Consider the following 72,089-nt stretch of genomic DNA (forward strand, 5'->3'; position numbering starts at 1 on the left):
TTTATTTATGGTATAAAGGTGATATTAAATAAGTTAATTAATGGTTTCAAATAAATAATAAGTTAGTTAATGGGTTAAAAAAAAAAGAAAGGAAAAACATAGGTCTAAAATTTACCTTGCCAATTGTAGAAACGTGAAATGAATCTGACCTGACCCATGACGATGTTTTCACGGACTTCGAGATGAACGAACCACGACTTGCTTGCTTCTGCTCCGACCGCTGCTGTGACCTGCTGTGACTTTTGGGGGTGTGGAGGTGACCGCTAAGAAATCCAGAGGATCTCTTGTTCACAGACACAAAAATATGGTGGTGGCTCTTATTGAGCTATTTGCCAGCCCTTGATAAGGAGGTGGAGACCTCCTTATATAGGGAGCCTCATGGCCACCATCATGGTACCCTAATGGGCCTAGCCCAGTTAGGGTTACTGTAAGGCCCCGTTACCGGTAACCCTACTTTCGTGTTGGATTTACTCATAAACACAGTTCTAAATATCAGAGTTAATTAAAAACTTTACGCGGAATATAAAACTTTCATAAAACATTACATATCAATTCATAATCATGTCTTTAAACATTCCTCATGTCTTTCAAAATCAAAACGTAACTTATAAAACATATCGGATCTTCAGATGCCAGGCTTTAGTCTTCTGCCATGTGTCCTCCACTCAAGCCAGCTGTCTCAACCTACTCACCTGCGTGCATACTAAAAGTCAGCTACGCTGAGTGAGTTCTAGTTAATCATACACTACCATGCAATACCTTGTTACATACATACGTACTTAACCTCATAACTTTCTTTCATACACACATAAGTACTCATACCTTCATTCTTACTTACATACTTTCTTTCTTACTTACATACTTTCTTTACATTCATAATCATACGTTTTAAAGAGCCTTTCGCCCTATAACCTCACAGATATTATAAGGGTCTGGTCCCTAACATCACAGATATTATAAGGGTCTGGTCCCTAACATCACAGATATTATAAGGGTCTGGTCCCTATCATCACAGATATTATGAGGGTCTGGTCCCTAACATCACAGATATTATTAGGGTCTGGTCCCTAACATCACAGATATTATTAGGGTCTGGTCCCTAACATCACAGATATTATTAGGGTCTGGTCCCTAACATCACAGATATTATTAGGGTCTGGTCCCATGTTTTCGAATATTAGTAGGGTTCGATTCCCTCTTCGTTACCATACAACCATACATCATACCTCGAGTATTATTAGGGCTCGGTACCCCTTTTGTAACCATATAACCATACAACCGTCATTTCCTTCTTTTATTAACTTTCTTACGTTCATACACATAAACATACATATCATACTTGCCATATTTATAACGTTACAACCTGACAGTACGTGCAATATCCGAAGATCGTTCACGAACCATCAAGCAATCATTCATACATATCACATATATCACCTATGGCATACACTTATCACTTTGGATAAATGTATTAACAACACATCAAGTATGCACACAGCCCCGAAAACATAACAAGGAATGGGGCTAGAAACTCACCTGGATCCTGTTACGCTCGCCGTTGATCGTAATTCCTTTCTTTAACTGGGCTCGGCTAACTGTATAATATTTACACATATCAATTAACTACTGCTACTCGTTTGTATTTCTATATATATATGACCCACAACGAACGGGGGTCCGGGGGCAGCGCCCCTGGCAGCGGGGTTCTAGGGGCGGCAGCCCCTAGCGGGGTCCAAGGGGCAGAGCCCCTGGCTGGGGTTAAGCTGCCAGGTCAGCTTGGAAAAATTTTATTTTCGATAACTGCCTTAACACATTTTCCATTAGGTTTTTAATTTATTTTATAGACGAACTTCGCTTCAGGCGAAGTTAAACCTTAGGCGAACTTGGAAACAGCTTGGTTCTGGCTTGATTCGATCGAATAGGAACACGTTCGATCGAATAGGAACACGTTCGATCGAATACATCACGTTCGATCGAATAGGAACACGTTCGATCAAACAGGAACACGTTCGATCGAATAGGAACACGTTCGATCGAATACAACACTCATTCGATCGAATACAAAACTCATTCGATCGAATGAGTTGGAGACCATTCGGTTGCTTCCCTATTCGGTCGACTGGACTTGTTCGATCTACGCATTCGATCGAATGGACTGATTCGATCGACTGGTTCGATCGAATGAGTCTGATTCGACTCCTTCAAGCTGGGCGACGGAGAAACCCACGGGTTTTCCAGATTTTCCAGATTTTTGACCCAAAATCGAAGTTTTTGACATGGAAATGCTCGGGATTGAAAGGGCTATCGATCCCTAGTACTTTTAAACACAAAAGCTTGCATTTTGACACCAAAACAAGGCGGTTTTTGACCCGAAAACTCAAGTTACGAAAATGGGAGTTTTTGCTCGATTTGAGGTCGAAAATGGTTATGAAAACGGATGATTTTCGAGAGGGACTTACCAAAAACGATTAGGAACAAGATTGTGGACTCGGATTTGTGATTTGAGAACTTTCTCTCTCTAGCTTCTCTCTCTAGAAATGAGAGTGTTTGGGTGGGTGTAAGTGAAGGAAGATGGTGAAAATGGTGGAAGTGTCAAGAACTTTCGTTTATATACTACGGGTTTGGTTAGGCTCGGGTTAGCTTCCTACGGGTCGAGACAGGCCGAGTTCATAAAATAACTAAGCCCAAGACCCGTTCCTTACTCGACATTAAATAACTAAAACGTGAAATTACTAAACATAACTTTCTTTTATTTATCAATATAAAAATTTTAGGATGTTACAAGTCTTCCTCCCTTAAAGAGGTTTCGTCCCCGAAACCTAACTATTACATAAACAAACTAGGGTAAAACTGCGCATCTCATCCTCGACTTCCCAAGTAGCATCAGATCCCTTGCGGTGTTTCCATATCACTTTGACCAAGGGTATAATCTTGTGACGAAGCTGCTTCTCCTTGCGATCAACGATCTTTATCGGTTGCTCGATGTAGTTCAATTGTTCATCAACCTCGATGTCCATTAAGGGCACGTGAGACGTGTCATCAGCTAGACACTTCCTCAGATGAGAAACATGGAAGGTTGAATGAATTCCTTCTAACTCATCGGGTAAATCCAGTTTGTAAGCTACTTCACCCACACGTTTTACAATCTTGAACGGTCCAATGTACCTCGGACTCAACTTTCCTCTTTTCCTAAAACGGATAATCCCCTTCCAAGGCGAGACCTTAAGCATCACATAGTCGCCAACGTTAAACTCAATTGGTCGTCGCCGCTTATCCGCATAAGACTTTTGTCTGTCTTGAGCGGCTTTCATTCTTGCTTTGATCTGATCGAACTTTGAAGACGTTTCTTGAACCACTTCTATACTTCCCATTTCCTTCTGACCAATCTCACCCCAACACACCGGGGTTCTACATCGTCTACCGTACAGCATCTCAAACGGTGGCATACCAATACTCGAATGGTAACTGTTGTTATAGGAGAACTCTGCCAGATGCAGATGATCATCCCAACTTCCACCAAAATCTAAAACGCAAGCACGTAGCATATCCTCAAGGGTTTGGATCGTCCTTTCAGACTGTCCATCGGTTTGAGGATGATACGCCGTACTGATGTTCAACCTCGTCCCCATAGCTTCATGAAATTTCTTCCAGAACCTCGAAGTAAACCGTGTATCCCTATCAGACACGATCGATAACGGTACTCCATGCTTGGTTACAATTTCTTTAATGAACAAGCTTGCTAACGTTTCTGACGAGATGGCCTCTCGTATGGGCAGAAAGTGAGCACTCTTGGTCAAACGGTCCACAATCACCCAGATGGTATCATGTTGCTTAGCTGTACGAGGTAGCTTAGTTATGAAATCCATGGTGATGTGTTCCCATTTCCACTCAGGTATCTCTAGCGGTTGCATCTTCCCACAAGGCTTTTGGTGTTCGGCTTTGACTTGTAAGCAAGTTAAGCACTTACCAACATAATCCACTACATCGCTCTTCAATCCTGGCCACCAGTAATCTCTTTTCAAGTCTTGGTACATCTTTGTAGCTCCTGGATGGATTGAGTACCTTGACTTATGAGCTTCATCTAAGATTCGACTTCTAAGATCACCATGGCGTGGGATCCACATACGGTCGAACCTAGTCTTAACTCCATGAGTGTTTTCCATCAACTCATCTTGCTGGCCATAAATCCTTTCCTTCTTTACTAACCCTTCATCTATTAACACTTCTGACTGCACCTTGATGATTTCTTCAAAAAGACTCGAATTCATGATCAACTTGTATGACTTCACTGTTGCAAGGACTTCCTCATTCTTCCGACTTAACGCATCAGCGACCACGTTAGCTTTACCGGGGTAATACTTAATCTCACAGTCGTAATCCTTTATCAATTCTAACCATCTTCTCTGCCTCATGTTCAGTTCTTTCTGCTCGAAGAAGTACTTTAAACTCTTATGATCGGTATAGATAGTACACTTAGTGCCGTACAGATAATGCCTCCATATCTTAAGAGCATGCACTACAGCTGCTAACTCCAAATCATGCGTCGGGTAAGTACTCTCATGGACCTTCAACTGTCTAGACGCGTAGGCTATCACCTTCCCTCGTTGCATCAACACGCAACCTAACCCTTGATGCGAGGCATCAGCACAAACAACAAAATCCTCATCACCATTGGGTAAAGTAAGGATTGGAGCTTGCGTGAGTCTTCTCTTAAATTCTTCAAAGGCTTCTTCTTGAAATTTTCCCCAACTGAATACTATCGACTTTCGGGTCATACCGGTCAGCGGTGCGGCTATCTTGGAGAAACCTTCGATGAATCTCCTATAGTAGCCAGCTAACCCTAGGAAGCTTCGTATATCAGTCGGATTCTGCGGAGTCTTCCAATTCGTTATCGCTTCAATCTTAGCTGGGTCCACGGTAATCCCCTCCGGATTAACCACATGACCTAAAAATTGCACTTCTCTTAACCAGAACGCGCACTTCGAAAACTTGGCGTACAACCTTTCTTTCTTCAGAACTTCCAATACCTCTCTCAGATGCTCGGCATGGTCAGACTCACTCTTTGAATAAATCAATATATCATCGATGAAGACGATAACCGACTTATCCAACATCGGTCGACACACCCTATTCATCATGTCCATAAATGCTGCAGGAGCATTTGTTAGACCGAATGACATTACAAGGAACTCGTAGTGTCCATACCGCGTTCGGAACGCTGTTTTAGGGATGTCTACCTCTTTCACCTTCAGCTGATGGTAGCCTGATCTGAGATCTATTCGTGAGAACCAACTCGAACCTTGCAGTTGGTCAAACAGATCGTCAATCCTAGGCAAGGGGTATCTATTCTTTACCGTAAGCTTATTCAACTCACGATAGTCTATGCACATTCTCATACTTCCATCCTTTTTCTTCACAAACAAAACCGGTGCGCCCCATGGAGAAACACTCGGTCTGATAAAACCCTTGTCGAGGAGTTCTTGCAGTTGGGACATTAATTCCTTCATCTCGGACGGTGCTAGACGGTAAGGCGCTTTCGCGACGGGCTGGGCTCCTGGTATTAAATCTATCTGAAATTCTATTTCTCGCTCCGGTGGCAGCCCTGGAAGATCCTCAGGGAATACTTCTGGGTAGTCGCGCACAATAGGAACATCCTTCATTTCTTTCGTCTCGGCAGTAGCGTTGACAACATACGCCAGGTAGGCACCGCACCCTCGCCTTAACAAACCCTCGGCTTTTATCATCGAAATGACATTAAGTCCATAACTCTCCTTATCACCATAAACCGTCACCGCACTACCATCCAATGACTTTAACCTTATCATCTTACTTTTACATACAATCTGAGCCTCAAACTCCGACAACCAATCCATACCCAAGACTACATCGAACCCTCCTAAGGCCATAACATACAAAGTAACAGGGAACTCATGTCCCTCTAACTCTATCTTACAATTCTTCACCATGAGCCTTTCCACATTTGAGACAAACATTAGAATTTTTACCCCACTTGCATTCACCACCATGCCTCTTTCCGCAGGTCTTACACGATCTCTTCTCCCACACTTTCTGTTTCTTATCCCTGGAGTTCCATAACTGAGTACCGGGTCGTTTAGCAGGAGTGACCCCTTTCTTCTCTTTCTCTTCGTCCCTTTCCACCCCATCATCCGCGGCCACGTCAGCATAGACCATTTCCGCGAGTCCAACAGCCGAATCAAAAGTAGCAGGTTGAACCGCCCTGACTAACATGCGGACCTTTTGTGGCAACCCCCTCACATAACACTTGATTCTCTTGACTTCAGTGTCAACCATGTCAGGCACCAACCTAGATAGTCGGTTGAACTCCGTGGTATACTCACGATGCGTCATCATACCGGCTTTTAAATTCTGGAACTTCATCTCCGTTCTTTCAACCTCGGCATCTGCACAGAACTTCTTCATTACCAACTCTTTCAAATCTTCCCACTTCATCTCTTTGATCTCTTCACGGGTCTTCCTCTGCTCCACACTCTCCCACCAATACATAGCCTCATCTACGAATGACTGAGTAGCATAACCCACAGCTTGGTCGGGACGGCATTCGCTAATGCGGATAACCTTGTCCATAGCGGTTATCCACTGGAGAGTAGCGATTGCGTCTCCTAAACCAGTCAGCTTAGGCGGGTCACAACCTTTGAAGGACTTATAGCTGCACCCACCTTGTCCTCCTCTCCTATCATCGACTTTCACAGACTTATCCCCACTCGAGGCCCCTCTTTCACCTTCCCCATCCTTTCTACCATCACCACCCGCCCCTACAGCAGTTCGCTCACGGCTTCCAGCAGATCCTTCGGGATTCAGGTTCTTCACAGCAGCAACTACAGCCTGAACGATGGCTGCTTGAACTGCGGGGCTAAGTTGAACTTCCTCGTTGTTGTTCTGGTCTCCTCCAGCTGCGCTTCCTTCATCTTCGGTGTTGGAAGCGGTCTCAACCGAAGGTTGCCGGACACGACGAGGCCTGCCGCGTCGTCCCGCGCGACCTCCAGCTCCTACAATGTCTCCAGTTCCAGCCATCGTAATCTAAAAGGGAAAACACAAACATCATCACTCAAGGAACTATCTAGTACAAGGATAGTAAGGCTAACAGGTAATAACAGTGGCCAGTTGTGATTAGCTGATCACGTTACTTTCCGTGTCCTATACACTTCCCTTTATGAGTCTATTTGTGCTGGTTCTACTTAAGCAGTTTTGTCAAATCAAACAATCAATTATTCCTATCCCTGACGTTCACATATCTTTCTTTTCTCATTATCATATATCATTTAATAATACACTTTACCTTTACTGATCTTGCTTGAGCGACACATGGCATTCTTGAACTGGCATCTTCTTTCCTTTCTTACTTAAATCCCATTTTCTGTTCGAGTCTAAGCATGTAGGATGCTTAAATCTCTCGAACTTATGCTCTGATACCAACTTGTAAGGCCCCGTTACCGGTAACCCTACTTTCGTGTTGGATTTACTCATAAACACAGTTCTAAATATCAGAGTTAATTAAAAACTTTACGCGGAATATAAAACTTTCATAAAACATTACATATCAATTCATAATCATGTCTTTAAACATTCCTCATGTCTTTCAAAATCAAAACGTAACTTATAAAACATATCGGATCTTCAGATGCCAGGCTTTAGTCTTCTGCCATGTGTCCTCCACTCAAGCCAGCTGTCTCAACCTACTCACCTGCGTGCATACTAAAAGTCAGCTACGCTGAGTGAGTTCTAGTTAATCATACACTACCATGCAATACCTTGTTACATACATACGTACTTAACCTCATAACTTTCTTTCATACACACATAAGTACTCATACCTTCATTCTTACTTACATACTTTCTTTCTTACTTACATACTTTCTTTACATTCATAATCATACGTTTTAAAGAGCCTTTCGCCCTATAACCTCACAGATATTATAAGGGTCTGGTCCCTAACATCACAGATATTATAAGGGTCTGGTCCCTATCATCACAGATATTATGAGGGTCTGGTCCCTAACATCACAGATATTATTAGGGTCTGGTCCCTAACATCACAGATATTATTAGGGTCTGGTCCCTAACATCACAGATATTATTAGGGTCTGGTCCCTAACATCACAGATATTATTAGGGTCTGGTCCCATGTTTTCGAATATTAGTAGGGTTCGATTCCCTCTTCGTTACCATACAACCATACATCATACCTCGAGTATTATTAGGGCTCGGTACCCCTTTTGTAACCATATAACCATACAACCGTCATTTCCTTCTTTTATTAACTTTCTTACGTTCATACACATAAACATACATATCATACTTGCCATATTTATAACGTTACAACCTGACAGTACGTGCAATATCCGAAGATCGTTCACGAACCATCAAGCAATCATTCATACATATCACATATATCACCTATGGCATACACTTATCACTTTGGATAAATGTATTAACAACACATCAAGTATGCACACAGCCCCGAAAACATAACAAGGAATGGGGCTAGAAACTCACCTGGATCCTGTTACGCTCGCCGTTGATCGTAATTCCTTTCTTTAACTGGGCTCGGCTAACTGTATAATATTTACACATATCAATTAACTACTGCTACTCGTTTGTATTTCTATATATATATGACCCACAACGAACGGGGGTCCGGGGGGCAGCGCCCCTGGCAGCGGGGTTCTAGGGGCGGCAGCCCCTAGCGGGGTCCAAGGGGCAGAGCCCCTGGCTGGGGTTAAGCTGCCAGGTCAGCTTGGAAAAATTTTATTTTCGATAACTGCCTTAACACATTTTCCATTAGGTTTTTAATTTATTTTATAGACGAACTTCGCTTCAGGCGAAGTTAAACCTTAGGCGAACTTGGAAACAGCTTGGTTCTGGCTTGATTCGATCGAATAGGAACACGTTCGATCGAATAGGAACACGTTCGATCGAATACATCACGTTCGATCGAATAGGAACACGTTCGATCAAACAGGAACACGTTCGATCGAATAGGAACACGTTCGATCGAATACAACACTCATTCGATCGAATACAAAACTCATTCGATCGAATGAGTTGGAGACCATTCGGTTGCTTCCCTATTCGGTCGACTGGACTTGTTCGATCTACGCATTCGATCGAATGGACTGATTCGATCGACTGGTTCGATCGAATGAGTCTGATTCGACTCCTTCAAGCTGGGCGACGGAGAAACCCACGGGTTTTCCAGATTTTCCAGATTTTTGACCCAAAATCGAAGTTTTTGACATGGAAATGCTCGGGATTGAAAGGGCTATCGATCCCTAGTACTTTTAAACACAAAAGCTTGCATTTTGACACCAAAACAAGGCGGTTTTTGACCCGAAAACTCAAGTTACGAAAATGGGAGTTTTTGCTCGATTTGAGGTCGAAAATGGTTATGAAAACGGATGATTTTCGAGAGGGACTTACCAAAAACGATTAGGAACAAGATTGTGGACTCGGATTTGTGATTTGAGAACTTTCTCTCTCTAGCTTCTCTCTCTAGAAATGAGAGTGTTTGGGTGGGTGTAAGTGAAGGAAGATGGTGAAAATGGTGGAAGTGTCAAGAACTTTCGTTTATATACTACGGGTTTGGTTAGGCTCGGGTTAGCTTCCTACGGGTCGAGACAGGCCGAGTTCATAAAATAACTAAGCCCAAGACCCGTTCCTTACTCGACATTAAATAACTAAAACGTGAAATTACTAAACATAACTTTCTTTTATTTATCAATATAAAAATTTTAGGATGTTACAGTTACCTCCACAAAACCCCCTCAGCCCAAAAACAAATGTATTAGCCCATATAATAAAATAAGCCCAAAACACAATAAATTAGGGTTCTTAGTACCATACCCCGACAAGCCCCCCAAGTGCAGTGTTGCTCCTAGGCGTGCAAGCGTTTAGGTGGAGCACTGGACTTTATAAGGTGTGTTAGATCGTGAGGCGGTTTCTTCCCTTTTCTTCGGCCTTGTCTTTGAGTTTGGGAGGTTTTCTCCATGATGGTGACATGTTGTGATCCTTATGATGATGATGGTGCACTAGTATGAATAAGATATAGCACGCATCATAATAATAGTGGCACGGGGCCTGATAATAAAGCTTGCGCGCGAGGCGACTTATGAGCTATAATAACAAAAGCCTGCGCGCGAAGCGACTTACGAGCTGAGAATAATAAAAGCCTGCGCGCGAGGCGACTTACGAGCTGAGAGTAATAAAGCTGGCGTGTGCGGCGACTTACGAGCTAAGAATAATAAAGCTGACGCGTGAGGCGACTTACGAGCTAAGAATAATAAAGCTTGGCGCGCGTGGCGACTTACGAGCTGTAAAATAATAAAGTTGGCACGTGAGGCGACTTACGAGCTTGTAGAATAATGAGAGCCTGCGCGCATGGCGACTTACGAGCTGTAATAATAAAGAAGCTGGCGCGCGAGGCGACTTACGAGCTTGTAGAATAATGAAGCTGGCGCGCAAGGCGACTTACGAGCTGTAAAATAATAAAGCTGGCGCGTGAGGCGACTTACGAGCTAAGAATAATAAAGCTTGGCGCGCGCGGCGACTTACGAGCTGTAAAATAATAAAGCTGGCGCGTGAGGCGACTTACGAGCTAAGAATAATAAAGCTGGCGCGTGAGGCGACTTACGAGCTAAGAATAATAAAGCTGGCGCGTGAGGCGACTTACGAGCTAAGAATAATAAAGCTGGCGCGTGAGGCGACTTACGAGCTAAGAATAATAAAGCTTGGCGCGCGCGGCGACTTACGAGCTAAGAATAATAAAACTTGGCGCGCGTGGCCTGTGGGTCTATGAGCATTCCACCCTTCGCGCGAGGCCTGTGGGTCTATGAGCATTCCACCCTTGGCGCGAGGCCTGTGGGTCTATGAGCATTCCACCCTTGGGCGAGGCCTGTGGGTCTATGAGCATTCCACCCTTGGCGCGAGGCCTGTGGGTTTATGAGCATTCCACCCTTGGCGCGAGGCCTGTGGGTCTATGAGCATTCCACCCTTGGCGCGAGGCCTGTGGGTCTATGAGCATTCCACCCTTGGCGCGAGGCCTGTGGGTCTATGAGCATTCCACCCTTGGCGCGAGGCCTGTGGGTCTATGAGCATTCCACCCTTGGCGCGAGGCCTGTGGGTCTGAGTATTCCACCCTTGGCGCGAGGCCTGTGGGTCTATGAGCATTCCACCCTTGGCACGAGGCCTGTGGGTCTATGAGCATTCCACCCTTGGCGCGAGGCCTGTGGGTTTAAGAGGATTCCCAATCTTTAAGTTTGAGCTAAGGCTCATATTTTTGGGCTAAGGCCCTGACGTTTTAGAGTTAAGACTCGTCAACGCGTTTGAGCTTGAAGCTCGCGCATGTATGTTTTACTTCGTTTTATTTTTAGTTTGATGTCAATATAATGTTGTCATATTGCTCAAATTAATAAAAGGAAGTGTGAAACATGTATGCAAAAACATGTATGCGGTGGCGCGAATGCAAACCGCTGTGGCGAAGAGTGATCGCCGGGAGCGCGCATGCGGTATCCGAAGTTGATCCGCGGTGGCGCGCATGATCTAGAGATTTTGAATGCGTGAGCATCTGTGATGTGTGAGCATGCGTGATGCGTGAGCATGCTTGATGTTTGAGCATGCTTGATGCTTGAGCCTGCTTGAGCATGTGCTATGCGTCATGAGCATAGGTTTTGGCTGTCTTTATGACATCTTGATTTTAAGCCTTGGTCTGTATCTTGTGGGTTGACTTTTCGCGCGCTCGGTGCCTGTGCGCATGTTTGAGCGTGCTTGATGTTTGAGCATCGATGCGTGAGCATGCTTGATGCTTGAGCATCGATGCGTGAGCATACTTGATGTTTGAGCATGCTTGATGCTTGAGCATGCTTGATGTTTGAGCATGCTTGTCGCGCGCTCGGTGCCTGCGCGCATGTTTGAGCATGCTTGATGTTTGAGCATCGATGCGTGAGCATGCTTGATGCGTGAGCATACTTGATGCTTGAGCATGCTTGATGTTTGAGCATGCTTGTCGCGCGCTCGGTGCCTGCGCGCATGTTTGAGCATGCTTGAGGTTTGAGCATCGATGCGTGAGCTTGCTTGATGCTTGAGCATCGATGCGTGAGCATGCTTGATGCTTGAGCATCGATGCGTGAGCATGCTTGATGCTTGAGCATGCTTGATGCTTGAGCATGCTTGATGCGTGAGCATGCTTGTCGCGCGCTCGGTGCCTGCGCGCATGTTTGAGCATCGATGCGTGAGCATGCTTGATGCTTGAGCATCGATGCGTGAGCATACTTGATGCTTGAGCATGCTTGATGTTTGAGCATGCTTGATGCTTGAGCATGCTTGATGTTTGAGCATGCTTGATGCTTGAGCATGCTTGTCGCGCGCTCGGTGCCTGCGCGCATGTTTGAGCATCGATGCGTGAGCATGCGTGATGCTTGAGCATCGATGCGTGAGCATACTTGATGCTGCATGCTTGATGCTTGAGCATGCTTGATGTTTGAGCATGCTTGATGCTTGAGCATGCTTGATGTTTGAGCATGCTTGTCGCGCGCTCGGTGCCTGCGCGCATGTTTGAGCATGCTTGATGTTTGAGCATCGATGCGTGAGCATGCTTGATGCGTGAGCATACTTGATGCTTGAGCATGCTTGTCGCGCGCTCGGTGCCTGCGCGCATGTTTGAGCATGCTTGAGGTTTGAGCATCGATGCGTGAGCATGCTTGAGGCTTGAGCATCGATGCGTGAGCATGCTTGATGCTTAAGCATTCTTGATGCTCGAGCATGCTTGATGCTTGAGCATGCTTGATGCTTGAGCATGCTTGATGTTTGAGCATGCTTGATGCGTGAGCATGCTTGTCGCGCGCTCGGTGCCTACGCGCATGTTTGAGCATGCTTGATGCTTGAGCATGCTTGTCGCGCGCTCGGTGCCTGCGCGCATGGTTGAGCATGCTTGATGTTTGAGCATCGATGCGTGAGCATGCTTGATGCGTGAGCATACTTGATGCTGGAGCATGCTTGATGCTTGAGCATGCTTGTCGCGCGCTCGGTGCCTGCGCGCATGTTTGAGCATGCTTGATGTTTGAGCATCGATGCGTGAGCATGCTTGATGCGTGAGCATACTTGATGCTTGAGCATGCTTGATGCTTGAGCATGCTTGTCGCGCGCTCGGTGCCTGCGCGCATGTTTGAGCATGCTTGAGGTTTGAGCATCGATGCGTGAGCATGCTTGATGCTTGAGCATCGATGCGTGAGCATGCTTGATGCTTGAGCATGCTTGATGCTTGAGCATGCTTGATGCGTGAGCATGCTTGTCGCGCGCTCGGTGCCTGCGTGCATGTTTGAGCATGCTTGATGTTTGAGCATCGATGCGTGAGCATGCTTGATGCTTGAGCATTGATGCGTGAGCATACTTGATGCTTGAGCATGCTTGATGTTTGAGCATGCTTGTCGCGCGCTCGGTGCCTGCGCGCATGTTTGAGCATGCTTGATGCGTGAGCATCGATGCGTGAGCATACTTAGATGTTTGAGCATGCTTGATGTTTGAGCATGCTTGACGCGTGAGCGAACCCAGATCTAATTCAGCACAGATATGAGGGTTTTCCCCAAAATATCGGGTATTTCTTCCTGTGTATTTCCAGATCATTGTTCAGATCCGATAGTATTTCTTCTTGTGTTTTTCTTCCAACAGATCTGATAGTATTTCCAGATATGGAAATATTTTTTAGATCTACGGAAGAACATATCTGAGAGAAGAAATCGTAGATATGAGATATCGATGAACAGATCTGCAATATTGATGAACAGATCTGAGATATTGATGAACAGATCTGGAATATTGATGAACAGATCCGGAATATTGATCCGTATATCTGAGATCTTGATGAACAGATCTGTAGATCTTGATGAACAGATCCGTAGATCTGATGAACAGATCCGTAGATCTGAGATGCTGATGGACAGATCGGAGGGCCGAAACGAGAAGCGAAGTGTGGATCATTGCCGTCCCACGGATGGCGCCAAATGTAGAAACGTGAAATGAATCTGACCTGACCCATGACGATGTTTCCACGGACTTCGAGATGAACGAACCACGACTTGCTTGCTTCTGCTCCGACCGCTGCTGTGACCTGCTGTGACTTTTGGGGGTGTGGAGGTGACCGCTAAGAAATCCAGAGGATCTCTTGTTCACAGACACAAAAATATGGTGGTGGCTCTTATTGAGCTATTTGCCAGCCCTTGATAAGGAGGTGGAGACCTCCTTATATAGGGAGCCTCATGGCCACCATCATGGTACCCTAATGGGCCTAGCCCAGTTAGGGTTACCTCTACAAAACCCCCTCAGCCCAAAAACAAATGTATTAGCCCATATAATAAAATAAGCCCAAAACACAATAAATTAGGGTTCTTAGTACCATACCCCGACACCAATTCTAAACGTAGTATAGATAATTATGAGTGAATTATAAATGATATGATACGTATAACGAATTTTGGATTTCGATATGATTTGAGTTATATTTATGATTAGGTACATTATGGAGTGAACGATTGATCTCTACGGATTATTATTATTATTATTTAATTATAAAAATCATTGTTTGTCCTAAAATCGGGTTTACGAATAATTAATTTAAATAAATATGAATTGAGACCTATTATAATAATAAACATTTAAATATATAATTATCTTAAAATTTATATTTTAGAATCCTTAACGAAATTCGATGGTAAAAATATAATTAACACTTCTAATACTTTTAATACATTTATTATAGTTTTGTTTTAAAAATAATATATATATACACATATAATATATATCTAATAAATACGAGCAAATTCATAAAAGCATTTTACGACGAGAAACATCCATATTATTGTCGGTTTTTAATAAAAATGATGAGTTATTAATATATACACACACACATACATAGATACACAAGAATTTGTAACAAGCTTTTTGACACGAAACGTTAACATCATGATGTCGGTTTAATTAAAATATTATTTATTTAATACTAAATATTAATTATAATATTTTATAAATCATTTAAAACCAATTAAAACAATAAGAAACTAAAAATACCAAAAAAATCGGTGGCCGAGAATCGAACCTGCGACCTCAGCCGGCTCATTGGATTGAACACACACACACCCTAGCCATCTGTGCTAGAGATGGTCAAAAAAACCGGTTGGGGAACCGGTTTGCTGGTTTAAACCGGAAACCGGTTTTTACGAAAACCGGTTTTTTAAAACCGGTTTGACCGGTTTACAAACCGCCGGTTCGTATTTCGGTTACAAGTTTTAGATCCAAAACCGGTTAACGAACCGGTTAATGGAAAAACCGGTTTTTTTTAAAACCGGTTATTATGAAAAAAACCGGTTATTAACCGGTTATTTTAAAAAAAAAACCGGTTAACCGGTTATTAACCGGTTTCTAAACCGGTCCTAACCGGTTAGACCGGTTAGGGTTTTGACATACAAAAACCGGTTATTAACCGGTCCGGTTATTAACCGAACCGGTTTTTTTCCGGGCCAATAAAAACCGGTCCGGTTAATAACCGAACCGGTTTTTTTAAAAAAACCGATTTGTGCACCTTTAATCTGTGCTAGGGTGTCAGTTGGTTAACAAGTGTAAACAGGACAATATATATTTAGAACCAAATTGATTATGAAACCCTAGATTTTTCAATCAATCAATCCGTTCAGTTTTCGTTTAATTAATGTTAGGGTTATTGTATATTGCTGTTATACAAATTTGTTACATAAACTAATTACCTTGATTGAGGATGAATTCAGTGAAAACGACGAACCCGTCACCGGCGGCAATAACAAGATAGAACAGGGGGTTTCGGCTAGAACTAATGCAATTAGGGTTAGGGGTTTGGATCGTTGGATTATATAGATGATACAGATGCGGGGAAGTTGATTATAATCAATCGTAAGTTATATAATTGGTTTTCGGTTAGGTCGGTTTATAGAATATGTCAATACGCATTATGTTTGACCTTGTTTCCTAACTAACGATGATGATTAGGCTGCAAATGGTAAGAATAATTACAAACATGATTCGATTCCTAGTTTAGATCGATAATTATGGCTCAAGTAATCTAAACGGGTCACGGGTATATGGGTATTCGGATTTAGGATTCATGGGCTAACGGGTTTGATAATTGGGTATTCAAGATATTCTACAAAAATTGCAGTTTAGTCCTTATGAATTGGAGATGGAAACATTATGGGATTAAACTTTATATTTGGGTTGAAAATGTACTTTTTCCAAAGTTGAATATATATTAAATAACTTTAATAAACAATTATAAAATTTCTCGATAAACGCGATATTTTCAGTGTTAAAACTTCCCGACATAAAACGGGTCGATTAACGGGTTCGAATCAATTTGTGGAAAACCGAGTTGTTACAGTGATCATACTATTTACCAACGCCTGATTCGCTTGGCAACGGTTTAACTACTTGCTTATGGTTTGATTTACTTACCGCAATTTACTACGTTTTGCTTATTTATCATACTATATCATATCATTGTAAAACTAGTGATAATCTCACTCAACTTTATGTTGACAAACTCTATTATATTTTCTACGCATATGCAGGTTATCGTGCGAATTGAAGGTGGAAGTTTGGACACCTAGACAAGACCTTAGGGTTTAATGAAGAAAATCATTATTTAAGTTTATGTTTGGATCATATTTACTTATTTGGATTATTTTGTCATATTTGGATATTGTGTACACTCTTGGAATAAATTAATTAACTTAAATAGATATTGTCATTTATTTTATGATGTTACCTTTGAGCTGTGAACAATCATGCTCACGCCCCGGCATTTCCGCCTTAGGTTGGGGCGTGACACCTTTTCTCTCTGACCTCTCTCTATTCTCTCTCTCTCTCTACATTACTTAAGAATGAAGAGAGTGTGAGGTAAAGGGGGTTATATATGGGTTTTTTCTCCCGCAGTCTTTGTTTGCGTGCTGGTCTCTTGCTCCAACGAACCCGTTACATCAAGTGACGTTATATTTTCCAATTATATATTGTTTTTGACTTAAATTTGCCTAGTTAATTTATTATTCCCAATAATAAATTATTGTCTTCCGTGTTACTCCGATCTTAATAAAAACAGTGTCGTTATTTTTCCCAAAATAACCAGTCCAAATTTATTATATCTATTCGAGTTATTTTATCCATCCAATAAAATCTCGAATATAATGATAGTATTTATTTTACTATCTCCTCGATACATGGGATTTTACAACCACTACTGAAACACCAATTTACATTTTCTTGCTTCACTATAACTCAGAATCGGGTCACGTTTCCACCTATGCTCCTCATTTTCAATTCTCTACGACTTTCAAGTGTAGTTTCCCATGAATTTATTTTCAAATTTCGGGTCGATAATTCTCAACTTAACCAAAAATATTCGTTTATTGATAACTTATAATCATCGAATTTCCTTTATTCGGCTTGTCTTCGCACGTGCTTTCCATTTTTATAATCCTTTCATTCTTAGCATAAAAATAATATATTTAATTTACAAATCCTTCATCTCATAATCCACTCTAAACATTTCTTAATCTCGATTACAGAATATAAAAATGCCTTTTATGTTACCGGTTGTGACATCATAAATCAAAGAATGTATCAAAATTCAAAATCAACTCAAATTTCAAGATCAAAACCGTAGAATTAAGGAGATAGCGCAGTACACATACTAAATCACATCACAACCACAACCACAACGCCCGAGACCGACAACACTAAGGTTTTGTCAACTCACCACCGCAGCACCCGAGTTTTACCGACGTTTTATTTTAATTCTAGTACTGTAACGAACGTAATTGAGACTGACCGAGTTCACGTTGACTCACTGTCGCAACGCCCAGGACAAACAACGCTCGGGTTTTGTAGACCTTTTTGTTTTAGTTTCGGTACCGTAACAAACGTAATTGAGACCAACAAAATTTTTGTTGACTCACCGCCGCAAGGCCCACTATCTAAATGGTAACAGTTTATCCATATGCATATCAACATATATTGTATGACCGTCTCAAGAAAAACATTGTAACAGTTATGAGGATGGACTACCTGAAGCACAACATACATATCATGCAATTATGAAAAAGATGTAAGGTACGACACATGATAGAATTGTTCAATCACCCATTTCTTCACAATAATGTTGGCTAAAATATTTTCAACCATTTTGAGCCTTGGCTTCTAGTACCGCAACGAACGTGATGGAAACAACCGAATTTGGGCAGACTTACCGCCTCAACACCCGGGATTGACATTCGACAACGTCGGTTTTTACCAATACTTGAGTTTTACTCACCGATGCCGCCTCATTGTTCCACCTCAATTTTTATGATTCTTTATTTTTTGTTTTACTTCCAGTGCAATAACGCACGTAACCAACACCGACCTAGTTCGCGCCGATTTACCGAATCAACGCTTGAGTTTTACTAACGCCGGGTTTTATTGACCTGTCGCGATGCAATACGCCAGATAAAACAGTATGTGGTTTAGTATGTGTACTGCGCTATCTCCTTAATTCTACGGTAATAAATATAAGCTAAAGTTTATTTTCTAGTTTTATTTAGGGAGAGTATGTGAAGAAACACCATACCATTGAATGAAAAACTTTTACAAAGTAGTGTGGTAACAAGAAAAAAAAACTTTAGTTAGCTTTGAATACGCAAGATTTATATTTATGAGAATATATATGTATGTTAATTTACATGTTTTAAACATAATTACTAATCATGATTATTACCGTAACACATGTATTTCTATAAGATTTTGACATGTTTTAAATTAGTTTTGTGAATTAGGTTAGTGTTTATACACGGGTTTTGCAAAGGCTACCTGCCTCTCAACAAATCACATGCATTTCTATATGATTTTGACATGTTTATGTGACATTTCAATTACAAACTACGGGTTTAGCAATTTCCTTTTTATAGTCATGTATTGAGACACTATTGTTTGCCAAACAAAATCACGTTTGATCCTTATTTCTAAACAACGACAAGTATTAAAGTTTCTTATGTACATGTTAAATAATTATTTATCCATCTTAATTGACATTTAAAACCCTAACCTTTAATCCTAGGCATTTACTAGGTATTTTATCATCATTGTCTACTCATATGTGCACTAGCACATGTTTGATGGCTCGGATGATTGAAATTTGAAATAGCCAAAACCTATGATTCGTCATCATCATATATTCATATGTATGATGTGTGTGTGTTTTTGTTTAAAGTTTTATAGGGGTATGAAAAAAAACCAAAAAGTTAATCAAATCGTATTTGTAACCGGAAAAACCGAACCAAATTGTGAATTCGGTTCCTAACCGTGTATGAATTGTGAATTTGGTTTTAGTTCGATTATCGCTTCCAAAAGTATTGCTTTTCGGATAACCGAACATAGTCGATTAAATAAAACAGATGACAACTGCTTTACAAAAAAACTAAACCTAATGATCAGTTGAATCAGGTTTGGTTAGATACATTGCTAATGTGGATATGTTTTGTTATTGGGTAGAGCAAAATAAAATCAAAACCAATAAAAACCAGATTGAATAAGCATACCCTAAGGGCACTTTTGATCGTATAGCAAGGCCACTTTTATTTGGGAAATATATCAAAATAGTAAAATTATTTTTTTATCCAAAATATGAAATCTTGGATACCCGAATAGATTAACACAAAATGGAATTTTAGATCACAAGCTTCTCTATAAATTCCATTAAACTTTAAATTTACAAATCCTTTGATAACCCACAATCTCGAATAATATATACTAATTTAAACTTCAAAATCTAATTAGACCCGAATACAAAACTTATTACACTCTAATTCAAACTTCAATGAGCAAAAACAAGTCTACATATTTAATTAATAAATAAAATTGGTACATCCAAGCTCTAAAAGTCTATTGAGTTTGGCGAAGTTGAGAATGAAGTTTTTCACGGGATTGTGGTTGTTGCTTGTTGGAGATTTGAAAGGCGAGAAACGAGAGAAAGTCTTTGATGGAAAAGAGGTTAAGATATAAGAGTTGATTGGAGACGTAAAGTCGATAGGTTTTATTTGGTACAAGAATAGGTCTACAAATAAATTGGTCGAAGCGGTGTACATTTTCGCTCATGTAGTTTCTTTCTTTTGTTTTTTGTTTACGACTTCCCTCGGTTGTGAAGGTGGCTCTTTTGGTGTGGTGTGGGAGTTTTGTTTATAAAAGTTACGGTTTCGAAAAAAATAGTTATTGAGTTTATTTATCATCATGTAATTTATTCATGGTAGGGCTAAGCTAGCGGCTCGAAGCTTGAGCGTCTAGCTCGTTCGAATAAAACTAACTAAAAACTTGATTTGAAATAATCTGAGCTGAGTTGACTCATTTTTGTAACCGAGCCAAACTAGATCCAAGCTTGGCTCGGGCCATGGCTCGGCTCAATCTTAAGTTCGTTTAACTTCAAAATCAAACTCGAGCCTAGTTGAACTGCTTCGTTTAATTTCGAGCTCGAACCAAGTTTAACTTCTTAGCACAAATAATAAGTTACTTTTGAACCCTAAAAATAAGAAAAATAATGGAAAATTCTCAAAATAAACATTTATGAAAACATATTTCTAGTTTTAGGTACTATTTGCAAAAAATTTCAAAAATAGGTATTATAAACTAGTCGTGACGAGTAGTTTGTAGAATTCAATTAGAACTTGCCACCTGTTTTTAAACTAACTGGAACGAGCACGTTTACTAATCATTTACTCGTCACGACTAAATAAGTTTCACGTCTCGTAATCAACCCCCACGGGTAATTCATAAGTCATTTAGTCGCGATGACTAGTTTACCCGGTTTACATTCCTTGCACGGGTTTAGTAGTTAACTCGTCGCGACTAGTTTAACCTTAATATCTACTCGTCGCGACTAAACGACTTGCGAATTATTTGTGGACGTTGATTATGAGATATGAAACTTATTTAGTCGTGATAAGTAAATGATTAGTGAACGTGCTCGTTACGATTAGTTTAAGAACACGTGCCAAGTTTTAATTGGTTTCAACAAACTACGGACTAGTTTATAATCCTTATTTCTGTAATTTTTTGCAAATGGTACTAAAAACTAAAAATTTGTTTGGGAATTTTCCCGGAAAATAACCGCATCTTCGCCGGCGACGACTGAGAGTTAAACCCTAGGTCCGCCGGCGGACAATCGCCACCGCCTACTTTCACAGGGTAAGGCCTAATACAAATTAAACTCTGTACGTAGATGAATTTGACAATCAGATATCAAATTAAGACTAATTTATAAGCTAGATTTTAGAGGTGAAAATAGTTAATTAAATCAATTGGAGTCAGATAGCTTGCGATTTAAGCTATCATTGTTGGAGTTTGACGCTTAGAACGGGTGACTGTAGGCTCTATTCTGTATTTTAATTGAACATGATTAACTATATGATGAACAAACTAGACATACATCTTGCTTTTCGAATATCCTGATATTTGTTTAGTAGATGTTACATTGATGATGAATTTGGAATATGCAAAGTCATTGGTAGCTTGGTGAGATGTGTATAGTGTATATGTATATATATATTTACATGTATGCGTCGTTTGAAAACGAGTAGATTGTTATATCTTTACTTTTCAGTCAGTTCAGCAATTTTGTTTGTAATCAAGTGAACGAAATTTGATTGCTCTATTGCGTAATTGTAATGTGAGGTTCTTATATTTTGTTGCTGCAAAACTAGACGGATATTCCAAAAGAAAAATATAGAAGAAAGTTTCCAGTCAAGTGTGCGTGTTCCACATCAGCCATGGCAGATGCACCTGTAAGCAACTCTTTTAACTTACACATTATTATGCACGTGTCTTGGTATTACGGAATATGTATATTATATTATATAAACTCACACAGTAAAGATGCTGACGATAGTTTTATAATTCAGGATGATAATACAGGGAGCCTTAAAGAACAATTAGCAAAGGTATTCGAGGTCTCACTGAAAGTCACTGCCCTTAGCGAGCCAGAAGTGGTGCCTTTAATTGCTCCGTGCTCCAGAAAGGAATCCGGTGATTACCAATGGTATAAGTTATTACTTCTCAGGCTTGTCACGTTCTAGATAATATTAGTAGTTTTGGATGCATCATCATTTGCATTGATTGATTGCTTTTTTTTAGAATGTTGGGTACTAATGCATAAAGTTTCGTTTATGTAATAGTAACAATGCGATGAGCTTATGGTCTAAAATAAAAGGCAGGGGTACAGAATTTAGAGGTCCACAACCTGTTGGACAGGTAATATTGTTTTCTTTTGAAAGTGAATTGTCATGTATGTTGAATGTATAGAGTAGAAAAGTATATTTTATGGTTAACACTAATTACATGGTTTTCTATGCTCTTTTTTAAAATGCAGGCGATTATGCGAAATCTTCCAGCAACTGACATGATAAAATCATGCTCTGTAGCTGGTCCTGGCTTTATAAATGTTAAGTTGTCAACACAATGGATAGCTAAGGTATATATATTTAACTTTTTGAAACATGCATTACTATATTAACCTAATTTTTGCTTACTTGAATGTTTTCATCGCCTTTTTTTTCTGCAGAGAATCCAGAAGATGCTGACTGACGGTATAGACACATGGGCACCAAAGCTTTACGTCAAAAGGGCAATAGTTGACTTTTCATCACCCAACATTGCTAAGGAGATGCATGTGGGTCATTTAAGGTCGACTATCATTGGAGAAACGATAGCTCGTATGCTTGAGTTTTCTAAGGTTGATGTGCTTCGCAGAAACCATGTTGGCGATTGGGACACTCAGGTATGTGATTTTTTTCTTTTCTAAATTTTGTATATCACGTATTACACATATATTTAATTGTTTTATTATTTGTGTAACTAAATAAGGCACATATTTATTATGCTACTTTTTTATTTTTGCAGTTTGGAATGTTGATTGAGTACCTATTTGAAATGTTCCCGGACGGGAAAGTTAATGATCAGGACATTGGAGAACTTGAGGTAACATAGTTTGCTTTGAATTATCTCTTAATTTTTTTTCTAATGAATAATATCTTATATATTGGACATGCCATTTGAATACTTAAGCTGATGTTATTCTGACTGAGTTGGCACTTTGATAGGTGTTCTATAAGGCCTCAAAACTGCAGTTTGACAATGATGCTAAATTCAAAGAGAGAGCTAAACAGGCGGTAGTCAGTCTCCAGGTGATTTAACCAACTTTGTGTAATAAATATTTGCAGATAATTAGTAATTTAGTGTATAAATAGTACTTTTAATGAACTTTGAAATAGGGTGGGGATGAAAAGTACAGGAAGGCATGGGCACAAATCTGTGAAATAAGTTGAAAGGGTTTTGAAAAAGTTTATCAGCGTTTAGGGGTGAACTTGGAAGAAAAGGTATTGTTTTTCTCTTTTCTAGATATAAAATTGGTACATTTGAATATATATAAATTAATGTGTTAGTGTTAAATTTTGTTAATTTCAGGGTGAAAGCTTTTATAATCCCTACATTCCTGGAACCATAGATCTTCTCAAGCAAAAGGGTTTAATTGAAGAATTTGAAAAAGCTCAGGTGATATTTATTGAAGGTAAAAAGAAACCTCTTGTAGTTGTCAAGAGCGATACGGCTTTCAACTATGCTTCAACAGATCTTGCAGCTCTGTGGTTAGTTTTCTTAAATAAAGTTATCTTTATTAACCTTTTATTTACCATTTAGTTAATATTTCATACTGTATGTAGGTACCGTCTTCATGTGGAAAAAGGTGAGTGGATAATATACCTGACTGATGTAGGACAGAGAGAGCACTTTGAAAAGTTTTCACTGTAAGTTACTTATACACAAAATGTGTTTATTACAGTAAAGTGAAGTTGAATATTAATGCAACTAAACAATTGTTTTCAGGCTGCGAAACGGGCAGGGTGGCTACCGACTGATGAGAACTTATACCCCAAAACAAGTCATGTAGGATTTGGTCTTGTTCTAGGTGAAGATGGAAAGAGATTTAGAACTCGTAATACTGAAGTAGTTAAGTTGGTTGATTTGCTTGATGAAGCTAAAATTCGTTGTAAAGCAACTCTTGTGGAGCGGGGTATAACCATATTTTGGTTTATTATTAGAATAGATCATAAACAAGATGAGTGAAGTACTTAATTTATTTTTTTAATATTATTAGGTAAGGCTGTTGAGTGGACTCCTGAGGAGCTTGAGCAAACTGCTGAAGCAATTGGATATGGCGCTGTTAAGTAAGACTCTCATGCTTTTTAATAAATAGTTACGGTTATATTCATGCTACCTATACCAATAAAATCAGTAGTGTTTTTTTTATGATGGACTTGCTTTAATAAAAAGTTTTTAACTTTTTTAAACGGAGGTGTAGATAAACACAAAACAAATTCCCCAGTCTTTGTTACCATCACTTTTTTGGTCAAATATAAAATATGCCACTTTTGTATTTGCTTAAGTTGATTTCACGTCATTGTGGATGTTAAAACCTACTGCAGTACCACAAATTTTCATGTTGCTTCTGCATTTTTTATGCCCCTCTCTCCGGAATGAGGGTCATAACTATTTGTGCAATTCCACTTTTAAGTTCTGTAAATGAAGCTGTATCATTTTGGTAGAGGTGCCAAATTGGTGGGGTCAAGCGTGTGTGTACCGGATTTTGGTTGTTTTTTCAATACATGTCCAAACAAAACGACTGGGTTGTTCGCAACTGTCTACACTTTTTAACTATTTTTTTAGTGTTATGAATCATTAATATGTTCAATAAGATGATAATCTATATAGTTAAACTAGGGTGTTTCTAGGGCTGTAAACGAACCGAACGAACACGAACAAGGCGTTGTTCATGTTCGTTCGTTAAGAAAATAACGTGTTCACGAACACTTACCGAACGAGATTTTGTGTTCGTGTTCGTTCATTAAGGAAATTAATGTGTTCATGAACGGTTCACGAACACAAATAAAATCGGCAGAGCCTAGATATTGAGACCGATGTATTCATCAATGTAAATAATAAAAGCCTGTAAACGAATCGAATGAACACGAACAAGGGCATGTTCGTGTTCGTTCATTTAACTTTAAAAGAACACGGACACTTAATCGAACAAATATTTATGTTCATGTTCGTTTATTTAAAAAGGGACATTTGTGTTTGTTTGTTTATAATGTAAACGAACAAAACTGAACAAAGATCGAACATACATGAACAAATGTAAATGAACACAAACAAACATAAACGAACTTAAATGAAAATACTTAAATGAACACAAATTAACAAATATAACCTTTAAGCAGATGACTTATCTAGATAATATTTAATTATTTTCTATTAATACATAAATGAACATATAATAAAACAGACATAAATGAACTTAAATAAACGAACATAAACGAACGTTCATGAACATAAATGAACGAACGGAACATGTGTTCATGTTCGTTCGTTTAATTAAACGAACACGATTTTTTTCTTCACGTTCGTTCGTTTATAAATAAACGAACATAAACGAACTTCCCGCCGAATGGTTCACGAATAGTTCACCGAACGTTCGGTTCGTTTACAGGCCTAGGTGTTTCATTCAAATAAATAGATTTAGGAGGTTTTAGTCATTTTGAAACACTTTTGGTGACTTTTGACCTGCTTGACTTCCATTTGACCCGCACCCATTTAAATTAGTTCAGTTTTTCCCTTTTGACCTTTTGGAGACGAATTACAATCCAAACCTACCAATTCTAGGCAAAAAGGGTTGAAACTGCCACCTTCAGTATTTGGATACTGCTATCGGTTCGTTTATTTCTGTTGTTTGACACTTTGACTAATTTTATTCTTAACAGGTATGCAGACCTGAAGAATAACAGATTGACCAATTACACATTCAATTATGATCAGATGCTTAATGATAAAGTATGTCTAATGATCTTCTCTCATTTCAATTTTGTTTAAATCAGCAACTTGTGATACAAAGTCATCATAAATTCATAGTTAATGTTAAAGCCCGTGATCTTTATTCTTTGATAAATAGGGAAATACTGCTGTATATCTGCTGTATGCGCATGCTCGAATATGCTCAATTATAAGAAAATCGGGTAAAGACATCGAGGAACTGAAAAGGGTAAGAGTTCCATTTTTAAATAGTTTTAATTTTAAACTTTGGATGTTAAATTTACGACTGAATCTAATTGCTTGAACAGGCAGCGCAAATAAAATTGGAGAAAGATGAAGAACGCAAGCTGGGATTACATTTGCTCCAGTTTCCCGAGGTAAATACAATCTTGCAAAGAAAAAACCGTTGTTCAAAGCATCTTTTTTCTTTGGGTGGGTTGGGTAACGGGTCAAAACGGTCAACATTTTATTAATGGTCAACCATACTATTTTGTTTCAGGTTGTTGAAGAGGCTTGCACAGATCTGTTACCAAATGTCCTATGTGAATACCTCTATGATTTATCTGAGAAGTTCACAAGCTTCTACTCTGAGTGCCAGGTATATATAAGTTATTTCATAAAATGTATTTGACTTATCAAGAGTGAACTATGGTTTTCGTTGACGTTGATAACATTGGGCAGGTTGTTGGGTCTGCGGAGGAGACAAGCAGATTATTGTTGTGTGAGGCAACTGCAGTGGTGATGAGGAAATGCTTTCATCTTTTGGGGATTACTCCTGTCTACAAAATCTGATTTCTCTTTTGCAATTCAACTCGATTAGTATTTTCGAGTCCTAAAACAAGAATACCACTCGTAAATAGGTGGGGTAATTTACATCCTTTTTTTTAACGGCTGCAACTTATATAAATAAATTTGTATATATAGCGACCATGTAGATATATCACATATTTAATATAATCATAGTTAGTATCATTTATTATTCGTCAATAAGCACATCAATTTTGAATTTTTGATATTTGTAGTTATTATTACTAAAGAAAAATTACAGAAAATGTCTTTTAACTATATACTAGTGGGAAACCCACGTAAGTATTTGAATTGGTATTTTCATCAATGATAGAATGCACACAACACTTACTAGTTCATGGATGAGCTTCGATCAATAAACCTGTACTTTGAAAAACTATTGCGACTCAAAATCTCGTTTATTGATATGATTTTGAATACATATTACAAAGATCGACATATACAACCCTGGCAATCCTAATCAATCGAAAATTCTTATTTGAATCAAACTAGGATAAAAACTAACTAAAAAAACCTCTAGCTTTATAAGTATGACAATTAACCCTCTGTACTTACACAAGATTCGTCTAGCAATACCCCCTAATCTTGCAATACCGAGAAGATCTCTCATCTCGATGATCTTTAGTCGCGGCATTGCAGAAGGCAATCATTAGTAAACATAAACCATCTAAAAACAATAATTGCCGTATTAATTGTTTATTGGATTACATCGAAACAGAAGGCAAGCGGGCAACAAGTTGCACCGCTACCCCTTTTTGAATCGCAAAACCCATTCTTTTAAAAACTATATTTGCTGATCTTGGAGTCATAACATTACTATGCATGACCCGCTGAACACGGGTAAGTAGCTCCACAGCTTCAGGCGCGAGGAAACCAAAAGTGTCAAAAGCAAAAGGAATAAATACATGTTGGTTGTCAAGACACGCCTTTTTATGTTTTGCCACCTTACGTGAAACAGCTTTTAATGCGGCTTAACTGACCGCGAAACCACTACTCCCTAAGCCCACCCAAGGAGAAACCCCTGTTAAATCCACACACACGTGTTTCCCTCCTATCCATCCAAACACCAAAATGTCAGCCGGTCGAATAGATGATCTTCCCTCCGACGGGTCAGTCAGGAAATTCACAGGTGCTTCTTTCTTAACAAAAATTCCAGCTCGCCTGAATATATCAAAGAGCACATACCTAATCAGACCGTGTCGGTACTTGAACCCCGGGAGCTCTTTACAGTGCACCGCATGCTTCCCATATGAGTCTAAACACGCTTTACGACAAACAGGACATATCTCATCAACCGGAAATAGAGGAATCATAAGGCGATACTTAAGAATACTACGATACTCCACTGGAGACATATGCTAGCCTAACCCATCTATAAGGATAGCAAGAAGAAAATCTTGAGCATGTGGTGCTTGTAGACACTCAAAAATGGCTTTTTGTCTGCTTGTCATGTTAAAGTGTGACTCCATGTCGTGAACAATTTTACTAAAAAGAGTGCTCGCCAATGCATGCTGGGCTTTAGAGGGGGCGGTCACTTCGTTAGAGAAACTGCTAAAATCGAAGCTTGGAATCATATCACGAAGACAAGCCAGAGCACAAGAATAATCAGAATCCATTCCACATATACCACTGTCTCGCAAAATGTGATCCTGAAGCACCCACGATTGGGCTCTCGAGGCCCCAAACGCATAAGAGGAAGCCTCTACTGTCGAATACAACCCCAAACCCCCATTCTTAATGGGTAAGGAAGCAAGTCGCCATTGGAGGTCTCCAAAGAAAGGACCTCCATAAACTACAATGTCCTCGATCGCCTCACGCAATCCCTTGTCAAAAAACACCGCTGCCTCCATCATGTGTACAGGTTGGCATGTTCTCAAACCGAAGAAAAGTTTAGCAATACCCATACATGATCGAAGCAAAAGTAACTCACTCTGCGGGTCACCAAGTTTTGGGAGAAGACGCATCAAATCAACAGCATTAGTAGCTCTCTTCTTTGCCAAACCCTTAATAAACCCGGTGTCTTTACTAACAACTCCCCCAAGAAGCTTCACCCCTAATAATGGTCTCCCGATGTCAGCAGGGAATAAACCGTCACGAGACTTCGTACCATCACAAGAAGGCCAAAATAGCTCAGTTTTCTTAATATTCAGTTCAAGACCCAAAGTTGGACCCGTCACCTTAATGATATCCAGCACTTTAGCCACCTCCATTGAATCTACAATGACTGTCCCATCATCAAGATACCAGGCATGAAGAAGAAGTTTGCAATTGTCTCGAATCTGATGCACAAAGGGGTGTAAAACCAAGGAAAAAAGGAGTGGTCCCAATGGGTCTCCTTGTTGAACCCCTGTGGTGGACCAAATATTATCATCCCAAAGATATAGTCTTGATGGCTGCCCATATAAAAATTCCACCCACAAAGAAATAGAAGGGCATCTGATCCTTACCTCATGAAGTAAAGCTGATCTATCCACCATATTAAATGCATTAGAAAAATCAACTGTAAGCATTGCAAGAGACCCATCAGTGTGGCGCTCACTCAATACTCTGTTGCCGCTATGTAATATGGCCTCCGCACCACCCGACACACCAACCCCAAACTGGAAATCATTAAGGTATTTGGTCATTTCTTTGCCAACCCCTTTCATAACCACCTTAGAAACCAAACGCCTCCATATAGTACCCACTGCAATAGGTAGAATCCCGTTGTCGGGTTTTAAAAGCGGTGTAAGAGGAGCAGACGCGACAAACTCTGCCAAAGTAGACGGACATCTCCCTCCTAACCATAAATTAACCACTGCAGTGATAGAACATATGAGGTCAGTGGCAATAGCCGAATCTTCTCCACAAAGAGCATCCAAAATATGTTGCGCTCTCAAACCGTCCCTACCACACGAAGTTCCTTTGTGAAACGATTTAATGCAACCAAAGACACTATCAACCTCTGCCACAAGAGAAGGCTCGGAATAAGTCATGTTCGGCATAGCCAGCGGCTTCTTGTACGGGTGTTTAGCTTCTAAAGCCTTTGTGGTATCAGAATTGTAAGGTGCAACACCAGATGAGCATAACACCTTTACTGCAGCAGTAAAGTGACCATCCGCAACTTTTCGAAGACACTGTTTAACGTTATTGTTGACAAGATCTCCATCCTTTTGAATATCCATGTCACCTTGGCCTAAGGACCTCAAACCAGAACCATTTAACAGATTTTTAATTAACATGGTAATACGGTCAACTTTCCCCCATGTGGCTAAAGAACTCATTATTGAATGATGTTGCATGGCTTTCCTATTCCCGGACTTGCTTTTGTGCCTATTTTTGGGTCTGAACACCTGTAAAGTGCAACGAGGAAGAAGTAACAGCCTAACCCACGCATCAACAGAATCTGGTTGAGCAACCACTTTATAGAGTGTTGTTTTCAAAGCTTGCGAAAAGGCTATCCGACAACTATGAGGGATACTCTTGACGGTAACGATAGGTGCCTTAAGTACACGATCAAGGAGGGAGACATCCAACACGAAGGACTCATGAACAGTTGTCTCGGGGCCCTTGATAAAAGGTTTCGAAATCCCAATAATGTGTGTATCCGAGTCAATTGCATGATCATTAAACTTCAAAATGCCATCAGGGTGATGACAAGCACGTTTCAAGCTCTGAAGGTTCATGCAATCCCCACACAACCATTGATCCAACACCTTCAATGTTTCATCCACTTTCAAAAACAAGCCATGGCTGTAGAGATCGCCTCCCGCAACACACTTTTACGTTCTTCTTTAGTAAGGTGTACACTCTTGAGATGAGAGATCAAACGAGAAATCCCCTTATTTCCGGCTCCACCATTCGAACAACAATGAAACGCACGGAACGGACACGGCCATGAGCCGTTCAAAGTAGAGGAATGAGTTGTCATAAAATATGACAAAACGATACTAAAACTTAAAAAGACATTTTCGAACACTTGGCGCGTAGTTATAAAGAAAACCCCGTTTCACATGATTGGAGGAAGACGATAGGATCAATGGCCGGTAAAGTCTTAGTGAAGATTAAAATCTTGAAAGACGGGGATTGTTTTGTGGGGGGTGGGGGGGGGGGTTGGGGGTTGGGGTTGGGTTTTTACATTTAATAGATTATATAAAAAGGTTATAACATACTAAATTCTCGCCACGCCCTTAACTAGATTTATTTTGCCCAAAGGCCAAAACCACTACTTTAATTTCCTAGTCCATAACATGGCTTCCATAACTTTCATCTTCCCAACTCAATACGCTCTATGAATACTAATTTTGGTCACAACTCTATCAACGGTAGGGGTGAGAAAACAAGTCTAGCCCGCCAAAACCGATCCGAACTCAGTTAATGGTAAAAACTAGACTCGGGAACCGAGCCTAATGTTAATTCTCGGTTCGAGTCCTAGGCGGGTTTCTCTGGTCCTATAATAGACTTGTTTGTTAGAATTGGTCCTGTTTGTGCGGTGTCTGTTAGATTGTCTTGCTTTGAGATTTTTTTAGATGCACCGAAAAGACAGATGGGCCGATGGGGTAATGATTAAGCTTATGATGAAGTGTACTTTGGACTAAATGTTTTGCATTGGGCTTGCAATTTGGATAACATTTCTTTACTCAGAAGCAATACTTTAATTTAAATAAATTTACCTACTATAAGAGTAAAGACTAAAACGACAAACACTAACGGGGTAGGGGCACCATTCGGGTTCACTCACCCAATTAGTATTTAACCTTTGGCTACACCACCCATACCAATTCGGGTAGGGTTTGAAAGATGTTTAATCGGTAACTATCAACCAAACAAAAAAATGAGAGATAGAGACGTGTGTGTGGAGAAGAGACAGGTGGTGTTAAAATGGTTTGCGGTACTTGAAAGATGAGCGGTGACACCAAAGATGGGTTTCAAGGGTAGTTTAAAGTAGTTGATGAGTAAAATGAGGTGACAATATATGATTGATGGAGTTATAGGACACTCTATAGAACCCCCCCCCCCCCCCCAAACAACAACAAAATGACCAAACTCAAACCCATCTTCTTTGAGTTTTGGTTTCGTCTTCCAAATCGTGGATTGTGTACCAAAGTCAAGAACCAAAATGAACAAATTTGGAGAGTTTACCCTAATCGATTAAATGGAGCCTACTAATGATTTGTGTATTCAAAATTTTAAATTTTATTCTTTTATAACAATCTTGATGGAAAAGGTTATTAAAGAATTTTTGTTCCCAAATTTGGCAACATGGATAATTTTGGGAGCAGCGTTGTAAATCAGGTTTATTATATTGGTTTCGTGCAGTTAAGGTCGCGTTGTTTGCATAAAATGGTGACGGTGGGCGACGGGGCGGCAACGGTGGTTGGAGGTGATATAAGAATTAAAAAAATGAGCGGATGAGATTAACTTGTGGTGTTTTATGGGAAATGAAATATGGCAACATGTAACATTCGTTACTTTTCAAACCCGAAAACCCGACCCATTTCAAAGTTTCGGTTTTGTTTATATATATATATATATATATATATATATATATATATATATATATATATCTTATTATATTCTCAAGTTTCGTGTCACATATTTATTTGACATTCGTCAATGTTTATTATTTCTAATTGTTATTTGAATCATATTCGTTAAACCGACTCGTGTCATCTTTTAAATGCATTCTTGTTCGTCGTGCAATCATTTATTTAATATTCCCGCTTATTTAGGTTTCATTTTCCATTTGTTTTATTAGATTAACGAATTCCCGGAATTTAAAGTCTTCTATTTAAACAATATCCAAGTGCACGGGTACCTTACGAAAAATTTATCAAAATTTAGAACTTACTATTACATTTTTATAATATCTAAAAGTTCAAGGTCCCAACTACAAATTACACTTTAATTTAGTTTTGAAAAGAGCTTGGAAGTTCAAGGGCCAGAATGTAAATTTAATTAAATTATATTATTATTATTATTATTATTAAAACTCAGCTGTCCTACCCCTTAAATCATGTTTTCCCGGCGAAGTTTCCGTCACCGGAATCCGGCGCCGGCAAGTTTCAAAAACCCGTCAATCACGCGTCAAAACTTAATTAAAACCCGCAATGACTTTAGACAATAACGACAATTCAATATTCATCGTTAATAATACGTGTCAACGTCAAATAAGGGCGGATTAATTTCCGGAATCCGCCGGAAATTACGAACACCCATTAACGATCAGTTAAACATCATACGTTCTAATTTAATCTATAAATACGAAATTCATAAGCTTAACATACCACAACCATCATTTTGATAAAATATACTCTCTAAGCTATCTAATTAATCCGTCAATACCGTTTTCCGGCGAGTCTCTTTCTCCGTCAACCCGTAATGTATCAGGTAAATAATTCATGTTTTTTTTATTTTATTCTTGGTTCATCAATAAACAAAACCCCCAAGTTAATTTGATTTAAACAGTGAACGGATTAGACATATTGAAATCTAGGGTTTATAGGTGAAGATGATGAACTTGATTATGCATACTTATATATATTGTTTTGACCTCATACCAATAATCTTAGGGGTTGTTTCGTTTAAATAAAATTGTAGCGGAAGACTTGGTGAACTATCGTTAATTTGTTTGTGCCGGTGACTGAGTGAACTAATTTTATGATGTATTTTGGTTTGTTATAATAAAAGTTTGTTTTGAGATTAAATAAAATTCTAATGGAAGACTTGGCGAACTATCGTTAATTTGTTTGTGCCGGTGACTGAGTGAACTAATTTTATGATGTATTTTGGTTTGTTATAATAAAAGTTTGTTTTAAAATATATTTTGGTTGGTTATAATGAAAGTTTGGTCATTCAGTACATTTATTAAGAGCTCTAACTAAGTAGATATTTCATTTAGCTCGAAATAGTTCATAGGGGTAAAATAATCATTCTGCACAGCATTCAGATGTCTATCCAAACAACACTTATTGGTTCAGCACTTAATGGTTCAGAGTTTTTTAATCATTCAGACCTCTTACCGGTTCAGCACTTGCTAAACAGCCCCTTAGTTAGTGCAGATGGTAAGGTGTGTGTATGGGTGGAGAGACCCGGGTTTGAACCGGGTATGCTCCTTTTAATTTTTGTTTTAATTTATTTTATGATATCTTCTTTATTTGTAAACCAAATTAACTCTATATAGTAATTAAAAATTATTAAATATCAAATAAAATTTTTCTAAGTTAAATAAAATTATTTTATAAATAAATTTTATCATTTTCATCCAAAACCCCAACTTTTTCATATTCATTAAGTTCATGAACCCCGTTAATATTATACTATATTTATTTTCCATTTCGTTCACTTTATAATTTTTCTTGTTAATATTTATAAACGCTAAAATAGTCGTTTTAAGATAAAAATCCGTACTTCGTAAATATAATAAAATTCTCATATGAATTATTAGACGAAATAATATTTAAATAATACAATTCGTTAAATCATTAAAATTAGATTACGATTCGTTAGCCTTAACTCGTCAACTTTAAACTGTTAATTTAAAACCCGTTCAATGTAAAACCGTAACTCTCATATCAGTATTAAAGTTATAATATTAAAAAAAAACATTAAACTTTCGTTAAGCTTCGTATAATATTAAAATAATCCACGCCTTAAAGAAATAAACGCCATCTTTAGCCTATTAATTAACCCGTATAATCACGTTAGTTAGTCTTTAAATTTTTGTATTTATTTTCATTTATAGTTCGAGAAGTTCAATAGTTTTGGATCCTTTAACGCATTTTCGGTTTCTTCGGTTTCGTTATCGTGCCTTTGGTTTATATTGCAATATTTATCTTCGATTTCAAGGTGAGTTTTCTTACCACCCCTTTTCAATGTTTTCATATTTTGGGGTAGCATATGTATCTATTACAAACTCAAGTATTATGATTTCGATTACAAACTACAATTCACTATATGGACTTGTGTGTTACTTGATTACTTGCTCGAATTTATTTGCACGTGGTAGCCTCAATAAGTATGATCATAGGCCCCCTTTGCACTCAGGTCCATTGTATCGAGTGGAAAAGGGCCTCATTATCCGAGTATGTTGGTTGTTACCAACTGGAAAGGACCTTACTTGCACGAATACCCGGGTACGTTGGTTGATACCAACTGGAAAGGACTCTACTTGCTCGTTTATCAATTGTCCATGAATTGTATGATCTTTACGTATTATATCAAACTGTGGGAATCTCACCAGCTATGTTCATAGCTGACTTTATTTTATACATATGTTACAGGTGTAAATATACGAGGATGAAAGTTAGAAGACACATAACATGCCTATAGGATATTCAAAGAATAACTTAGCATTTGTTTATTTACTTGTTACAACTTGTATTATTTGATAAACTCGTGTTACATAAAGATTTAAATGAAATAGTGTTATTATGGTCACCTAATAGTGTCACGTGTGTTTGAGCAATTTGTACGTCACACTTAGGCGTTTCCGTTTTAGCCATGGTGTTACATAACAGGTAGCTGACAATTGAGACACGATACACGAATACATGACACACACTTGCATGGCTTTAACAAGTATCACGTATGGGCTTAACATGTTTCGTGTACTTTATAGGTAGACACGAATCGACCTGCTAATTTTCGTCTCTAAACAGATAAAATACCCGTATACCTGTTAAGTACCTGATTTGATTTTTTTTATAAATAAAAACATATAATAATATAATATTTTAGATAACCTAAATAGTTAACCATAAATTTTTATATCAAACAACTAAACACGATGCATATCATTACCTCTCCACATATTTGGTAGTCGCAATCCTTCGATTCTCCGGTACACCTCTCCACATCTCCCTTTCTCTGATAGTTCGGCCTCCTTGCTGTTGCGGCGACGTTAACAGGCTCGTATTTTATCGTGTATACATGGTATTAACAGGTTCATATTCGTGTTCGAGATACAGGTACACGATAAGTTTTCGTGGCGTGTACATGTATACATGTTTCGTGTTCATTTCTTCTTGTGATCAATAGGCGATTCTATTCCATTGGCCGACAATTAAAAATCTGAAAGTGGCAGTTAGTAGTAGTACAGGTACCATACGTGTAACATACAATTGTTTTAAAAAAAAGTAATATGAAAATTAAAACCCTAGCTAGCTAACGCCTCGATGTTTTTAATCGAAAAATCGTTGTTCCCCTCACCTCGCTTCTCTCTTCTCCGCCCACCACAACCGCCGTGCCGGAATCGTAAGTTCAAACTCTTCTCCGCCGCTTGTATTAACTCAGTATACTAATTTCAGTTACTGTTTGCAATTGGACTCGCATAGCTTGCGATTTAAGCTATCACTATAGGCTCTATTATTGTCGCTTGCTTTGCTTCCATTTCGTTAGGTTTAGTATATCAGTTTCAGTTACTGTTTGCATTTGGAGTCAGATAGCTTACGATTTACGCTATCATTGTTAGCATTTCACCGTGATGTCAATTAATGCTCGATTGAAACACATAACATATTAGCGGTGTAAATGAGCCGAGCCGAGACGAGTTAAGCTTGTTTGGACTTCCATTTCTAAAGCTCGAACTCTGCTCGTGAGTAGTTTTTCAAGCTCTGGCTCGATTAATATTTATTACTGAATTTATTAATTCTAACTTCGTATATAACATAAAAATCATATATATTATTATAGTTATTTATATTATATCATAGTTTTATGTATGTTGAATATATTATATAAAAACTTGTATAAATGATAGGCTCCTGAGCCGGCTTGAGCTCGATAAGTAAAGCTCTGGCTCGATTAAGCTTGGCTCGATTTGAGCTTTTTTGCGAGTCGAACTTGAGTAGCCCATGAGCGGCTTGGCTTGTTTACATCCATAGCTGCGAAGCTCGTGATATGATGAACAAACTAAACATACGCGTTGCATTATGGATATTGAATTACATGATACTTGTTTAGTTATTGCTACGTTTGACTAATTTGCGTAATTGTAATGTGAAGTTCTTATATTTTTGTTCCCGCAAAACTAGACAGATATACTGAAAGAAGCATATAAAAGAGAGTTTCCAGTCAAGTGTGTGCATTCCGCATCAACCATGGCAGACACAGCTGTAAGCAACTCTTTTAACTTACACATTTTCATGCGCATACCATCTTGTGTGTGTATCGAAAGTCGAAACTAGTTTTTGAAATACATAAGAGGAATAAATCCAAAGGCGTAAAATTTGGAAAAACATTCTGTATATATATTTATAAATTCACACAACAAAGATATTAATGATAGTTTTGTATTTCAGGAAGATAATACCGGTAGCCTTAAAGAACAGTTAGCAAAGGTATTTGAAGTCTCACTCAAAGTTACTGTCCCTAGTGAGTCAGAAGTGGTGCCTTTAATTGCTCCGTGCTCCAGAAAGGAATCTGGTGATTACCAATGGTATACGTTAATTCTCGTGTTTGCACATAGTTTATATTATTGTTTCTATATTGATATAGCAATCATTACCTTTTAGGCTCTTAACATGCTAAATAGTATTAGTAGTTTTGGCTTGTTTATCATTTGTATTGCGAATGTTGGGTACTAATGCATAAAGTTTCATTTTTGTAACAGCAACAATGCCATGAGCTTATGGTCTAAAATAAAAGGCAAGGGTACAGAATTTAAAGGTCCACAACCAGTTGGACAGGTAATAATGTTTTTTTGGTGAAAGTGAATAGTCATATGTTATGAATAGTGTAGAGTTGATTGTATTCTAACACGAGTTATATATGATACTTCTAATGTGTAGGCGATCATGAGAAATCTTCCAGCATCTGACATGATAGAATCATGCTCTGTAGCTGGTCCGGGCTTTATAAATGTTAAATTGTCAACACAATGGATAGCTAAGGTATGTATTCTCAACCTTTTCAAACTTGCATTACAATCTTGATCTAAATTTTTGTTTACTTTAATTTTGCTATTGTTTTTTTCTGCAGAACATCCAGAAGATGCTAACTGATGGTATAGACACATGGGCACCAAAGCTCTCTGTCAAAAGAGCAATAGTCGATTTTTCATCACCTAACATTGCTAAGGAGATGCATGTGGGTCATTTAAGGTCAACTATCATCGGAGATACGCTAGCCCGTATGCTTGAGTATTCTAAGGTTGAAGTGCTTCGCAGAAACCACGTTGGGGATTGGGGCACTCAGGTATGTGAATATTTGTTATTTTAAATCTTGTATATCAGTATTGTGGGAACCAAGAAGCACGCGGTATTACAATTTACACATATATGCTATTTTTATTTTTTGTGTAAATAGATAATACACACATTTTCATTGTATTATGTTACTACTTTTTGCAGTTTGGAATGTTGATTGAGTTCCTATTTGAAAAGTTCCCTGATGGGAAAGTTAATGATCAGGATATCGGAGAACTTGAGGTAAGATAGTTTGCTTTGAACGTACAACACTTTTGAATTTTGATTTTATATGATTTCTATGTGATGGCTTCTTATGCTGTTAACCTTTTGTTTCAACTACACTTTTAATTGATATCAATATAACATGTACAATAAACATTTTGATAGGTGTTCTACAAGGCCTCAAAACAACGTTTTGACAGTGATGCTGCATTCAAAGAAAGAGCCCAACAGGCGGTAGTCAGTCTCCAGGTAAATTAGCTAGCCTTGTGGCCCACAACCATTAAGAAATAACGTAGGTAATTCAGTGTATAGATGGTGTCTCCTTTCTTATACGTAATTTTATGAACTTTGAAATAGGGTGGGGAGGAAAAGTACAGAAAGGCCTGGGCACAAATCTGTGAGATAAGTCGAAAGGGTTTTGAAAAGGTTTATCAGCGTTTAGGGGTGCGCTTGGAAGAAAAGGTATTGTTTATTTCATTTCTGAATATAAAATACACATGTATTTGTATTTTTGAATTTATGAGTTAGTGTTTGATTTTATTGTTTTCAGGGTGAAAGCTTCTATAATCCCTACATTCCTGGAACCCTAGATCTTCTCAGGAAACAGGGATTAATTGAAGAAAGTGAAGGAGCCCAGGTGATCTTTATTGAAGGAAAAAAGATACCTCTTATAGTTGTTAAGAGAGATGGAGGTTTCAACTATGCTTCAACAGATCTTGCGGCTCTCTGGTTATTACATAAAGTTTTTTTTATTAGCTAGCGATAGATTTAACTTTTCAATCAATATTTCGTGTTGGATGTAGGTATCGTCTTAATGAGGAAAAAGCTGAGTGGATAATTTATGTGACTGATGTAGGCCAAAGAGAGCACTTTGAAATGTTTTTCACTGTAAGTCACTTTACACAGAAACAGTTTATTGTAAAGATAAAATTGAATTTTGATGGAACTACATTCTCTTTTGCAGGCTGCTAAACGGGCAGGGTGGCTTCCAGCTGATGAGAATTTATACCCTAAAACAAGTCATGTAGGATTTGGTCTTGTTCTTGGTGAAGATGGAAAGAGATTTAGAACTCGTAATACTGAAGTAGTTAAGTTGGTTGATTTGCTTGATGAAGCTAAAACTCGTTGTAAAGCAGCTCTTGTGGAGAGAGGTATAAACCATATTTGGCTTATTTTAGGCTAATTTATGAATAAGATGGGTTAAGTTATTCATTATCTTTAATTTTATTAGGTAAGGCTGCTGAGTGGACCCCTGAGGAGCTTGAGCAAACTGCTGAGGCAGTTGGATATGGTGCTGTTAAGTAAGATCCTCATGCTTTATCATAAATAATTATAATTATTGTTAATAAAATGATATAGATGGTTTTAGTAATTTGAAATACTTTGGTTGGACTTTTGACCTGCTTGAATTAGTAAACCCATTTGACCTGTTGTTTGACTAATTATATTCTTAACAGATACGCAGACCTGAAGAATAACCGATTGACCAATTACACATTCAATTTTGATCAGATGCTTAATGATAAAGTATGTCTCACGGTCTTTTCTCATTCAGTTTTGTTTAAATCGTCAGCTTGTGATACAATGACATGATATATTTTAACTTAAAGAACCCTCTTCAAATCTATGCACGCCATTCTTGTTTCTGAGCTGCTCATATTCTTTGATAAATAGGGAAATACTGCTGTATATCTGCTGTATGCGCATGCTCGAATATGCTCAATTATAAGAAAATCGGGTAAAGACATCGAGGAACTGAAGAGGGTAAGAGTTCCATTTTAATAGTTCACTATTTTAATTTTTAACTTTGGAATCTTGAAGCGGATATTGGATGTTAAATTTACGACTGAATCAAATTGCTTGTGACAGGCTGCACAAATAAAATTGGAGAAAGATGAAGAACGCAAGCTGGGATTGCATTTGCTCCAGTTTCCCGAGGTAAATACAATTTTGAAAAGAAAAACGAGTGAAAATGATCAGCATTTAATTAATGGTCAAGCATACTATTTTGTTTTTCAGGTTGTTGAAGAGGCTTGCACAAATCTGTTACCAAATGTCCTATGTGAATACCTCTATGATTTATCTGAGAAGTTCACAAGCTTCTACTCTGAGTGCCAGGTATAGATAAATTATTTTATAAAATTTATTTGACTTATCAACAGTCAACTATGGTTTTCGTTGACGTTGGTAACGTTGGGCAGGTTGTTGGGTCTGCGGAGGAGACGAGCAGATTATTGTTGTGTGAGGCAACTGCAGTGGTGATGAGGAAATGCTTTCATCTTTTGGGGATCACTCCTGTCTACAAAATCTGATATCTAATTTTACGATTTCGACCCTGAAGAATTTTATTTAAGTACCATACGCCCTTGGAAGGTTGTAAACGTTCTTATGGGTCTTTTTTGCTGTTGTTTGTGACCTTGGGATTTGACTAGATTATGATTGCAACAGGCTAAAAGTTTTACATGCTTGTCTATTTTAAAGATTGATTCTAGTAGATTATTTGGTGTCAAGTCAATTCAAGTCTCGTTCGGGTTGACCTAGTTTGTCTGTCATGTTCATTTTCGGGGCCAAGCAAACGTGTCTATAAACAAAGCATCAAATTGACATGGAAAAGCCAAAAAGAAAACAAATAATTTAAGCTGCTACAAGCTGAAACCAAATAATTTGTTTGTTTTTCTTTACTTTTTTTTTGTTTTTTATTTATATCTCGAGTTAAATTTTTTTTATTATTTTTCTTAATTTTTTTTGAGGAGCCTTTTTTAGTCCACAAATATTTCTCATTTCTCACTTTTGTCTCCTATTTTAACCTAACCAATAGTCATAATATGTCCAAGTCCAAGCATTTTATTACCGGTTTATTACAAATTAATTGAGTATACCTACTCATTACATATCCAACTATCCCTTAATTCTAATTCTAGTAATAATGAATCAAATATTCGGCCATTCTAGTTTTTTTAAACGATCACCAAATAAAGTTCAGCTATTTATGATAACCTACTTATAAAAGGCGACCCATACGCCCGCAATCGCAAATAACGCTGGGTGGTTCAAGCCCGCCATCTCCTTTTCCAAGAAAACATGCCGTTGGAAGGCTCGCTGTGGTAAAAGATGGTTGGAATCGGATTCGAGCTTGAAACCTCACATTCAGTCCAAATATCAGTTACCCTCCAATATTAGATTATCAGTCGAGTTAAAACTCATCGACGGCCTTTGTAGTTAAATGGCCAATATTATTCTCTCTCTCTCTCTCTCTCTCTCTCTCTCTCTCTATATATATATATATATATATATATATATATATATATATAAAACTAGGGGAAAATTAACGCACAAATTAAATTAACGTGCTAAATGTGTGAATCAAGTAGTGTAACTGTGTAATTATATCGTAACATAATTACACTATGCTGTAATTATACTATACCATAACTACTCTATGCTGTATATATAATTACACCACTTGATTATCTCAATTGGCGCGCTAATTTAATTTGTATTTAATCGAAATATTTTAAAAGTAACTCTCTTTCTATAAAAAAAACATTATTTTCATGCTCTCTTATCAATTAATTTGCTAAATATCTAAAACATGTCAAAATTCAAGCAAATCTCCGATAAAATCTTGATTTGTCCTAAAAATTTCCAAAATATCAATCCTAAAATTGTTGGAGTTGTCATGAGTGTGGTTTTTTTAACAAATTATATCAAGCCACGGTCACAGAATTCGTTGATCCAACGGTATTTGTTGTGAGACGACATTATCTATGGTGACTAGTGAGATTCGACGATATTTATTGTGAGACAACTTTATTATCTTGTGAGATCCGACGGCATTAAGTAAAAATAATTGGCTTAAAAGACTGCCGTATGCCATATTCATAAAGTCCGACCGTCGTAGGCTATGCGTTGTTGCGGAAACCATCACCAAAATTCGAGTAACGTGATGATTTTTAAGGATTCTCCCCAAAATTAAGGCACTTTATCACCTAATTATTACAGCCATTTATTTGGTGGTTATTACTTATTACATACCCAATCAATCCACCCTCGGTTTCATCGATCCTTGGTCACAAAGTCAAGCTTCAGTCTTATTATACAAAAGACCAAATTCACACCTACTGACCAAATGTTTAAATACTTGAGTCAACAAAGCACCACACTTCAAATCCCAACTACCAGTTAATTGTCACGACGGACTTCACAATACAATTCAATTCAAACCTCAACTCTATTGTCTCCGTATACCCATGGCGCTTTCAAACCTTCATACGCTTCTACTTTTAACCCTAGCTTTCGCTGTGTTGTTTACTCAGATTAAAGCTGATGCCTCTGGAGACGAAGTAGTTGTTGGATCTGATGGATCCGAAGCAATTCGGGTCGAATTGGATAAGCTCAGTTCCAAGATCCACTCACTAGGTTTGTGCTTTACGTTTTCCGCTTACTGATTTGCGTAATTTAGTTTCTGTTTGATGTTATGTCAGTAGTAGAGTAATTAGGGATTTAGGAAACTTGTTTCGCAAGTAATGTTCGATTTACCCGTGCTCGAGCCTAAAAATAAGCTTGTTTAATGAACAAGCTCTAGCTTCACATATCAAGCTCCAGTCGGGCCAGCCTAGACTTGCCTATTATTCTAACCTATTATATTTAATAGTTCTTATTATATATAAAATTATGATAAAAGAGCTGCATATTTTAAAATAATAATACTAATAATAAAATACTAAATGAAATCTAATAATGTGAGTTTTGTTTTCATTCGAATAATGGTAATGAAAATTAAATTGCCTTAAATTTTAATTAATGTATTTCTGAAGCCCAACTATATATTAATTTTTACATATATTTGTTTTTTTTAAATCGTTAGAACATGTAATACGTTTTCCCACCTATAGTGTGTGAAGAAAGATTAGAAAATTTTGTGTATTTAATTTTTTTTCCACCCCACGTAGTACACGGGTTCTAAGCTAGTATAGATTGTAAAATAATTAATAGAGAATAAACGAGCCGAGCACGAGCTTGAAAAAGTACTCACGAGCAAGCTCGAGCTCGATCCAAGTCGAGATCAGGCTCCGCTCCGCTTGTTTACACCCTGAGTTGAATTGAAGCAATTAGATGGTTAATTGTGTTTAATTTAGTTTGGATTTGATGTTTTGTTTGAACTTTGAAGAATTGGTTGTGGACAAGAAGACTGAAGAGTTAAGGGCCAAAGATGAGATCATTGCTGGGAAAGAGAGAGTAATTGAGGATAAAGAGAAAGTGGTTAAAGAGAAGTCTGATAGCATTGCTTCTTTGGAAAAAGATGTAGCTTCTCTTAAGGTATGATTATGAACGTGGACATGGTTCAATTATGTTTCGGTTTATTGTGTTCATGAAATTATGACTGCATCCTTTTGGTTTATTAAGGTCAAAAAGTGGTCAATAGGTTGTTTTGATAGTCATACTACCATATGATAGGGCGAAAAAGGTCATATGGGTCAGGTGAGGGCCAAATCATAATGTGACCAATGGCAAAAGCCATATGAGCCATATGACCTTTTCATCATATCATATGACCGTATGATCTTTTAATTAACAAAAAATTGATTGATGTGGCCACTGACAAAAGCCATATAGGTCATTTGACCTTTTCACCATATTATATGGCCCGTATGACAAAAGGTCATACGATTCACTTAAGGGGTACTGGTGTAGACTTTTTTGGGTGGTGTACTGATAGCATGATCCATCATTAATTTTTATCTTTTTATAGGTTAAAGGGTCTTCAGATGCCAAGAAACAGGTCCAAAAGGCTAATGCAAGAGCCCAGGAGTTAGAAAAGCAGGTTTTTACGCATTGGATTCGGTTTATATTAAATTATTTAAAGATTTACATTCTGTGGAGGTTTATCTTTTTTTTCTTTTCTTTTTTGCAGGTGGAGAAACTACGGCTGGAATTGGACCTTAAGGCTGGTTTAAGGGATGTTTTGGAAACTCGTTCAAAAGAATTGGAGAAGAAGATTCTTGAAGCAGATTCAAAAATTCAGGATGTAGGCTTTTGTATTATTGTATTTGTTTGCTAGGTGTTATATTATATAAGCCCAAAATGATTAATTAAGCCTTTTGTTTTCCATTTCTTGTTCCAGCTTGAACAGACTATTGAAGAACAGAAGACACAACTTCAGAAAACCGAGCGTGCTCTTAAAATTGCTGAGGTATGCTCACATCATGTTTGTTTAACATACTTATTTAGATGTTAAATATGTGATGTATTTATGTGTATAATTTTATGTAGGAGGAACTTATGAAGACAAAGAATGAAGCTGTACAGAAAATCAAAGAATTGACACAGGTAATTAAAACCTCAATTATTGTGTTTTATGGTGCTGTTAATTGTGTTAGATTGGCATATAGATGGCAATAATATTTTATTTTGAAGATCGATTGTTGTCCGGATCATTTGACTAAGTCTTATTATGTGTTCTGCTTTTCTATCCAGGTTCATTCTGCATGGTTGCCACCTTGGCTTGCTGCCACTTTGTCTTCTAGTCAGGTAACTCTCCTTTGAATATGCTGCACAGCTCATAAGAACGCAGTTGTAAGGTTTGACCATTTGATCGTTTGACTCATCAACAATTTGCAGTCTTATCTGGAGACTCATTGGACTAAGCATGGAAAACCTGCCCTTGATACTTTCACAAAGAAGGTAATTTTTTATTTGTGGATACTTTTCTATGTTTAGTTTACTTCAAATCATGTTAAGATATCTTTTTCATTATGGCAGGCTTTGGAGACGAAAGCACAAGCTGAAAAGTGGGCCGAACCTCATATAGACACAATCAAAACCGTAATAAATATTCTTGATTATCGTTAGTTATCCCTTTCTGCACCATTTATTTTGACAATATGAGTTTATAACTTTATATTTTAACTATGCAGAAGTGGATTCCTGCTGCAAAGGAACAATGGGTGATTGTGATTACGAATGTTGAGCCACGTGTGCAACTATTAACCAAAAAGACCAAAGAGGTCTATGCTCAGTCAAAAGAGGTTATTACTCCACACTTGATCAAAGTTAAAGAAGCTGTGGACCCTCATTTTCAGGTACGTTTTAGACTTTTAGTCGACAATCTAGCTATTTTCTCTATAAAAAATGTGTCAAGTAATAATATGAAACGCCAGGTTGCAAAGAAGTTTTTCGAGCCATACGTTGATCAGGTTGCAGTTGCAACAAAACCTCACCTTGATAAAGCACGGGAAGCATTGAAGCCGTACACAGATCAGGCAGTTGAAGCGTATGCTCAGTTTCTTGAATCTGCAACTAAATACCATAATCAGGTTCAAGGTACTGTTGAAGAATCACTGAAAAAACATGAAGTTACACAATCTCTTGCAAGTAAGGAGTTTGTATGGTTTGCTGTATGTCTCTCTTGAAATTGCCTCTTTCGGTCATATTATTCTATTTCTACAAACAAGCATTAATCTGTATATCTATCTTTCAGGCTTCTGCATTGTTGGCACTGCCTGTGATCATTTTATTCAGAGCTTTATCAGCTATCTTTTTGTAAGTTTTCGGGTGTCATCTGTTTACTTACTGCTTATAAAGTAAACATCATCTCATGCTTCATGCCACTATTTTACATATCTTACAATTTCATGTTATGAATAGTAATCTAACAACTTCCCTGAATTTATTGTTGGAATGCAGTGGGACTGCTAAGAAGCCCGTTAAAACTAGCAAGCCAAGCCATACACGTCGCAAGGCTAAACGACCGCATTCAGACAAGTAATGAGACACGAAGCCAATATGGTCATTTTACATGAATTTTAGGTATGCGGCTTTTAATCTCTTATCATTGTCCAATTTTCTAAATATATAATGCATTCTATATACTTGCAAATCTATATTATTAAACTATATTTTGATCTTTTCATTTTTGAGACTGTTTTTAATGTTTTTGGCATTTTAAATATTTACTTGGTTTTTAAATGCGCATTAATGATATGCATAATCTAGAAAAATCTAAACATGACTAAGCTGTTGTAAGGATTATTTAAGACTTGAAGTAAGATAATTGGATTTGAAGTGATGTGATGAGATTTTAAGTTACACTCTCTCTATTATGTGATATACAGAGCAGACATTCTGGAGGCTTCATCTGTGTTTTCCAGCAGCTGTTGTCTGCCGACGTCATCAAAGTTTGCTTCACATAGGAAAGAAAGAACAGAAAGATAAAAAGTGGTGTTTTAAGTAGGTTACTACGGACGTGTGTGTCATGGGCGTTTTGTTGTTGTAACTTATTATTTATTTCGAATCTTCCTCATACATGATTTTGACATTTTGGTGATTGATAACCTTCGTATTCGCGGTTTCTTTTTATGAGAGGAGATGTGTTGTCTTACTTGCAGCATGGTTGTTCTCAATTATGTTCGTTCATCTATGTTAAGTTATATTTGCTCGTGAACCAGTCGTTTCCTCTTAACGAACGAACATGCACGATTCAGATAATCTATTATTCATAGCCATTCCCGAAAAGGCGGAAGCCACCTCATGTGATGAAATAATTCTTGAATAAAAGAAAAACGTTGTAAATGGTTAACACAAAAGGTCATGGTGATAGTGTTGACATCAAGGTGGAAATATTACAAGGGAGTCGTAAAAGTATGGAAAAAAAAGATTGCTAAAACAGTATGAAAAACTAAGTTTCAGTAGACCCACATGTCACCATTACGTATACCACCACAAGTCCACAATTTGACCATAAACCTCCTAATAACACTTGTCATTTTCGTATTTTAACAATTCTTGAGTTTTTAAATAATTAAACCTATTGATATTGGTGTCACAGACACCAACATTACTTTTCTTAAATTTTTGAACATGATTGTTAAAAGTGGTAATGTTAAAACCTAAATGATGTTATTATTTAGTATGTAAACATTAACTTTTCATGACCTCACAAAACAAAATCACCCCCTACAGGCTTGCCATTGGTTTATTAAATAAAATAATAATATTTTTTAACCCAATCGGTGACAAAAGTATCCTGCCCCCTGAAATCGCCCCAATATCGCCCACGGGGGTGGTATTGTCGCTCAAAATCACCCAATTTGTTGCCCCATTACGCATACACTTATAGAATATTATTTCGCATTGAAGATGTTGTTACTACATTTGAACCGTAGATTGTGGTTGTTGCTCAACTTATAATCCACAACTATATTTTCACACATCGTTTAAAAAACTATGAGCAGTTATAAATGATAATATTTTATATTCAGTTAAACTTAGTATATAAAGCATTTTTCTTTTCTATTTTATAGTCGGTAGCGACACCATAACTTCTTAGTTAGAGGACCATTAAAAAAGTTACTATCTGTTCATATTACAACTATGGGGCTCGCCTTAGGCTTTTCTTATAAAAAACCCGACTTATATATATATATATATATATATAAATATATATATTTAACAATTGATTAAATCTAGTCATTGGTTCCGTCATTGGTTTTTTAGGGGGTACTATTCGAGTATTTTTTTCGGGTTTTGGGTTAAGTTGTTCGAGTTTTTGGTTGGAAAAAAAGTGACCCAATAACCTACCCATTTAAAGTTCGGGGTGGTCGGGTTTGGGTTGGATTGTTCGGTTTTCGGGTTTAGATGTAAAATGAAATAAAAAAAAATTAACAATATATCATCAAAGTTCATCTTGCTGCTAAAAAATGTCATCAAAATCTAAACATCATTTGTTATTTGATAATATGATACGATAATGTTCAACCGTCACAATACTTAACGTTCTAAATGTCAAAAATTCCAAACATAATTATTCGAGGTCCTTTACATGCTTTTCGTGTTGGGTTTTTTGCTTGGAAAAAGTGACCTGCTAACCAATCGTTTTAAGGATCGAGTTTTCTACCTATTCTTTAATTCGGGTCGAGTTTCTGGTTCCCGTAAAAAAAACGTACTTAGAATTATTGTTAAGAAAAAGTACACTATGACTACATACATGAGTTAGGTTAAGGTATCCGGGCCCGGGTAATCGGGTCTGGAACCTTCTCGCAACCAAACCAACAATCAATCCCCTAAAATTTGCAGGGAAAACAAACACCTTCACCTTCACACGCCGATCATATAAACAAACAAACACATTCACACACTCTTCACCATCCAATTTCCGTCTCGTTTCATTCATTCATATTATTATGGACTCATCAACCGCCGACGATATCCAATCGTCCGGAGCTGCTGCGGCGCCACCGCCGGAACCGACGCCTCCTCTTCCCGTGGAAGACGACGAAGACGACGACGAATACGAAGAAGAGGAAGACGACGATGATGAGGACGATGAGGAAGAGGAAGAGACTAATAACGAAGACGAGATATTAATTGTGAAAGCTCAAGGACTGATTGATAAGATCACCGCGGCTCCTGACAACCCTAAGCCAAATAATATTCGTGCCCTAGCTTCTATTCTTGAGACTCAAGAAGCCAGGTACTTGTTTTAAATTCATTAATTAACCAACTGTGCTTATTTTGTTGTTGTTGTTGTTGTTATAGTATATGCAACCTTATTATTATGTTTTATGCTGATATGTTGTTATGCATATATAGTACCTGCGACTTAGGGTTTGGATAACTTATGTTGTATATTGAAGTTAGTTAATTAACTGTGTTTTGTTGTTTCTGTAATATATGCAACCTTGTTTTGTATTGTTTAAATATTATGAATGCTGATATATTGTCATGCATATACAGTACCCGAGACTTAGGGTTTGGGAAACTTATGTTATATTGAAATTAGTTAATTAACTGTGTTTTTTGTTGTTTATATAGCATATGAAACCTTATTATGTATTGCTTAAACATTTTGATGCTGATATTTTATTATGCATATATATTATCTGAGACTTAGGGTTTGGAAAATTGGTCATGAGTCATATAACTGTATAGTATTCAAGTTAATCAACTGTGTATTTTGTTGTTTCTATAGCATATGAAACCTCATGATGTAATGCTTAAACACTGTGAATGCTGATATTTTATTATGCATATATAGTATCTGAGACTTAGGGTTTGGAAAACTTATTATGCATAACTGTATTGTATTCAAGTTAATCAACTGTGTATTTTGGTGTTTTGTTGTTTCTATAACATATGCAACCTTATGTGGTAATGGTTAAGTTTTATGAATGCTGATATATTATTATGCATTTATGGTACTTGAGACTTAGGGTTTGGAAAACTTATGTGTAGGCACATGGAAGAGACTGGTCATACCTGTATTGTATTGTATTGAAGTTACTTAATTGTGTATTTTGTTGTTTCTATGACGTATGCAGCCTTATTATGTATTGCTTAAACATTATGATGCTGATATTTATTATGCATGCATATAATATATAATGTTTGAGACTTAGGGGTTGGAAAGCTTATGTTGTATTGAAATTAATTAACTATGTATTTAGTTGTGTTATAGCATATGCAACCTAATGGGTAATGCTTTTATGAATGCTGATATTTCAAATTGAATTGGTTCTCTGCGCTTGTAGTATTATGCATATATAATACTTGAAACTTAGGGTTTGGAAAACTTATGTGTAGGCTCATGGAAGAGACCGGCCATACCTGCATTATATTGAAATTAATTAACTGTGTATTTTGTTATCTATAACATATGCAACCTCATGCTGTAATGCTTAAATATTGCGAATGCTGATATTTTAAATTGAAGTTGTTCTCTGGATTCCTTATTATGCATATTTGATACTTGAGACTTAGGGTTTGGAAAACTTATGTGTAGGTACATGGAAAAGACGGGTCATGCCTCTGTAAACAATGGCAGAGCTTCACATAACATAGGGCGTTTGGGGAATTTACTAAGGGTAATTTGTATTTTTTATTATTTCAGTATGTTATTTAGATAAAGGTTGTTTAGTAAGTAATTCATTCATTGCAAAAGAATTGACCTGATTTGTTTTTACAGGATAATGATGAGTTTTTTGAATTGATATCTGTGAAGTTTCTCTCTGAAATTCGATATTCAATATCCGTTCAAGCAGCTACTTTGAGACTTCTCTTTAGTTGTTCACTGACTTGGATGGTATGATTCTCAATCAAACTTGTACTTTCAATGAATTTTTAACGGTTTTCTAATGAGTTGCAATTTCGGAATGCAGTATCCACATGTTTTTGAAGAAACTGTACTGGATAATTTAAAGGGATGGGTGATGGATGGGACGTTCAGGTCTGAAGATCCCAAAGGGAAAAACGGGTCTGGTGTAAGAGAAGCATCGGATTCTGAAATGCTAAAGACTTATTCAACTGGACTTCTAGCAGTATGTTTGGCTGGGTATGTTTTGTAACTTTATTATACTTGTGTTATTACAGTTTACCGATTACATCACGCTTACTTTATGCAATGTTGACTGCAGTGGAGGTCAAGTAGTTGAAGATGTTCTTACATCTGGGTTATCTGCCAAGCTTATGCGGTATCTTAGAATCCGTGTTTTAGGAGAACCAAATACAAGTCAAAAGGAGTCTAATTATCAATTTGACAACAAAGGCTCATCGGCTGCTACTTCTATTAGATCTAGAGAAGATAGTAGGGGTAAGTTTAGGCATGCTGTAGAGACATCTATGGTGGAACCTCCTAGAATATCAGAAGAAGGTGCCTCAGATAATCAAGTTGAAAGGGACCGGGTCAGAAGATGGGCGGACCCACCTGATGGATTGGATGAAGATAATGAAACAAATGAGGGTGATTTACGTGATGGTAAAACAAAGGTATATGACAGAAGTAAATCTTTGCGGGAACTATTAAGATCTAGAGGGAAAGGAAGGGTTAATGAAGGTGTTGTGGAGAATGAACATGCTTTAAATTCACCAGGATCTGGAAGTAGATTTGGAGGACAAGGAAGGAGTAATAAGGATAGGAGTTTGTTAAAACGTATGGCAGACAGTAAGAAGTCTACTGGAAGAACTGGTGCTGATGATATGATTCTTGAAAGAGATGATAGTGATGACTGTTTCCAAGATTGTAAAGTTGGATCAAAGGATATTTCAGATTTGGTGAAGATGGCTGTTAGAGCTGCTGAAGCTGAAGCCAGATCAGCAAATGCTTCTGTGGAGGCCATTAAAGCTGCTGGTGATGCTGCTGCTGAACTTGTTAAGACTGCCGCGTTGGAGGTGTGCATTTCAGATTAAACCATGTGTTTTCTAGTTCTAATTTTATGTTTATTTAATAGGAATAAAGCATTTTCTTTTTGTCTCTGATTAGGAATTTAAAAAGACAAATAACGAAGAAGCTGCGGTTCTATCTGCATCAAAAGCTGCATCTACAGTTATTGATGCAGCTTATGCTATTGAAGTTTCTAGGTTGGTGAATGGTGATTATATCTGTTTTATGCATTTATTTTTTGTTTTTTAACCTTAATTATCTAATGTCATGGGTGATTATAGGACTCAAAATGCTGATGTCAGCGAACCAGCTAGTTCAAAAGAGCCAGAGCCTGAGGCCAGTGAGGAAGTTGAGGAGTTCTTTATCCCTGATAGTGAATCCTTGGCAAAGCTAAGGGAAAAATTCTGTATACAATGTCTGGAGATCTTAGGAGAATATATTGAGGTTCTTGGTCCCGTGTTACATGAGAAAGGTGTAGATGTCTGTCTTGCAATGCTGCAGAAAAATTCTGATCTCAAAGAAGCATCACAAATTGCAGTTCATTTACCTGATATATTAAAACTAATCTGTGCATTGGCTGCCCATCGTAAGTTTGCTGCATTATTTGTTGATCGTGGTGGCATACAAAAGCTTCTTGCACTCCCAAGAAAGCTGGTCACTTATTTTGGGCTTTCTTCTTGTCTGTTTGCAATTGGTTCACTTCAGGTATTGTTAGAAAATAAGTTTTTCAACTTCATTCATTAACCATCACATATCTCCATGCTTATGTTTTAAAGTATTTGATGTATGGTGGCTTTTTAGGGAATAATGGAACGAGTATGCGCCTTACCTTCAGATGTCATTCATCAGTTGATCTCATTAGCTCTTCAGCTTCTAGAATGTTCTCAGGACCAGGCGAGAAAAAATGCGGCTTTATTTTTCGCCGCTGCTTTTGTGTTTAGAGCAGTATTAGACGCTTTTGATAATCAAGATGGTCTTCAGAAGCTTCTAAATCTATTAGGTGAAGCAGCATCTGTTAGATCTGGGGCTAGCTCAGGGACAGTGGGCCCATCTACTTCTAACTCACTTAGAAATGACCGGACCCCACCGAGGTATTGACATCATCAGGAAAACAGATTGCTTACCACACAACTGTTGCTCCGCGCCAGTATTTCAGAGCACACCTTTTACTGCTCGTGGATTCAATTCGCCCTAGTAAGAATATTCGAAGTGCAGCACGGGTTCCAAGTAGTCGGGCGGCTTATAAGCCACTTGATATTAGTAATGAGGCTATAGATGCTGTTTTTCGTCAAATACAGAAAGATCGTAAGCTGGGTCCCGCGTTTGTGAGAGCTCAGTGGCCTGCAGTTGATAAGTTCTTGAACTGCAATGGCCATATTACCATGTTGGAGTTATGTCAGGTGTGCTTTTAGAAAACTTTATAGTTTGCTTTATTTATTTTCAGTTCTCTTTCGTTGTCAGATCTTTGATGTCGCTTTTTTTTTTCTGATTAGGCCCCACCTGTCGAAAGATACTTGCATGATTTGCTTCAATATGCATTGGGTGTTCTGCACATTGTTACTTTGGTTCCTTATAGTCGCAAACTGGCTGTAAGTGCTACTTTGAGCAATGATCGTCTTGGCATAGCAGTTATCCTTGATGCTGTGAACGATGCTGGTTTTGTTGACCCTGAGGTATGTGCGACTTGCTAGTAAACTCATGTTCTTGAAACTAGCATTTTTTGTTTTTGCGCCATTAATGTAAACTCAACTGTTTGAGCAGATTATTCAGCCAGCACTGAACGTTCTGGTGAATCTTGTTTGCCCTCCACCATCAATCAGTAACAAACCAACTATGCCAGCGCAAGGACATATGTCAGCATCCCAACCTAATGCTTCTACAGAGGCAAGTATCAACATTGCCAGCTTGAACGAGTCACGAGAACGGAACGGAGATTCTAGTGTTGCAGATCGTGGGCCTTTATTTACAACTTCTGGATTAGTTGGTGACCGGAGGATATCGTTAGGTGTTGGTGCAGGTGGTGCGGGTCTTGCTGCTCAAATGGAACAAAGTTTCCGCCAAGCAAGGGAGGCTGTCAGAGCCAATAATGGTATCAAAGTTCTGCTTCAGCTCCTACAGCCACGGATAATAACACCATCAACTGCCCTTGACTGTCTTCGTGCTCTGGCATGTAGAGTCTTGCTTGGTTTAGCAAGAGATGATACTATTGCACACATTTTAACAAAACTTCAGGTATGATAATATCTACATAAAACTAGAATGATTTTTTCGGTTTCAATATTGAAAACCTTTTCTGTTTGCTGTAGGTTGGTAAAAAGTTATCAGAACTTATTAGGGATTCTGGTAGTCAGACGCCAGGTGGCGAACAGGGTAGGTGGCAAACAGAACTATCTCAGGTGGCAATTGAGCTGATGGCGGTACGCATATCAAGTGTTTCAAAAGCACTTAGTATTATATTGTTGACCACTCATTTAGTCAGCTTATCATGTTTGACTTTTGTACCGCAGATTGTGACAAATTCAGGACGCGCAAGTACATTGGCTGCTACTGATGCTGCTACACCTACTCTTCGGCGCATTGAGAGAGCTGCGATTGCTGCTGCTACTCCTATCACTTATCATTCTAAGTAATTATTAACATATCTTTTGTGATTTTAAAGTTTTAAGTATTTGTTTCTTCATTGACAGTGTTTTTTTATTTTGATTTTGCAGGGAACTTTTACTGCTGATTCATGAGCACTTACAGGCATCTGGTTTAACAACGGCAGCGTCTGCACTTCTTAAAGAGGCTCAGTTGACACCACTGCCATCATTATCTGCCCCGTCATCTCTGACATATCAAACCTCTGGTCAGGAGAACTCATCCGTACAGATTCAGTGGCCATCTGGGCGGGCACCATCTGGATTTCTCACTGCAGAAAAACCAAAACCACAAGAAGATTCTAACCCAAAACAAGATTCATCTTCGTCTATAAAGAGACGACCATTGGTTATATCTGCATCTGGAGCCCAGTCGAAGATGACACCTTACTTTCTCGAGCATCCTTCTCCATCAAGCAACAAAGTTAATAATTCTTCTAGGAAACCGCATGCTGGTCCAGTCACATCAGAAGAAAACCAAGTTGAACCAGAAAGTGCTATTAAAACTCCAATTATATTGCCATTAAAGCGTAAGTTGACTGAATTAAGAGAAGTTGGACCATCACAATCAAACAAACGACTCAATACTGGTGACCTAGGGTTCCGTTCTCCTGTCAGTCTAACACCAAGCACTAGCCGGAAAAACATTTTACTAGGTGACACTCCTATGTTCTCTGCATCTTTTAAGGATCATCATTGTAGAACACCTGCAAGTGTCGGCATATCTGATGGTTTAGATGATAATCAAAGCACACAAAATCCTACTAACGAGCGATTAACTTTGGATTCCATTGTGGTTCAGTATCTTAAACACCAACATCGCCAATGTCCCGCTCCTATAACCACATTACCGCCTCTTTCCCTTTTGCATCCACACGTTTGCCCGGAATCGAAACGAAGCCTTGATGCACCATCAAATATCACTGCCAGGCTCAACACACGCGAGTTTAGAAATATGTATGGTGGCATTCATGGCCGCCGAAGGGACCACCAGTTTGTGTATAGTAGATTCAGACCATGGCGGACATGTAGGGATGATACTGGAAGCCTGTTGACTTGTTTGACTTTTCTTGGCGATTCTTCCCAAATTGCCGCCGGTAGTCACTCTGGGGAGCTCAAGGTTTTTGATTCAAATACTAATAATATGTTAGAAAGCAGCCCGGGTCATCAGTTTCCCTTGACCATGGTCAAATCCTTCTTTTCTGCCGATACTCAACTACTTCTCTCTTCAAGTTCACATGATGTTAGATTGTGGGACGCACCTACAGTTTCAGCCGGACCCAAATATTCGTTTGAGGGGATTAAGGCGGCAACGTTTAGTCACTGTGGGACAATGTTTGCTGCATTGCCTTCTGAGTTATCAAGACGGGAAATATTATTATACGATGTTCAGACATGTAAATCTGATTTGAAACTGACCGATCAATCTTCTAGTGCTTCTAGTAAAGGGCATGCCTATTCTCAGGTTCATTTTAGTCCTTCAGATATAATGCTTTTGTGGAATGGCGTATTGTGGGACCGCCGGGTCCCAGGCCCGGTTCATCGGTTTGATCAGTTTACTGACTATGGAGGTGGTGGTTTTCATCCTGCGGGTAACGAGGTATGTTTTAACAGTATTTTGCTGCTATGTATGGCAGATTTTTTTATAATAAAAACTTAAATACATATTATAATTGCTTTAACAGGTAATTATAAATTCAGAAGTCTGGGATCTAAGAAACTTTAGGCTTCTTCGAAGTGTACCGTCGTTGGACCAAACCATAATTACTTTTAACGCTAGTGGTGATGTGATATACGCGATTCTAAGAAGAAATCTAGAAGAAGTGACGTCAGCATTCCAGACTCGACGTGTTAAACACCCTCTATTTTCTGCTTTCCGGACACTAGATGCAGTCAACTACTCAGACATCGCCACCATTCCCGTAGACCGCTGCGTGCTCGACTTTTCAACTGAGCCTACAGACTCATTTGTCGGGCTGGTGACAATGGACGATCAAGACGAAATGTATTCATCTGCCCGAGTGTATGAAATCGGGCGACGTAAGCCTACAGATGATGATTCTGATCCAGATGATGCTGAAAGTGAAGAAGACGACGAGGATGACGAGGACATTGATGACGACGCGTTGATTGGAAATGATGAAGACGGGGATGACATGAGTAAAGATGAAGACAGTTTAAGTGATCTTGATGACGATGATGATGATGGAGACGAAGATGGTGATTTTTTGATGGATGGTGTTGATTTTGGTGGCGGTGGTGGCGGGATATTTGAGATTGTGAGTGAAGGGGAGGACGACGACGGTGAGGACGACGAAGATGAGTTAATCGAGTCGTTGAGTAGTGGTGATGATGAAGAATTCTTTGGTGGGTTTTAAGTTACAGTCTTCTGTATCATATTTTTATGATTATTTTGGTAACTAGACGTGCACAATTCGGGTTCACCTTGAAAACCCGAACCGGTTCGGAACTGGTTTTTTTCACCCTGGGTACAAAATGACACCGGTTCCAGTCAGGAACCGGTTCGGTTCCCGACCCGAACCGATGCCCAGAAATGCAAACTTTTAGGAACCGGGTAGGGTGGAACCGGAACCGGTTTTTACGTAAAAACCGGTTCCACCGGTTTTTTTTGAAATTTAAACATTATAGCCGTTAGGAACCGGTTCCGACGGCTATATAGCCGTTTTTGACCGTTGGAACCGGTTTTTTAACTATAAATAGGTTATCTTCTTTCTATAAATAGCAAGGTTTGTTTGTGTACTTGTTAAACCACTCCCAAAACTATAAAACACACTCCAAACCACAATTAACCTTAAACCGACAACAAATGGCAACCAATGATGACGTTGTTATGGTGATCGAAACAACAAGATGCCCCGATGTTTGGGTTCATTACGATTTGTGTCTCATGACCGACTCACATGAGTTGGCACGTTGCAAATATTGCTCGAAGTTTCTTAAAGCAGCGTCCAACTCGACATTACGAAAACATACGAATAAGTATTGTCGAGAGAAAATAAGATTGGAAGCTAAAAAAACGGAAGTGGGAGAGTCGTCCGGCTCTACAACCCAAAAATAAGTATTCCCGGATTAAAACGACGGACTTTGTTTTTTATGTTTTAGTTATGTTTAGTATCGTTTATGTTTTAATAATGTTTGTAATAGTTATTTTTTAGATGAATAAAATGTTCGTCGTTATTAAAAAAGTAACAAACAATTAATCATGAGTAACAAAAGTAATTATAATAAAACAAATCAAAACTAAATATTAGTTGAACAAGTTACAAATAATTTTACCAAAACAAATAATTACAACTCTTCTTCGTCTTCATTCTCGTCTTCACCCTCGTCTTCGTTATCGGAAGAAACCCCGTCCTCCGCCTCCTCATCATGAATATGACGCTCTATTGGTATTTCGTCTTCAAAGTTCGTCTTGTGTTGTACACGATCCACCGCATCCAAATGGTCCTTTAGGCAAATGCAAACCTCTAGAGACTCGGGAGTTAGTTTTGTTCTTCGCATAGATAACACCCTCCCACTAAGAGAAAAAACCAATTCGGAAGCAACCGTTGAGGCTTGTACGGCAAGCAAATCACGAGCCATGGCGGATAGAATGGGAAATTCGTTTTGTTTACCTTTCCACCAAGCCAACAAATCAATATTACGAATTTCGTCGACCGTTGCGCCCTCAACATAGTTTGCTCCACTATATCGACCAAGTTCGCTACTTGATGTGTTTCCTCTTTGCCTCTTAGATGCCGATTCACGAATCCCATTCATCAAGTTTATAAGTGGGTCATTGCACGGCCTACCAGTTGTTTTTTTCACAAAAGACGATCTCGTGCTTGGACCATACATTTGAAAATAATGGTCATAAAGGTCTTGAAGGTTTTTGTTGAACTTGTCCTTCGCTTCCGTCGACAACTTCGGGTCAATCTCGTGCATACCTAAGTTGTCGAATATTTCCTCAATCGTTGTTTCAACCCCATTAACATTCCAATAGGGGTTTAATGCGGCGGCACAAGTAAAGACCGGCGGTATGATTTCAAAATATTTTATGAACTTTTCTTTCATCACCGCAACAATATTTTCGAAGAGTTTGTTCTTCTCCGCAAAGCTTTTAAAAACACAAGACATATAGTACAATTCTTGCAAAACCCAACAACTAGTAGGGTAATAGACTCCCGATAATTTTGTTGTTGACTTTTTGAACACATCAAGATACTCTAACAAATAACCGACTTGGACCCAAACACTTTCCGGAAACATATCGGCCTCGCGTTCTTCAACAAGATTGTTATGAAAAGCTTGTAAAGTTTGGCGTTGGGCAAAAGCACACTTTAACATATGACAAGTTGAGTTCCAACGAGTTGGAACGTCCCAATTCGGCCCCAAATACTTTCTTTCAACCGACTTGCAATGGTTCTTATATTCAAGATGTCTTCTTTTACCACTTTTGAAGACATCTTGTAACATAAGTCTAAAGTATTTTAAATCATCACAAATGTGTTCATTGTCAAGACCTATTTGGACAACCAAGTTGATGATATGTGCAACACATCGGACATGAAAAAAATCCCCGAAACAAGGTGGTGAATATTTAATGATAAATTTTTCAGCCGCCTTAGTATTGTTTGAAGCGTTGTCAAACGAAATCGAAAATATTTTATTTCTCAAGTTGTAAGTCGTTATAACTTCATCAAGTAATTCAAACAATTTTTCGGCGGTATGTGGGAACGGGAAGTTTTCAAAAGCGATGGTGCGTTTCATCAATTGCCATGTCACCGGATCAACCCAATGAGCGGTGACACATATGTATGATTCGGGCAACCCGTGTGGTGCCGACCAAACATCGGTAGTTAAACTAACCATGGCTTCTAAAGAATGAAAAGACTCGATTAACTCTTTTTTAGCACACTCCCACAACCTGATACAATGACGTCTTAAGGTAGTACGACTTACATGTGTGTATCTCGGTTGTAGAGTTTCGCGAATCAACGACGTCAACTCCGGGTCATCAAAGTGGTTAAACGGCAAACCTCGTTGAATAACGAACTTTGTCATTCTATCTTGAACTTGAGTCGTGTTGTAACGAAATAGTGTACCATCTTTACCCAAGTCAATTTGATCGGTCGCGCCAATCCCTTTCAACGCCTTGCAATATGGCTTCTCGATGTGCTTTCTCAAAGTAGAGTTGGAATCGTGCTTTAATATTGAACCACATAGTTTGCAACGAGCCTTTTGATAACCTTCGTCATCCACAATCAAATCCCAATTCTTCCATATGTCTTGGTTGCGGTTATGGTTGACTACCGTAACAACCCTTGGGTCCTCCGTAACAGGAACGGGGGCAACAAAAACACTCTTCTTAGCCTTGTTGTTAGTTTTTTTGATGGGTGCCATAATAATATTTAGTTGGATGGTCGGGTAAAGGAACGGGTTTGCTAAAGGAGTAGTATTGTAGTTTGTTTTTGAGTTTGGTGGTGAAACAAGTAATGGAAACAAGTTATATATAGGTTTGGCCCAAAAACCGGTTCCAACGGCTATATTACCGTTGGAACCGGTTCCAACGGCTAATTGGTGTCTAAAAAAACCGGTTCCAACGGCTATATTACCGTTGGAACCGGTTCCAACGGCTAGTTTGACTTTTGTTTGACCCTTCAAAAAAACCCGTCGGAACCGGTTATTCCGGGTACGAACCAAACCGGTTCCAATTAAGAACCGGGTAGGAACCGGGTTGGAACTGGTACTGACATACAAATAGGAGAACCGGGTACGATTTTCGGGTACAAAAATACCCAAACCGGGTATTGTTCCAACCGGGTTGGAACTGGAACCGGTTCCGGTTCGGTTCCACCAGTTAGGTTCCGGAACCGGTTTTTTTGTGCACGTCTATTGGTAACCTACAAAAGAAGACAAGAAAGATGTTTCTATCTACAAGTTTTGACACATGGTTTATTATTGCTTTTTAGTAGGTCTACACTCTACAATATGAAATATTTTATTTTTTTTCAATGGAAAATAGATACTGCTTGCCTGCTTGGTTGAGTTTGGTGTAATCATGGCTGTTTCTATTAAATCTCATAATATAAAGTTCGGCTATCCGGGTAATCCAATGGCAAAAAGTGACTTCATACGTTTATTCTAGACATAGCTAGGTAGTCCAAGCCCACTTTCGGGAAAAACCCGCCTTCTATAGGCCCACTGCGGTAAACCTTTGAACTTGACGTCTTACAAGCACCATCTTAAATTTTCACTTCCCTTCCCCGCCAATGTCGACTAAGCTAAAAGTCATTGACTCAATAATATATTTGTATTAGTCGGAGTTTATTGCATTTTATAGTTATAAAGTGATCAGAGCATGTATATAATCTTTCATAAATTTTAAAATTAATAACATGTATGGCCGTATGGGGTTGGTTTGATCATATTACAACATTAGTCCCTAAATTATAAAAGTGACTACTTTGAATTAGGGGTGCAAATTAACTTACATAGAGTTCGAGTTCAGCTTGTTTCAAGCTCTATTTTCAAAGTTCGAGCTCAGCTCGTGAGTAGATTTTCAAGCTCGAGCTCGGCTCGTTTACTATTTATCAATTATTTTTGTATAATTATAATTGTTTTTATATATTTTTTTCTATTATAATGTTGTATAATATATAATATAAGGCTGTAACACATCTAACGTAGATGCAAAACCCAACAAAACTACGTAGTTTTGATTAAATCCAACTAGTTCTTTTCGTTTCCCCAGTTTATGTCTTTGTCCAGGCATCTACTACATCAATTTCTCTTATCAGAGATCGATTACGCTCCATGGTAAAAATCCGATAAACGTGAGTCAACCAACTCCTCATATTATCTATCGTTTTTCATTATATTATAAAATTGTAAGGAAGAAGCGCACCTTACAAAGCTATCAGGGAAAATTGATTTACCGGAGATAGGGTGAATAAGAAGAAAGGATAAATGATTAATAACAAAGAATAGAAAATTGTAAAATTACCATAAAATATGAAGGATAAACTAATTCAATGATTAATTTTACTTAATCAGGTTTTAGAACAGGGATGTGTTTTAATTTTAAGCCACCTGATTCATACAAACCTCATTTTTGAGGAACTAATTTTATTTTGATTGAAACAGTTTCATGAGATTTTTTATCATAGAGGATTGATGTAAAAGATGCCTTGGACAAAGACATATATAATTGGGGAAGCAAAAGTTAAAGTACGTAAAAAGAGAATTAAAAGAATTAGTTAGATTTAATTAAAACTACGTAGTTTTGATTGGTTTTGCATCTAAGTTAGATGATATTCACTTTCCCCATATATTATTTAGTTATGTTTATTTATTTTTTTCATAACATTATATATATTAATTAATAATTATTAAATATAGATTTTAACAAATTATATAAATGATAGGCTCATTTAGGCTCGCGAGCCGGTTTGAGCTCGATAAGTGAAGCTCGGGCTTGGACTCGTTTATTAAATGAGCTTACTTTTAGGCTCTAGCTTGGGCTCGATTGCACTTTTTAACGAGCCGATCTCGAGTGGCTCGACTCGTTTGCACCCCTACTTTGAATTAACTACTTATACGAATATATCATCATTGTTTCTTATGATAAACTAGTATTTATGACCTGCGTGATGTGGCAAGGCCCTTTAAAACGAATACAAACTTTATGCATTAAATTGTGAAAAAGTTTAACATCTTTGGAAGTAAAAATAAAAAAGGGAAAATCTTCTATGTAAGCTCACGTGTTATGGCAAGGATGTTGATAATATCTGAAAGCTTATGTTAATTAAAATGAACGGCGAGATCGTTAAACGAACAAAATTAGACGTAAAAATATTGAATTATACACGCAGGTTTTGGCGTGTTAACTCACAATTCAATCGGGTTTGCATTATTATACTATAACGATTATAATAATAGTTATATAAATTTATAAAGTATAAGGTTCACTAAAACTAAAAGTAAAATCATAAGATTTACTAATATTCTAGGGAAAGAAAACATAAATATATGTTGTACATTTAATTTGTAAAATAAGCTTGTGTCTTAGGTGATGGAGTGGTAACAGAAAGACCTAGTGTTTAATGTGACACAAGTTCGATTTATTTAGTTTCTGCGACACCTAGGCGATGATGGCAGACTTGGTGAGTAGGCAGTGATCACTAGTTCGATTCTTGAACTGAACGGGTTTTATCTCACTGCATATCGTGCCTTCGGGCGAGTGTTCACCAGCGTTGGCCTTAGGTGAGGGTTTTCCCGGTTCGGAAGCGAGTGTATCCCGATATGATGAAATTTGCTAGTGGCCTATTTAGATGATTCGTTGGCCGTTCAAAAAAATTATATAAGAAAAAACTAAAAATAAAAGAATGTAATTTGACAAATCAAATACCAACAATACCCACCCTAATCGTCAATCTTAAGAGGATTCTCATCCTATTTTGAAAAGTCAGGATTTGAAGTTTTTAAAAAACTATTTTTTAACCCTTTTAAAAAGCTAAAATAAGAAAGGTTTTTGTGATTGCCAAACATATTTTAATTTATTACCTTTTTGAAAATACCAATAAGCCAATAAGCATTTTTTCAAACTCAATCCCAAGCATGCTCTAAGATACTTCTAATGATTAAACTTAATTATCAATATTCAATTATTGATTTACGTTTTAATTTTTATTAAAGTATTAAATATAAATTGTACTAAACAAAAAGAGTGTTTTAATTTATTTTAAAGTATTAAATATAAATTGTATTAAAGAAAAAGAGTGTTAAGAGTGGAGAACGACGAATATAACATAGGTTAAATAGTGGAGAAAACGATATGATAACGCTAATGTAATGAATGGTTCAAGATTATGAATGGTATGTGTAATAGATAGCCTTATGAAGGAGCATTTGAATAGAGGTGCATAAACCGGTTTAAAATTCAAAGTCGGTTTAGGCTGAAACCGGTTCGGTTTTGTCAACAAAAGTTAAAACCGGTTTATAATCGGTTTCGGTTCGGGTTGAAACCGATTTCTTACAATGTCACGATTGGTTTCGGTTCGGGATTTGACCGGTTTTGGCCGGTTTCGGTTCGGTTAACCGGTTTTGGTGAAGAAAATTACAAACCGGTTCTGAACCTACGGTTTTAATCGGTTCCAAAACGGTTTCTACATAACCGCTTTCAAACCAATTTGGTTTCGGTTCGATTTTCGGATCAGTTCGGTTAACCGGTTTATTTGCCCAACCCTGTATCTGAATGATACCGAAGGATGTCTGTAACACAGTAACACCCTAATATTAAATTTAAAAAAAAAATATCTGTGTGAACAATAATATAATTGTCAAACTAACAAAAAAATATTTGGTTGACTAATGTTTTCTACAACAGTTAATGGTTAAAAATAAATGTAGCATTTATAAGTGGAAATGAGCATTATTTTGACATTGGTTGGAATCCAACTTCTATAAATTTAAGATAGATGGATCACTGTGAGTTGATATATATAAAAAAAGCAACCTAAGAGATATGGAGAATGCTTTGTTCAAAATTGTTTTTCTTGTCACATTGGTTCTTAGTACTTCTGGTTATTCTCTATTTCTATATATCTTTCAATAACTTTTATGTACCATTTGTTACAGAATCATACAAAAAAATTATGATAATATATGCTAACCATCTTTTGTTATGTCAGTATTAGGAGCTAAAGTCGAAACATCATCTAATACGGTCATCCCCGATGTCTCAAACTTGAGTAACACCGCACCTGCTCCAAATTATTATGTGCCTCGTCGTCGTTGTTCAAGAAAAATTCCAGACTGTTTTACTTACTGCCCACGGCTATCGATTCCGACGTGCTTGGACAGATTTTGTCACTGTATTTATCCATAGCGTATTATAATGTTTGCTTGTTCAAAAGAATCAATTTAAGTTTGTCAAGAAATATTAATGATTAATGAGCGGAAACAAATTCTGGTGCAATGTTTGGTTACATTTTATTGAATAGATAATATATTTTATTTAAAGCCGTTGTATAATTACATTTTTTAAGATTGATGTATGACAACTTAAGAAGAGATTACTCTATAGCTATGCAGTTAATGCGGTAAAAAATCGGTTAGCGGTCAAGGTCCGTTATTTGAGATATAGGTTATCGCAGTGGGATAACGGTGAGAAAGCGGTAATTTTAATATCATATATATAATAGTAATATTAAAAGTAAAAAACACAAAAGTATCAATAACTGAAACACGATTCAATTATAAGCAATGAAATCTTCCTCCTAGTCCACATCAACCAAGGAATCGTCTAAAGAGTGAGAACATGACTTTTCTAGAGTTTGGATAAAAAAACAGGTTATATACAAATGAAATATCAAATTTGAAGTTTGAGCTATTTTGGTCTTTTCTTAATTTAGCCCAAATATACCAATCTTGAAAATCGGTGCTACGACCGCTATCCAGGAATAAAAAATCGGTCAAATAGCGGCCAATAGCGCCGCTAATAGCGGTTCTGCTATTCTGGACCGCTATTGGCACCGCTATTTTGCAAAGGTCCGCTAACCACTATCCCACCGTTATCCCACCGCTATTGACTGCATAGCTCTATGGTCTATATAATAGTAACCAAGTTTTGAAATTTTTCTAATCAGGTCACTTATAAAATATTTTGTTCCAATCAGTTCACTAAAGTTTATTTTTTGTTTCAATCCTAGGTATTTTACATGTATAGCAGGTTATCTAGGTTTATTTATTTATTTTTAAATAGTTTGATATTGTATAATATTTTTTTAAAAATTGGAAAAAATAGTAAAAATTGAGAAAAAAAATTTTAATTGTGAAAAATTGCAAAAATAAAAAATAAAAATAACTGAAAAAATGCAAAAAGAAATCTGAAAAATTGCGAAATATCACAATATAATTAATATGTTATGATTTTTTTTGTTTTGTTTTGTTTTTTTTTGTTTTTCTGTATCGAAGCAATTAATAATTATACTATTAAATATTTTAATATCACCTATATCTTTTTGATTTTTTTCTTAAACAATTGATGGCTTCTTATAAAAAAACCGTAACTTAAATTTTTCTACTTTGTTTTTTGCCATTTTTTGCAATTTAAAAATTATTTTTCTCAATTTTTACTATTTTTTTTCAATTTTTTAAAAAATATTTGCAATCTCAAACTATTTAAAAATATAATAAAAACTTAGATAACTTGCTATCCGTATAAAATATCTAGGATTGGAAAAAACAAGAAATTTTAGTGACCTGATTAGAACAAAATATTTTTTGAGTGACCTAATTAGAACAATTTCAAAATTTAGTTACTATTCTATAATGTAACTCCACTTAATAAAGTTTAAATGAAGGAAAGTGAAATTCTAGATATTACCAATTACAAAGCTTAACAAAAGAATGGAAACAACAAAGTCAGTCTCCTAATTAATATATAGGAAACTAGAGCATATATACCAACTTTCATAAATTTCATAAATTTACAACACTAGTTCCTAAATTTTAAAAATTACAACTATATATTTTATTTATACGAATATATCACCATTGTTTCTTTTAACAAAAATAATAGTTAATATGGTCTCTCAAAATTTTAAAATGATGAAAGTACCATCACTCTTTAAAGAATGAAAAAAAATGTTTTATTTAAAGTAGCCAGTGATGGTCTTATAATTGCAAACCATGTGTAATGGGCACTGCACCAGCCACACTAGGACTTGGACGTTAAACACCACTCCGTGAGTGTCAAAGGCCCATGAGGGTGCTAACGGACGCGAGTGTAAAGTTCAAAATTCTGTGTGTAAACCAGGGGCGGATTTACATGGAACGTAGGGGGTGCACGGGAACCCCCCCCCCCCTCGGTTTCGAAATTATAGTGTAATGTTATATATAAAATTTAGAGTGCACCCCTTATAAAATTGGAGTGTATCACTTAACACAAATAGAAAACAGGTGCAGCGGTCCAAGGTGTTTGTTGATAGCACTTGTGTCCCGTGTTCGAGCCTTTTTGTTGGATGGTTTTTCATTTATTAATCCTTTTGTGGTTAGCTTTGTTGAAACTTTGAAAGGGAGGCATATGAGTGTTTGAAACTTTTTTATTCTCTCCATATGAACTTGTTGCCATAGGATTTGATTATTTTCAATTAAGAACTTTTAATATCAACCCTTATAATTCTAGGAAAAATATAAAATAAACCTTTTGTTTTAATTTGAGATTTTAACAACTCTAGGATTAAACATTTAACATCTAGTTTGATTTTAATTTAAACAACTTTATACTAAAACATTTGATATCGATAATCATAACTAACCAAATTGATGAGATAAGTAATATTGTTATTAGATAATGATTTTTAAGTGTTCTACGTTTTCTGACTTTTTGTATATATGTTTTTTTTATGTCCTTACTTTTGGTTTGTTTTATACTTTTAAATTTTATGAAATTTTTTTATGTTATCACTATATAAATAAGTATGCATATACTTTTACAACACCACTAAATAAATAAGTATGAGCGGATTTACCAACTTGTTTTGACCTGACTAGTTATAATGACCCGAATCATCGTCGAATATCTAAAAACAGTGCACCACCTGAAAAAAAATCCTAGATCCGCCACTGGTGTAAATCCTATTTATCAGTCAATAAGTATCCTTTGTTTAAAGGCGCTCTATTACCACTACACTAGGCTAACCTTGGCAAATCACTTTTAAATGTTGCATCATCATCATCTTCTTCTTCTTCTTTTTTAAATATACAGTAAATTCAATGTTTTTCAGGCTTTTATATCAATATAATATTGGTATATGACCTTTTTTTTTATTTAAAGTTACATTTTTACACATTATACTTTTTTAAAACCCAAATCGACAAATTTATATATAATTCAACTTAAGCCGCTTAAACATGACTATCTGATGATAAAGGTGAGGTGTAAGGGTGCTAGAGGCATACGGAGGTAATCTAATCTCCATGAGAGAGTCAATGAGGGACTGTCATTTTATATTTAATATATCGAATACATAAAGAATTAACCAAATAGGGTGAAAAGTGAAAACCGATTGAGATTCGACATTAAAAATGTGTTACAACTAATGTGTTCCACATGGAGAATGCACTTTTAAAAATTCGGACATAGGAAACCGATTTCCTATGGATGGATGCCTGGGGTGTTTATGGAGGAGCACCCGATTGGCACGAAGCCGGATGAATACCCCAAGTACCCTAATATTAAAATTTAAAAGGAATCATGTATGTGAACAACAATATAATTGTCAAACTAACAAAAAAAATTATTTGGTTGACCAAAGTTTTTAAAACAATTAATGATATTTAAAAGTAAATGTAGCATTTATATGTGGAAAGGTGCATTAACTTAATATTGGTTGGGCCAACTTCTATAAATTTATGGTAGATGGGTCACTATGAGTTCACATTTCTCAGAAACAACAATCTAAGAGATATGGAAAATGCTTTGTTCAAAATTGTTTTTCTTGTCACATTGGTTCTTAGTACTTCTGGTTATTCTCTATATCTATTCCTATTTCAATAATTTTTATGTATCACTTGTTACAAGATCATACCAAAAAAAAATAAAAATCATGATAATATACGCTAACCATCTTTCGTTTTTGCAGTATTAGGAGCTAAAGTCGAACCATCATCCGATACGGGCATCCCCGATATCTCAAACTCGAGTAACACCAGATCTGCCCCAAATTATTATGTACCTCGTCGTCGCTGTCAAAGTAGGATTCCAGATTGTTTTACTTATTGCCCGCGGTTCTCGATTCCGATGTGTTTGGATAGAATTTGTCACTGTATTTATCCATAACAATCCTACTATAATGTTTGCTTGTTCAAATGAATCGATTTAAGCATGTCAAGAAATATTAATGATTAATGAAGGAAAACAAATTTTAGTGCAATGTTTGGTTACATATTTTTTTGAAAGGAATTAAAGCTATGGTATATAATGAATGATTTATTTTGTTACACATGTTATTGTAATATTTAGCATATATATAGATCGCTCTATAAAAATGGATTCAAAACTAAAGATATAGCTTACCTTTAAGTTATATAAAGTTTATGGAATGAATAAAAGTAAAAAAAAAATTGAATACAAATTAATTAGAATCTAAAAAGTGTTAAACCTTATGTATGTGACCAGAAGAAAAGAAATAAAACTAAAATGAATATAGTTTTGGAGTTGTGACTCGCGATGTAAATGGTACGAATAAAGAGCACGTGACATTTTTTAAATGGAAACGCCTCTAAAGAAACTTCTTTGTGCGTAACTGTATACCACTTGGTGTTCAATGTTCTAGCGACCTCTGGCAGTTGTACAAATCTTATGGCGATCTGCTGTTGAATTTAAACAATTAAAAGTTATTATTTGTTAGAGAAGGGTTTGAACTCATAACCTCTTAAGTATCAGATATGTAAGAAAGCGTGTAACCTAAGACTAAGATATTGGAGCATTCAGATCGAATCCTATGCTTTCATCCCTATATTTAAACTAAAACTAACCGTTAAATCAAACAAAAACATATACGTAAAAAAGTTAAACTATAAACTTGATGCCGAAGCGAAGGCATTCTGTATCAAGTACCGAGATTAAAACTAAACAAAATAAACAAAGTCGTCTATGCCAAAATACAACAAATTATATCATATGTAGAACCAGAAAAACCGGCGCGTTACAGATGCGAACCAACACAAATTCAGTTATTATCAACGGTACCAACACAAATTCGTAAACATAAATTAGTAAGCCAAAAAAGGTATTTTAAAGGCGATATGTCAAACGTTGAAATGCGGGTATAAAACCATGCGACGATGGGATATTTTTAAATCATGAAAAAATTTTCGGTCATTGTAAAGACAGACTATAAAAAATATGAAAGCAAAGTTTAAGAAAACCATTTAACCGAAAAATAAAACATGTAAAGCAGACACTCGTTCAAGTTTAGTGTTTAAAAATATAGTTTGTTAAGTATTTTATTTAGTTTAAACAAAAAATAAAATAAAGAAAAAATTGTGAAACTATGGATAATGATTTAGTGGTTATAATTAATAAAATAATAGTAAAAGGAATAGTAATTTAATATTAAAATAATGAATAGTAAAAGGAATAGTAATTTTGTGAGAGGTGGAGAATCCTCTAATTAATATATATATATATATATATATATATATATATATATATATATATATATATATATATATATATATATATATTAATATTTTCTAAACTTATACCTCATTTTTTAAAAACACGTCTTCATCCATACACTCCTTTACATAATTTATAGTATAACTTTTAAAAAATAACTATATAAAAATTATACGAGATTAAAAGGTTAAATGAATACTATTCTTTTAGAGTAAATTTAAAGTTAAAAACAGGTATTATTCTTTTATTTCTTACAATTATATTAAATGAATTGCATATATTATTATTCTATAATGCGTTACGAATAAAACAATTAATGCCATCACCATTTTCGTATTGTGGTTATGAAGGTTTTTCTCGGCATTTGTTTGATATAGGGTAATGAAATGAACTGAAGAAATGAAATGAACGTTGTAATAAAATGGATAAAGGAATAAAATGAAACACTACCTTTGCATGGTCATGTTTGGTTATCATGTATGAATGAAATGATTCTTCACTTTATGATTATTATCTATAATATATATAAACGAAAACCCAAAAATCCTATGTGTCGCGATGTGGACGCTCCCCCTTTTTATGGAAGCCGCCAGATTTCTTGATTTTTAAATGGAGGCCTCTCATTGATTTAACCTAAATTCTTGGGTATGGGTCTTACCAAAACCAGATAGCTCTTAAACGGGTTATAAAATCTCATTAAATTAAAAATTAATCTTACCAATTATTTGATATGAAAATCCTATAATATAGGGATATACTAAAATTTAATGTCCAATTTAAAAAGAAAAAGATATTATTTATAATTAATAAACAATTTTATAGTAAAAAACATAAGCGAGTCATGGATCACCAAATCCAGATAGCTTTTAAACGGGTTATAACATATCATTTATTTATGAAACCCTTTCATCATTAAATTATTAACTTTCTTACAATAAAGAAAATTAAAATCCAAAAAATAAATATTACAAAACAAAAAATGCAAAACAACCATTCTCTCAAGCCATCAGATTATTTTATTTGTAAATGAAGGCTTATCACGCAATTAACCCGAATTCACGAGTAAAGGTCTTACAAAACCCAGATAGCTATTAAACGGGTTATAACATCTCATTATATTAAAAAGTAATCTCATCAAATATTTGATATGAAAATCCTATAAAATAGGAATATACTAAAAATTAATATCCTATTTTATTTAAAAAAAAGATATTATTTATAATTAAGAAACAATTTTATAATAAAGAAAATAAACGGGTAATGGGTATTACCAAACCCAGATAGCTTTTATACCGGATTATAATATATCATTTATTTGTGAAACCATTTCATCATCGAACCTCAAGTATATTAATTATTAACTTTCTTACAATAAATAAAATTAAACTCCAAATATACATATATAAATATTAAAAACGAATAATGTAAAACAACCCCGTAATACGGGGGATAAAATCTAGTTAATAATAAATAATATTAAAATAATATGAATATACATAATACTGTAACTAGTTTTTAAGACATGCACGTTGCAACGAGATTATTGAACCAAATAAAAATAATCATAAACACGTTAAATCACGCGTGCGCATTATAAAATGTTAATTCACCAGATTTAAAATAACAATAATAATATAAGTCTAACATAATAATTGTTATGATATAATATACAAAACAAATATATAATAATATTAATAATATAATATAAAAATATTGATAATATAATAATAATTATAATATAATATTGATATAATAGTATTAATTGTTATTATAATTGTTCTTTCCATTGAAAAAAAAACCACCCATTTCTTAAAGAAATGAAAATCATATTCATTAATGAATATAATTAATTTCATTAACACATGACAATTAAACATGTTTTATTTTATTTATTTAAAATAATTTAATTCATTTAACATTTATTCATTCATATCAAACGTTATCTAAAGGTTTCTTTATAAAGAAGACATTAGTTGAGTCCCAAAATTTTGTTAAAAAACAAATAAACAAAAAAGAATAAAACAATGAATAGTTTATTTTTCATTAATTATTTTTACTTATTCTTTTCTTAAAGTTCAATAAGAGTTATAGTATTTAAAGTTATATTTAAGCATCATTATATGTCGTTAAAATTAAGAGCAATATTAAATGAAATATATTTTTTATATCAAAAGAAGTTCTTAAATTGCTAAAAATTTCTTGTAGATGAGCGGATCGAGTTCATAACACAAACCATATCGACCAAACAACAAGAAGATATGTCAGGCGTTTTGTTCAAAGTTGTTTTTCTTGCTACATTATTGCTCAATGCTTGCGGTTATTCTCGTCATCTTTCCTCGTGTTACACGAGATTTATTATGCTTTTCATTTGCTTTCAATACATACAAAAAAATGTGATAATGTATGCTTTTTCTTGATATTGTAGTATTAAAAGCAGAACTGGAAAACACAGGTAAAAAAGTAGTCACTGCTGTTGAAAGTGTGGTTGAAGCCGTAACTTTTATCCCAGATGATGTTGAACGTATTAACTGAAATTGCAGAGGTGTGGAAGATTGTGCTCATCTTTGCCCTAAACCCTTGATTGGATGGTGCATTGAGGGAGTTTGCAAATGCATTCATTAAGGAAGAAGAAGTTAAAATCATAAGAATCATCTGTGTAATTGTGTTTGCTTATCTTCGTTGAATATGTTTGTTTCTAATAAGTAAAACCGTCTAGCAACCAAACATCTCCATTTCAATAAATTACAATCTCAAAAATAAATAAATAAATAACTCACTATTGGACAAATCAATAGCACCATAAGTTTTCGGAAAAATCCCCAGATGTCCCTTTTGAAAAGAGAGAGATTCCTTAAATGTCTCCACTTTTTCTTAAATTTCAGAAGCGTTCCTTACAAACTCATCGCATACAACGACTTGGTATTCGCAATGATGGGTTCTTAAATACCAATATTAAATAGCCACGTGTT

At 36.8% G+C, this 72,089-nt stretch overlaps 2 protein-coding genes and 2 pseudogenes across 4 annotated transcripts; all 4 read left to right on the forward strand.

Annotated features, from left to right (window-relative positions):
- Positions 1 to 21,785: 21,785 nt before the first annotated feature.
- LOC143575029 (arginine--tRNA ligase, chloroplastic/mitochondrial-like) lies at positions 21,786 to 26,824 on the forward strand (annotated as a pseudogene). Its single transcript, XR_013142698.1, has 17 exons — positions 21,786 to 21,860; positions 21,978 to 22,114; positions 22,251 to 22,326; positions 22,445 to 22,546; positions 22,637 to 22,852; positions 22,975 to 23,052; positions 23,175 to 23,258; positions 23,346 to 23,450; positions 23,539 to 23,717; positions 23,793 to 23,910; positions 23,956 to 24,142; positions 24,227 to 24,296; positions 25,890 to 25,959; positions 26,078 to 26,167; positions 26,247 to 26,315; positions 26,438 to 26,536; positions 26,620 to 26,824. The product of XR_013142698.1 is annotated as an arginine--tRNA ligase, chloroplastic/mitochondrial-like (transcript).
- Positions 26,825 to 36,809: 9,985 nt separating this feature from the next.
- On the forward strand, positions 36,810 to 40,608 carry LOC143575028 (arginine--tRNA ligase, chloroplastic/mitochondrial-like). The gene is made up of 17 exons (XM_077059496.1): positions 36,810 to 36,839; positions 37,026 to 37,162; positions 37,337 to 37,412; positions 37,515 to 37,616; positions 37,705 to 37,920; positions 38,076 to 38,153; positions 38,301 to 38,384; positions 38,493 to 38,597; positions 38,686 to 38,864; positions 38,939 to 39,023; positions 39,100 to 39,286; positions 39,367 to 39,436; positions 39,593 to 39,662; positions 39,810 to 39,899; positions 40,005 to 40,073; positions 40,155 to 40,253; positions 40,337 to 40,608. Exons 1-17 carry the CDS (start codon positions 36,825 to 36,827, stop codon positions 40,445 to 40,447), a joined length of 1,773 nt encoding a protein of 590 aa, XP_076915611.1. The 5' UTR covers positions 36,810 to 36,824; the 3' UTR covers positions 40,448 to 40,608.
- A 1,777-nt stretch (positions 40,609 to 42,385) lies between these two features.
- On the forward strand, positions 42,386 to 45,944 carry LOC143575033 (uncharacterized). The gene is made up of 13 exons (XM_077059499.1): positions 42,386 to 42,554; positions 43,306 to 43,454; positions 43,888 to 43,959; positions 44,050 to 44,163; positions 44,260 to 44,328; positions 44,409 to 44,465; positions 44,613 to 44,666; positions 44,757 to 44,819; positions 44,898 to 44,960; positions 45,053 to 45,217; positions 45,296 to 45,532; positions 45,616 to 45,677; positions 45,822 to 45,944. Exons 1-13 carry the CDS (start codon positions 42,386 to 42,388, stop codon positions 45,901 to 45,903), a joined length of 1,356 nt encoding a protein of 451 aa, XP_076915614.1. The 3' UTR covers positions 45,904 to 45,944.
- A 2,372-nt stretch (positions 45,945 to 48,316) lies between these two features.
- Positions 48,317 to 56,344, forward strand: LOC143575030 (DDB1- and CUL4-associated factor homolog 1-like; annotated as a pseudogene). Its single transcript, XR_013142699.1, has 14 exons — positions 48,317 to 48,606; positions 49,915 to 49,996; positions 50,098 to 50,214; positions 50,291 to 50,463; positions 50,546 to 51,299; positions 51,391 to 51,488; positions 51,573 to 51,996; positions 52,093 to 52,691; positions 52,785 to 52,964; positions 53,053 to 53,523; positions 53,598 to 53,708; positions 53,799 to 53,917; positions 54,003 to 55,530; positions 55,616 to 56,344. The product of XR_013142699.1 is annotated as a DDB1- and CUL4-associated factor homolog 1-like (transcript).
- Positions 56,345 to 72,089: the final 15,745 nt, after the last annotated feature.

The sequence above is a fragment of the Bidens hawaiensis genome, unplaced genomic scaffold (genome assembly GCF_021521415.1).
Source record: "Bidens hawaiensis isolate Kalapana, Puna unplaced genomic scaffold, B.hawaiensis_p1.1 tig00027287_1, whole genome shotgun sequence".
In the NCBI taxonomy this organism is placed as follows: domain Eukaryota; kingdom Viridiplantae; phylum Streptophyta; class Magnoliopsida; order Asterales; family Asteraceae; genus Bidens; species Bidens hawaiensis.

Excerpts from the sequence above, each read along its gene's own strand:
- LOC143575028 (XM_077059496.1), top strand. Across the intron at positions 38,154-38,300 it reads AGGATATCGGAGAACTTGAG|GTGTTCTACAAGGCCTCAAA; the intron begins GTAAGATAGTTT and ends ACATTTTGATAG. Across the intron at positions 38,598-38,685 it reads GGGTGCGCTTGGAAGAAAAG|GGTGAAAGCTTCTATAATCC; the intron begins GTATTGTTTATT and ends TATTGTTTTCAG.
- LOC143575033 (XM_077059499.1), top strand. The coding sequence starts at position 42,386 with ATGGCGCTTTCAAACCTTCATACGCTTCTACTTTTAACCCTAGCTTTC. Across the intron at positions 44,667-44,756 it reads CCACTTTGTCTTCTAGTCAG|TCTTATCTGGAGACTCATTG; the intron begins GTAACTCTCCTT and ends AACAATTTGCAG. Across the intron at positions 45,678-45,821 it reads GCTTTATCAGCTATCTTTTT|TGGGACTGCTAAGAAGCCCG; the intron begins GTAAGTTTTCGG and ends GTTGGAATGCAG.